Source organism: Ceratotherium simum, chromosome 2, assembly GCF_057802395.1.
Source record: "Ceratotherium simum simum isolate JZ-2026a chromosome 2, ASM5780239v1, whole genome shotgun sequence".
In the NCBI taxonomy this organism is placed as follows: domain Eukaryota; kingdom Metazoa; phylum Chordata; class Mammalia; order Perissodactyla; family Rhinocerotidae; genus Ceratotherium; species Ceratotherium simum.
In genome coordinates, this window is record NC_141901.1 from 40308506 (window position 1) to 40369453 (window position 60948).

General features: G+C 57.0%; 3 protein-coding genes and 1 long non-coding RNA gene across 4 annotated transcripts; 2 read left to right on the forward strand and 2 right to left on the reverse strand.

Annotated features, from left to right (window-relative positions):
• The first annotated feature begins 9184 nt into the window (after positions 1 to 9184).
• CRABP2 (cellular retinoic acid binding protein 2) lies at positions 9185 to 14330 on the forward strand. Its single transcript, XM_004436229.3, has 4 exons — positions 9185 to 9383; positions 12874 to 13052; positions 13264 to 13380; positions 13852 to 14330. The coding sequence occupies exons 1-4, from the start codon at positions 9314 to 9316 to the stop codon at positions 13900 to 13902; spliced, it is 417 nt and encodes a 138-aa protein (XP_004436286.1). The 5' UTR covers positions 9185 to 9313; the 3' UTR covers positions 13903 to 14330.
• A 7002-nt stretch (positions 14331 to 21332) lies between these two features.
• Positions 21333 to 29006, reverse strand: LOC147917920 (uncharacterized). The gene is made up of 4 exons (XR_015554762.1): positions 28912 to 29006; positions 28158 to 28276; positions 27410 to 27532; positions 21333 to 23064 (listed from the first exon to the last, which is right to left on the reverse strand). It is a non-coding gene; the product is annotated as an uncharacterized LOC147917920 (long non-coding RNA).
• Positions 29007 to 30194: 1188 nt separating this feature from the next.
• Positions 30195 to 39409, forward strand: NES (nestin). The gene is made up of 4 exons (XM_087441616.1): positions 30195 to 31109; positions 32215 to 32339; positions 34131 to 34204; positions 34459 to 39409. The coding sequence occupies exons 1-4, from the start codon at positions 30327 to 30329 to the stop codon at positions 38916 to 38918; spliced, it is 5442 nt and encodes a 1813-aa protein (XP_087297742.1). The 5' UTR covers positions 30195 to 30326; the 3' UTR covers positions 38919 to 39409.
• Positions 39410 to 47453: 8044 nt separating this feature from the next.
• BCAN (brevican) lies at positions 47454 to 60520 on the reverse strand. The gene is given in 13 exon segments (XM_014792004.2): positions 47454 to 47948; positions 48272 to 48462; positions 48725 to 48869; positions 49209 to 49291; positions 49941 to 50099; positions 50628 to 50735; positions 54172 to 54819; positions 55392 to 55625; positions 57661 to 57954; positions 58444 to 58571; positions 58845 to 59019; positions 59343 to 59717; positions 60405 to 60520. Coding segments are annotated over 13 exon segments (2754 nt in total). The 5' UTR covers positions 60496 to 60520; the 3' UTR covers positions 47454 to 47825.
• Between the last annotated feature and the right edge of the window lie 428 nt (positions 60521 to 60948).

Below are 60948 nucleotides of genomic sequence, written 5' to 3' on the forward strand. Positions count from 1 at the left end.
GAACTGAGGTGGGCAGATGCAGCAAATAAGTAGTAGAAGATGCAATAAGCATGTGGCATGAGCCTTAGGGAGTTGGAGGCGGGGGATTTCTAAGAGGGTGGCTGAGGCATCACTGAGAAGAATGAAGAGTTCAGAGCTCTCCCAGCCAGCGGTCATGACCTCAGCCAGGGCTGTGTCAGTCTCTTTTTCAGACCTGATTTTTGTCAGTACCTCTTTCATGCACCTATCAAGGACAGTTAAATAAATGATTAAATCAAGAACAAGAGTACTGGGGCCGGCCCAGTGGCGTAGTGGTTAAGTTTGCACGCTCCGCTTCAGCAGCCCACAGATTGCAGGTTCAGATCCTGGGCACAGACCTACACACTGCTCATCAAGCCATGCTGTGGCAGGCATCCCACATATAAGGTAGAGGAAGATGGGCACGGATGTTAGCTCAGGGCCAATCTTCCTCAGCAAAAAGAGGAGGATTGGCAACAGATGTTAGCTCAGGGCTAATCTTCCTCACCAAAAAAAAAGAACAAGAGTACTAATGAAAGACACAGTATAATATTTCTTTCAGCCTTACTAGTCATTGATTTTGGCTGAAGTCATTCACTTACGCTTCATTCATTTGTTTGAAAAATATTTATGGAGCCCCAACATGTGCCTGACACTGTTGCATGACAGCGGCATCTACATGGACTTCCCTTCCAGTGTGTGGGGGTGACAGTGATGTGAAGAAAGGTGAGGGGATAAGGCAGGTATGTATGTATGTAGGATTTTAGATGGACTGTTTAGGGAAGACTTCTCTGAGGAGGTGGCTTTTGAGCCGAGACCTGAAAGAAATGAGGAAGCAAGTCATGTAAATATCTGGAGGAAGAACATTCCAGAAAAAGTGATAGGTGCAAAGGCCCTGAGGCAGGAGTTTTCTTGGTATATTCAAGGAGCAGCAAGGAGGCCAGCGTGGCTGGAGCAGAGTAAGCCAACGGGAAGGTGGTAGGAGATGGGGTCAGTGAGCAGGGGGAGATGTAGGCAGATAATGCAGAGCCTTGTGGGCCATTGTAAGGACTTGGGCTTACATCCACACAAAAAGGGAGCCATTGCAGGGTTTTGGGCAGAGGAGTGGTGTGAACTGACATGGTTTAAAGGACACCCCCCTGCTGCTGTGAGAGGGAGAGAATGGGCACAGAGAGAACCAAAGCGGAGGCTCTTGCTGTAATCTAGGCAAGAGATGACAGGAGCTGAGGCAGTGGAGGTGGTAAGTGGCCTAATTTGGGACAGATTAACTTTACACACAGATGATCTTTGATGTGGTCAATCCTGAATAAATGTTGAAATCAAGGCCAACGCTTTCGGTCTTGCAACTCTCCTCTGAGCTGCTGTACACTGGCTCACCAGAGTGCTCAGGGAGGGCACGCGCCCTCAGAAGTGGGGGACCCGAGTGTGGACGGGGGTGGAGATTTCCGCAGACTCTGGGCAGACAGTCGGCGTCTCGCATGATCTCTTTCAGGCAGTGACTAAATGGGTAAGTGACATCTAGTGGCACTGCTGAGGGGAGGGGTCGTGAGCTGGGCCTCTCCCCGCCAGCCTCTGCTGCCCCAGCCCCTGGCCTTTGTGAACTGCCACACAGGTCTTTGTTCCACTCTCCTCTCTGGCCTCCCACCGCTTAGCTGTGCTGCCTTACTGGCTTTCTTTCTTTCTTTAGTAGGTATGCTTCTAGCCTTATTTAGGAACACCATCAGCTCTATGCTTTCTTCGAAAGGGTGTATATAATGCATAGGATTTTGAGAGAGGCGGGGGTGGGGCGAGAAGTGGAGGGAGAAGGTATTTTTAAGAATTCGGCATGGAAAGACAAGCACATCTTAATCCTCTTCCAGGCTCAACCAAATTCCATCCTGAAGTGTTTAAGAGCAAAGCTTTGGAATTAGACCCGAGACAACACATGGAAAGCTCTTGCACAGTGGTGGATGCAGTCATGCCTAGGCACTGAGGGTCGGCCTGGTGCCTGTGACCCTGACCCCTCTGTCACAGTACAGAGTGGCACCAGGAACCTACGTTGTCTGCCATCCCAAGGCCAGAGGCAGCTTCCATAAGGCCAGGCCCTTCACTCCCTTCCACCCTGTGGAATCCTGCTCGGTCACTTCTTTGGAAAGATTCCATGAGAGGAATCCAAACCATAACCGAAGGAGGAAGGAGGCAGTCTGCCCCTGCCCTGAGAGCTGGGGAGGGTGATGGAGTCCACGCCCAGGACTGACAAGGAGGCAGAGGCAGATAATCCAGCCTGGCAGCTCTGGACCTGAGGCTGGGGCTGGGTGTCCGGGCTGGGCTGGCAGAGTGGGTAGATCTGGGAAGCTTTCCTGAAGGGTGGGAGGCTGGAGCTCGGGTGGGAGCAAAAGGGCCTGGGCTGAGGAAAAGGCAGAGTGTTCTAGGGGCTTCCTTCTAGGCTAGAACCCATCCTCACCCCGCTCTGCACACTCTTCACTCCAAGGCAGGGACTGCCTCCTCCCAGTTTTGGAATCAATTCTTTGGGGCTCCTGGGAGCAGAGCACCAGGGGGTCAGGGAGCTTATAAGAGGAGACTTGGCCTGCAGAGACCACAATGCCCACCAGCAGTGAGGAAGGCCCCACGAGTGTTCTGGACTCAGGATGGCTCCCACTCGAGGCCAGTTAGGCGAGCTCAGTGGGAAGACTGACTAACCAGAAACCCAGAGCACTGGGAAATCTGGAAACCTGCCGCTGCCAGTCGCAGAGCTCTGGGATTCAGGAGGTGTGAGACCATGGCAAGTAGGTTGGCAGCTGCGAAATCCAGGAGCTGCTGGCTCCTTTGATCCCCCAGGGCCAAAGCTCCTCTTGGATGTCTTCCCCAGGTTGGTGGAGGAGACACAGGCAGGGGGAGGTGGGGACTTTGTCAGGGGAGTGTGTCCTCAGCCTGGCCAAGTGACCTTCGCAGGCGCTAGCCCAGTGCCCTCTGGGAACCCCGGGCAGGCTGGGGGCCCTGGTGAATGGAATGGGGTAGGGGTCCTGGGCAGGGGGAGGCGGGGAGACTGTTCAGTTTCTTTCTTTGACAGATAACATTTTCCAGAGCTGGCGCCCGCAGGGAAAGGAAATCAGAGCTTCCCACCTCACACATCTTTTTCCCATTTTGTTCAAGCTGCCCAGGAAAAGCCATTAGGGCTAGGTCAGTCTGGGCCTCCCCCACCCGCCCATCTCTCCAGCCCTGCTCTAAGGAGGGATGGGGGTTGGGGGTCACTGGAAGGACAAGGCCCTAGCCTGGCTAAGGGGCCAGACTCTGAACTCTTGTATCCCTTCTTAATTCCCTCCCTCAAGATGGGAGGGTGGGGGCAAGGACCAGGAATCTGGGCTCCTGGGGGCCTCCCTTACTCTGCTCAAATCCCCCTGCACCTCCAATTCTGTCTCCAGGAAGTCTGGTCCACTGGCCCCAAGGAAAGCCTAGCCTGGCTTGGTCTGCAGCAGGAAGGGCCCAGGGATTGGGAAGCTGGTCCTTATTAACCGACTCCTGGGGCTTCAGCCCGCTCCCTGGAGCCATTAGCACAGCTGGTTTCCGTAGGCCCCTAGGAGTCAGGCTGGGGCCAAACTACTGGGTCTCATTGTCTGGAGACAGTAGCTGCATTTGGGGCTGGAGAGAGGAGGGAAATGGGAACACTAACGAGCCTTAAGGAGGCGTTCTCCCCAAGCTGGCTGACCTCCTTCCTGAGGCTGACACATCAGTCCATCTTATCCTGCCTCACCCCCCAGGGACAGCAAGTCCAATACCCTCTTTCTGTCCCCATCCAGAACATCAAAGCCCCGACCTGGGCCCCCTCAGTCTCTTCTCTGGGACCTCGCCCTTCTCCCCTCCCTCTTGATTCTTTCCTCTTCAATCCTGGAGTCTCGTTATCTGGCCCAGTGCCCACCTTGTGCAATTCAGGCCAGAGGAGGAACACAACACCCACCCAGTCTGCAGCCCTGCGGATTTCCTTCTTTCTCCAGAAACTCCAGATCATTTCAATGGGGAGAGGGATTCCCCAGACCCCTGGCTCTTCTTCTATGTCCCATCCTCAGAGGGTGGGAGAGGAGGCATCTGGGAGATGGCTTGGGCTCCCCAGAACCAGTCTTGGGCTAGACTGCAGGCTGTTCATCTTTTCCAGGGCTGGCCACTGTCCCCAGGTGCCATGCAAACTCAGGTTTTCAGCCTGAAAAACTTGTCACGGCTACAGCCTTCCCTCTCCTGCCCTGGGCTGCCAGGGGTTAAGGGGCCAGTGCAGGGCAGGGGGCGGGAGTAGCAGAGGGGTCTGGCCCTAGTCACTGGGTCATAAAAGCCAAGAGGAGTTTAACTTCGGGTCACAGTGCTGACTGACTTCTCCATCCACAATGCTGCCCTGGGGCGATTCCTTCAGGAGGGGGAGAAGGGGCCCAAGCTGGCCAGGGTCAGGCCCAGGCCTGTCCCCCTTCAGATGTTGGCAGCTGCCACCGACAGGGCCGGCCACACTGGATCCCCACATCAACCTGGAGATTCTCCGAGAAGCAGGGTGGCTCCAGAAGAAGGGGGGTGGAAATTTGGTGCCTTTCACCAAAGGGAGAAAACTGAGCAGCATCCTGAGTGGGGAAAGAGATGACCCCCCCCATGCCAAGAAGCAGCAGTCTGGGTGGTAGAGCCAGGGCAGTGGGACAGAGAAGCAAAGACCCCAGGGTCAGAGAACAAGATCAGTGCGGCGGCTAATGGCCCCTGTGCGGGGTCTCCAGGCTCTTCAATGGCTGCCCACCCTCTACGTCGCCCCCTGAGGAGGCCAGCAGAGCCAGAGGCCTCTCTCAGGGGACAGAGATTCAGTCCTGACAAGTCCTCAGCCAGTGCATCCCCACCTCCTCCCTCTCCCCTTGGCTCAGCACGCTCCGCCCAGCCCTGGTGAGAGCATTGGCAGCTGGAGCTGGGAACCAGGTAGCAGAGCCAAAAATAACAGAGGAGCCGCCTGGCTGCCTGGGTGCTGCACAGCACATCCTCTCCAGGTCCAACTGTAATCCCTCCTGTTACAGTCAGCCCCCTCCTCCCACCCTGTGGTTCTGACCCTACTGAGCCACACCTGCCTCCCTTTGCCAGGGCCGAGGTGGCACTGGAGGTCACTGTCATCTCCTACCTTTGAGTCCAGCTGCCCCTTTCCCCAGGTCACTCAGGATTCTCTGCCCACACCTTCCCTAGTTCTCAGGATCTCTCCCCTGCGCCCAACTGTTACTGGGGAATGAGTCAGCTCCTTTCTAGATCTCTAACCATGTCTCCCAGGTTGCTGCTGGAAGGTCTTTTTCGGTCTAACTCCCATCCATCCTGCTGCAATGGCAATTTTATTTGTGGGGAATCAGAGCCCGGCCTTACCAGATTTGAAAAGGGCTGGTTCCCTGAACCCGGGGAGATAGACAAGAATGGAACATTCCCCTCTGTACTGAGGATCAGACCAGACTAGGAGGCAGGATGCTTGAGTTTACACTCTGCTGAGTGGAATACTGAGGGCTCAGGGAGGCCAGGAGACACAGCTGTCCTGCCCCAGCCACTCCAACTCCTTTCTTCTCCTCTCAGACCTCCTCACCCTCTGTAGAAGTCTTGCCTTCTTTGCTGCCCCTGCGCTGAATGGTAGAGACCCAGGTGTCCAGCCCCACCTGGGTTTAATTTCTACATGACTCCCAGCCAACAAACTCCCTGACCCAGCAGATGCAATAACACTGCTCAGGGTGAGGCTCTCCTGCAAGTGCTGGATTTGGCCTGAGACTCTCCTTGGTCCTGGTTGAGGGTGAAGGCGAGGGGTTCATGCCTCTCCCACTCTTCCCATCCCCATTGGCTGGGGTGGGTGGTCCCTCCTCCCCCACCCAGCCCCAAGGGAGTGATGGAGAGGGCTGAGGGCATCTCCTTTCCCGAGCCCCCAGACCCCTGAATCGTGAACACATCTACCCCACTCATACTCCTCCAGCCGTCCAGAAGCCTGCCCATCTCCATTCCTTCTGCTGCAAAACCAGCCACTTTCCTCTTAGCCACACTGCAATGGAAACAAAGCCCCAGAATGTTCTTTTCCTAACTCTCTCAAGCCTGTTTCCTCCCCACCCCACCCCCATCCTGCTCTGCTCCCCCAGCTTTTCTCACCAACCCTGCACCCTCTCCCCACTGGAGTCTCCAAATTCCTGGGGGATCCCCAAGAGGGGCATGACCAAGGCTCCTAGAAAGGGGGAATAGTTGCCCCCGGCAGATCTGCAGCAGATTTGGTCATAATTAAAAGGCCAGCGACACTGGGAAATTCCTTCTCATTGATCCCGGCGGGAAATTAAAGCCAGTTGTTGGTGAGTGAGTGATGCTGGCTAAGTGCCTCCCCATTGCCTGGTTCCAGGGCCGTAGCCCCTTGCCCCTAGACTCCCCCATCCTCCTCTGTTAGCTCCCTTTCCCTGTCCCTCCAGACCTCCATCCCACACTCCCCTCCCCTCCATGTCCCCCAGTCCCCTTCCCCTGCATCTTCCCTAAGCACCCCCCATCCGCCTGCATGCTCCCATGGGCTAACAGGACTGCTGGAGGCTGAGACCTCCAGCCTAGCAGCTCAGCCCCCTGCTCGGGACACTCTACCCACCTCCCTCAGCCAGGGTTGGGGTGCAGGGGCTGGAGCTCAGGCCCAGAGCTGCCAAACCACAAACACTCACATCTGGAAAAAATTCCCCTCCCAGCCCGACTTCCCTTTGTCTTACTTCTGTCTCTTTGGAAATTCTGGCCGCCTGGCCAGTGGGGGGAGTGAGGAAGTGAAGGGAGGGGAGTGGGCCCAGGCCTCCCTGCCCCCACCTCAGGGAGCCCCTTCCAGCCTCCCCAATATCCTCAGCCAGACTACATCCCTCCTCTGTGCTCCTGTAGGTCTAGACTCCTGGTGACCATCTTTTGGGGAGGTTTTAACATCGGTCACCAGGCTTGTGGGGAGAGGGCCTGCAGCGGCCCTTCTCTTCTGCAGTGGGAGGGATGCCCTTGGAGCAGGAGCCTGGACTCTTCTGGCTGGGGGCTCAGAGTAAGGTGGAGTGGAGATGGACATAGTGACCTGGGTGGAAGAGGTAGGGGGCTGTGAGGGGGAAGGAGAGGCAGCAGGAGTCTGGTTTCCACCGTGTTCCCTCCCCCAGCCTCTCCTCATCCCTTTGGCTGGGAGCCTGATTTCACTGTCAGAACCTAATCCCTCTCCCTCTACCTACAGCATTGCTGGAGCGGGCGGTGGGGGAGGAGCACAGGCAGAGCACTAAGCACCCCCCAGGGACCACCCCTGCCCCTCCACCACCTCTGCTTTTGTCTGTCCTTCCTCAGAGCTTCTCGACCTCCTGTCCTCTTACTTCCAGAAGCCCAGGCCACTCCCACCCCCAAAAAAGCTCTCCCACACAAAGCCACCCCTAAAACCAGGCTGAAGTGTCTAGCTCCCTTCTTCAAACCTGACAGTTTATTGGTTACTGCTGGGTGGGGCCCCATCAAGAAGTCCTTTCTACAGTCTAATCTCCATCCCTCCTGCTCCAGAATCATCCAAACTGCTTTATTTTTTCTACACATCCATTATTCAGAGATTTCCATCTTTACAGCACAGAGGCTCGACCCCCACTACCGTCTCCAGCCTTTAGTTCTCCACAATGCGGGGAATCCTCCAGCCCCTCTCTTTGGCTCTATTCTTCCCGACTCCTCATCAGCTAAGACCCCCAGCCCCCTATACCGTTCCAAGGTCTTAAGGGAAAGGGTTCAGAGTCTCAGAGAGCCTGTCCTCCGCTCCACCCACTGCCACGCTGGCAGGGAGGGGCCAGGGCAGGGACCCAGGGCTGGGACCAGATGTGGGGTTTTTCGTCCGTGCCTCGGAAGGAGCTGGGAGGGTGCCGGGGGTGGGGGTGGGCTACGGGCAGCGGGGCCACGTGCGCCGATTCGCCGAGGGCAACCGGGCCGCAGCGTGCCTCAGCGCTGGACAGGCCCAGACGGTTCGGCCCGCTCAGGGCACCGCATCCCGCTGGGCTCCGCTCCTCTGCGGTTTGAGGCCTCGGGTCTCCCGGCCTGTCTCCGAGGCTCCCCGCCTGACCTCCTTCTGTTTCTCTGTCTCCTCGCCCTCTCTTCTGGGGTCTCACGCACTCCCACTTGGGTCTCCGCGGGGAGCCGTGCCCTACCCCCATCCTTTGATCTACATCAAAGCGGCTCGCAGAGGGGCAGCCGCTCCCTCCGCCCGTTTTACGCCTCAGAATGGTGACACCTGAGACCCTGCTCCGCCCCTTCCCCGGGCACCCAGCCTCACTCCAACCTAGGTGGCAGCCCGGCGCGCCAGGGCTCCGCGCCTCCGTCCCGCTCTCCCCTCCCTGCCGCCTACATCGATCCCCTCGGGGGTCTGGGTAGCCAAAAGACCCAGAAAGCGCCTTAATAAAGACCTCGTGTCAAGTGATTGGCTGTGACCTCTGCCCTCCCCAGCCTCGCGCCCGGGGCTCCTACTTAACCCTTCGATGCCCGCACAACGCTTTAAGAGGAATGAGTCTCCCTCGCCAACTTCCAGCGTCCCCAGGCACTACCCGAGCCCGAAACGGGGTGGGGAGTCGGGGGTGAGGGTGGGGTGAGGCCCCCTCCCAGACTCTTCGAGTCGTTCCGGCAGGAGGCGTCGTTGCCTCACTTAGGGGCCTGGCCTCGGAACCCCAGGGCTCCCCAGTCGTGAGTTTGGAGCGGTCCCACTGGATCCGGTTCAGGCTTCAATGGAGCCAGAGCTCGGCCGCCCGTTCTCTTCCCCAGCTCCGGCTCGCGAGCGGGGTTCACCTGCAGGTGGTGTCCCCGGTGTCCGGCGCCAAGGAGTCGAGCGCGCCGGGTCAGGTTGGGAAGGGGTGGGGAACATGCGAGACGCGACCCTGTGGCTCAGACTGCAGGACGTGAGACCCGAGCATCTGCGCCCCGGGTCTGGCGCCCGCTCCACTCGGCTGAGAGCCCAGTCCGAGCGCTTGCCCTCCCTCCGCCTCCCCATTCAGCCACTGTGCCCCCCAGCGAACCCTGCACCCGCCCAAGGGGCCAGATCCAGAGGCCTGGGGGCGGGGGAGGGCGGTTGGTGACAATGCAAGGCCGGGGCTCAGGGCCCCCCAGGTGGGGTGGGGGGCGGAGCGGGAGGCGGGTCCTCCATCTCATTCTTGGGCCGGGGCGGGCCCCGCGAAGGGTATAAAAGCTGCCGGCGCGGGAGCCCAGGCCAGCTTTGGGGTTGTCCTGGGACGTGTCCCGGTTCCTGAGTCTCACGATTCGGGGAAGGCGGCGGCGACATCTCTTTCGACTAAAAGACTCAGCGTCCAGTGCTCCAGCCGAAAGATCTACAGGCACCACCGGCGCTGCCACCATGCCCAACTTCTCTGGCAACTGGAAGATCATCCGATCGGAAAACTTCGAAGATTTGCTCAAAGTGCTGGGTAAGGAGATTTTAGAGCGCCCGGGAGAGGAGAGGGGGCGCGGGAGTCCTCCGAGGTGGGTGGGGGAAAGAAAGGAGGGCTGGAATCAGGGCGTGGGAGGCTGGGCTCCTGCATCCCCAAGAAAAGGGGCTGGACGCCTAAATTCTGCTTTCTCCGGCGGGGCGCCCACCGATGCCAGCTCCTGCGGTGACTCAGCCTGTGATTCAAGTAGAAACCAGAAGCACGAGGTCGGTATCCCTTGGGGTGGGGCCGGGGGGCTCTCCGCAGTTCGGGAGCTGCAAACCCTGTATCCAGGCTGATGGATCCCTACCCAGCCGAGCCCCTTGGACACATTCCTACCTCCTTCCCCTTGCCCGCTGAGGGTAACCCAATCCGGGGGCAGGTTCAGTACCTCTGTGCGCCCGGCTCCACCCACCAGGTGATCGCCACCCCAGCCCTCTGATCCCCCTTGGATCCCCCTTCAGCTCTTTCCACTTTGCTCCCCCCACCCCCCATCCATGAGACAAATATTTTCCTACAGCGAGCAGCTCCAGAGTCCTAAAATCGCTCTGGATAATTATCACTTTCTTAGATTTCAACAAATGGCTTCGTGTGAAATCCCAACACCTCTTCCTCCCTTTCCAAAAATCCGAGTTCTTTCTCTCTCCCTCCCTGGAGACTCCCTGCAGCCCAGCTGAGTGTGTTGGTTAAAGGTCGGGGAAGTTGAACCTACCCAGACTGCCCTTCCCAACTGCTGTGTGCCCTCCCCTGTCTGGGAAGGGGAGGAAGCCCGTACTGGCTGGCAAGAGTGCTCTGGGAAGAGATAGAGGTTAGTTAAGGACCCCAGACGCTGGGAGCCTAAGGGTAAGCATACTGTCAATTTCTGGCCGGAACAGAGAGACTCCAGTTGGGCTGGGGTGAGGGGCACCTTGTGTAGGGCAAGGAGCTGTAGGAGTGAGTCTGGACCTACGAAGGGTCTGGAATGCTATGCAGAAAGCAGGGATTTCCATCATTCCTTGCTGTTAGTTCTTCTTGTAATCTAACCAGAGTATTTCTTGTTGTCATGTCAGTCTTTCTTGCTCTGCTCTTGCTGAAATTAGACACAAAGGATAGAGGTTTTTTCCCTTCCAAAAACCTAGTTGCTGTTCCCTCCCTCATCTTCTCTGGATTCTGGCCCCTCTCCCCAGTGGATGAGGCAGTGGCCTGGCACACCCCCAGACTCCAGCTGGAGAGTAAGATCTGAAGCCCAACCCTGTTTGTCTGTCTTCAGTCTGTCTTCCCTGCAGGGTCTCTGAGAGCCACGTGCCCTCCTTAGGCCCTGCTAGGGGGCAGATTGAAAACAGACTCGTTAGACAAACATAGTCCTGAGTCAGCCAAAGTCACAAAGCGGAGGCCCCCAGCTCCACAGGCACCAGAGGCTGGCTGGAGGAGTGTCTCCTCTGACCCCAGCCTTGCCTCAGCAGGAGCCTTGGTCCCTTCTCACCCCTCTTGGCCCTATTCAAGTGTCTCTCTCCTAGGGAGGGATGCTCAGGTATTTGCGGGGCACCTGTCCCATCCAGTAGGATTGTCATGGAGCATGGTTAGCAGGTTCTGCTCCTGTAATAGGAAAGATGGATGTTAGATAGCAGGACGGAGTTCCCAGGTAGCAGCAGAGAGTGAAGTAGTCTTTTTGTCCAAGAAGATAGAGTGGGATGTGTCTCCTCTACCAAGTCATTGGACCAGGGAACCTCAGTCATTTCTCCCTGGACCAAGAGATCAGCAGCCAAGAAGCAGGTTCCTGGGGCTCCGGAGGGACAGGGCTTCCTCCCTCCTGCTCCCTTCTGTCTGGAATAGAGTGGGTCTGCTCTCGTGCCAAGGGGAAGGAGGATTTGTTTCTCTAGGAACCCAGGTCTGGAGTCAGGGGTAGGGGAATCCCTTTTGCCTGGCCCAGCCCACTTTGGCTTCCTCATCCCCACTCATCACTTCCCTGAAGGGCTCTGCTCCAGTTCAGGGCGGGAAGCCAGGCCAGGTGAAGTGGTGTGCAACGTGGACCTGGGCCCTGGCCAGAGTGCCTCCCTGCCTGCTTGTCTTCCTGTCGGAGAGGTGCTCTCTCCTGGCTCCCCCACCCCTCTTAATAACTGGGGAGCAGATAGGGCCGGCCTGGTGGCGCAAGGGGTTGAGTGCCCGCGCTCCGCTGCAGCGGCCGGGGGATTCCCAAGTTCCGATCCGAGGCGCGCACCGCTGCACCGCTTGTCAAGCCATGCTGTGGCGGTGTCCCATATAAAGTGGAGGAAGATGGGCATGGATGTTAGCTCAGGGCCAATCTTCCTCACAAAAAAATAAATGAATAACTGGGGAGCAGAAAGAAAGGGTCCAGTCTGGGAAAGGATATGGGGGACAGGCACAGAGACTCTGAATCCACACAGGCCAAATGAGAAGACCTGACCACCTGAGGTGGGGTGGGTGATCCTGGAGTCAGGGACCCATCAGGGGTGGGCAGGGGAGTGTCCCTTTCTGTCCCTTGTTGGGAGAGGGGCATGGAAGCCTTCCAGGAAGGCAGGTGAAGAGGAGTCTGATGCAGGGAACTTTTTCTGAGCCCCAGCTCTGGCTTTTTCTTTGCCTTCCTTTTATCAGTAAAAATAACAGCAACAATAAGAATAGCGACTGTTTCCTGAAAACTTAAAGGTGTGCCTGGCATTGTGTATGCTAGCCCCTAAACACACATCATCTCATCTGCTAGGCTTTGGAAGAAGCCTAAGGAGGAATTGAGGAATCTAAGGCTCAGAGAGGTTAAGCCATTTGCCCAGGGTCACCCAGCCTGCAAAGGAGGCTGAGCCTCGTGGAAATCAGAGCCTAATGGATCTTATTCCAGAGCCTGTGGCTTCCCCAGGCTGCAGGCCATCCTGTAGAGGGAAGCAGCTGCCTCACCTCTTCCCCTGCTGAGAATCTCTGCTCTTTCTCATTCTGGAGAGGGACAGAGATTGAGCAAATAAAGGCGCACCAGATGGGGAAGGTGGGTAGGGCAGAGAGGGAAGTGGCCCCTACTTCCAGGATGATAGTTGTGAGGCCTGGCTGGGGAGGGTCTGATCTGTGCGTAGGCAGGGGTGAAGACACAGTGGATCTGATGAGCCCACCCCGGCAGATGGTCTCAAGCAGGGTGGATAAAGGGCCAAAAATGAGGTGAACGGAGCCCACAGCAGGATGGGTGCTGGGTATGGGGAATGGGGAGAAGTGCCCCTGAGAACTCGGAGAGTGAAGAGCCAAGACTCCAGGCCTGCTGATTCATCAAGGTGGGGCCGAAGCTAGAGCAGGACTCCCAAGGGCAAGCACTGCCTCTCTGCCCCTCCTCCCTACACCCCACCATCCGGCAGGGCTGACCACCTGTCCTCTCCCAGGACACCCAGGCAGACTGCCCCCTCCCCTAGCCACTCGGCGGAGTTGGAGTTGAGCCTACTCCAGCTGTCCCGTGGGGAGGGTGCAAGATGAGTGCCTGGAGCGCCCCTACAGGTGAGCCTCTCTCCTCTCCCCGCAGGGGTGAATGTGATGCTGAGGAAGATCGCCGTAGCTGCAGCGTCCAAACCAACCGTGGAGATCAAACAGGAGGGAGACACTTTCTACATCAAAACTTCTACCACTGTGCGTACCACGGAGATTAACTTCAAGATCGGAGAAGAGTTTGAGGAGCAGACTGTGGACGGGAGACCCTGTAAGGTGAGTGCCAGGCAGGAGTTCCTCAGGGTCCTGGCTTCTAGTGCCCTGCCTCTCAACATGCCATTTTCCAGTCTTTCCTGGATTCTGTTCTCCATTTCCAGTGGAGAGAGTTCCGAGGTAGTGGTGGTGGGTCAAAGAGGGTACATCCCCATTCCTCTCGCTGCATCGTCCCTGCTGTGGGCCCAGCTCACTTGTCACCTCTCTCTTGCAGAGCCTGGTGAAATGGGAGAGTGAGAACAAAATGGTCTGTGAGCAGAGGCTTTTGAAGGGAGAGGGTCCCAAAACCTCCTGGACCAGAGAGCTGACCAATGATGGGGAGCTGATCCTGGTAAGGCCTGCCTCCTCCCAGCCAAGAGCAAGCCTGTGTTACCTTTGGAGATTTTGGGGGGCATTCCAGGGTGCAGGAGATTCAAGGACAACCATGGCTGGTCTCCCACCTCCTTGTGAGGCTGCTGGGGAAGGGCCAAACTGTCCCTAACTCATAAGGTGCCCTTGTGTGAATGCAAAATGGTGGCCCTTCTGTGTGGAGCAAAGGATGGGCACTGAGAGGCCCCAGCAGTTCTTCCGGGGGGATCTTCCCGGCTTGGGGAGGAGGATGTAGCATGCACCCCTGGGGCTCTATTGCCATCCTCCCTGCCATGATGCCCCGGCACTTTGGGACCTGCACCTGCCTGCTGGTTCTGAGCCAAGAAGCAGGTTTGGACCTGGAGGCCAAGCAGAGTACCTCCATTCTATTCTCCTCCTCCCAAACCACAGGACCCAGGGGCTCCCAGGCTAACAATACCTTCTGTCCTTCCAGACCATGACAGCGGACGACATCGTGTGCACCAGGGTCTACGTACGCGAGTGAGTGGCTGTGGGTCCAAGAGCCGCCTGAGCCCACCACCAGCCCATGCTCCCTGCTTCACTGCCCCATGGGCCACCCCTCCTCCCCATTCCTTCCTTCTAGACTAGCTCTCCCCTCACCCTGCTCACTTCTGGGGGGTGCTGGATGCCTCCTGCAGGGCCTCTGCTTTTTTTGGCCCCTCCTCCCCTCCCCTACACCCACAAAAAGGGGTGGATTGCAGGACCCCAGATCACCCATTCCGGAATCACTCCCCCCGCCCCCAGTCAGCAGTCCCAGCCCCAAACCACCCAGAACACAGTCTCTCTTTCTGTGAGGGGACCTGAGGGCCGGAGTGGGAAAGACCGGCCCTCTGGCTTCCACTCTGTCCCTGTAGCCTATACAGTGTAGAATATTTATTGGTTAACTTTGTTAAAATGTTTTTAAAAACAAAACCTGCCTCTGGCTCCTTGGGAAGTGGGTAGATAAGTCGCCTGAGTTCAGGCTTGCCTCTGAAGTGCACGGTGAAAGCTGATGTTTCAGCATATGGATGTGAATTACACGATACAACACCCTCTCCCCACCACCCCTTCATCAGCTGCTGAATCCATGAGCATCACCTCCACTTCCCCTCCCCTAGCCTCCTTGGTCCCCTGCTCTGGTTCCAACGTCACCAGGGCCTGTCCTCCTGACCTCTTGGTGGGGGTGCTGGGCACTGAGGAGCTGATTCCCACCTTCTCCTCCCATGTTTTCCAGGACAGTGACACAGTTTCCTCCTCCTCCTTCAATTCTTCCTTCTCTCTCCTCTAACCTCAATCTGTGGGCGACTCCACTCCTGGCCTTGGCCTCTCACACATTCCAGATGAGTTCATCGATGCCCACAGGCTAGCCTTGCTCCTGCCCAGGTCTCTCAAGAAGGTCTCATCCTGCCTGTCAGCCCTCTGTGTCTGAGACAAGTCCATCTCTGCCTTGAGAGCCACACATCCCTTCTGCCCTGGCTCCTAGATCTTCCAGGGCCCCTGGATCCTCCTCCCATCCATCTCCCTGAGCCTCCACACTCAGGTCTATACCATGTCTTCCCAAATTCCATCACAGTCTCTTTCAAAGGCCTGCCCTCCTTCCCAGGCCCCTGCACTAGACCAGACCTTCTCATTGCTCACCTGGCTTGAGACAGCAGCAGCTTCTAACTGGTTTGCCTGTTTGGCTCTTCCATTGTCATGGCGTGATAGAATGAAATGAGCACAAGTGTTGGAATAACAGAGGTTTGAATCAAAACCTGGTTCTGCCACTTGCTAAATAACTTGCTATTTAGTTTCTCTGAGCCTTAGTTTTTTGTTTGTTTGTGTGTTTTTAAACACAAAATAACGTAATTTAATGGCTTATGTACTGGGAAGTTTCAGCTGGGTCTGGCTTCAGGTGTGGCTAAATCCAGGGCCTCAAACAAGGTCATCAACCTCCCTCTACATTCATTCTGCTCATCTCCGTTTCTTTTGTGCATTGGCCGCATGCAATCCCGTCACATAGAAGTTTTCTCTAAGTCATGTGAAATTGGCTTCAGTTGCCCCAAACTTAACATGGTTACAGCTTGACATCCAAAAAGAAGAGGGACTCTCTCCCAGGGTCCATATCTTCAACCTCCCAGAAGGACTCTGCTTGGATCCCATGACCATCCCTTGGACTAATTGCTGTTAACAGGGCAAGGGGCCCAATGACTGGACCTCATCCACACCCATGGCCAAGGTCTAGGTGGGACACTGATTGACAATTCACCAGAATCCCATGGGCTGGGAAGGAGCACTTTTCCAACGAAGAGGGTTGCTATGAGTCTCAGGTTTCTAATCTATAAAATAGCAATTATACATAACAATTACCTCATAAGGATGTTGCAATAGTTAAATAAACGTCTCATTAAGTACATAGCACTTAGCAATAGTAAGGCCTCAAAAAACGATGGTCCTACCTCTCTGATCCACCCGCCACAATCCTGCCAGGGGGATCCTTCAAAACATAAATTTTATTATGTGAGGGCCCTGATTAAAAAGCAATAAAACAAAACAAAAACCTGAGTTGCAGCCCCTCTTTTTATCCAGAATAAAATCCAAACTGGAATCCGAGGCCCTACGCCTTCCTGCATGTGCTCCTCCAGGTGGGCCTCTGCTCCACCTCCCCTGCATGGTCTGCTGCCCTCTTGCCCCTTGGCACCCCGCGCTTCTCCAAAGCGTAGCTCCTCGTGTAGCCCGAAGCGGCCTCTCCCTCCATCAGCGCTGACAGCCAGCGGTCATGCTTCACAGCCTCTGTGTCAGCGGTGAACCTCCTCTCCCTGCAAGACCAGGGTGCCCTGGGGCCCAGGCCTCCCACTCCTGCCCCACGAGAGGCCGCGTGCTGCAGCTGAGGGTAAGGGCCAGGGAGTGGGGAGACTGCATCCAGAGTCCCTGGGCCAGTGAGTCCCCTCTCTGAGCATGGGGTCGGGGAGATGAGGGGCCCTTTCATTTTATCATCCAACCATTGTTTTCTGAGAGCCTCCTAGGAGCTGGGCACCCTGCTAGGTGCTGGGAACACAGAAATGAATAAAACAGACAAGATCTCTGCCCTCATGGGGCCTGTGGGGAGGAGGAGGGGAACAGAAAGTTCCCCTAAACAGAAAGTTTAGTGGGGAAAGACTGATGATTCCAAAATAAATGCACTAATAAATATATAGCTGCATATTGTGCAAGTGCAAAGAAAAGGGGAGCAAAGAGAGAGAGCAGGGTGGAGAAGACCTCATTTCGATTGGAGGCGAGCAGCAGTGTTGGGAGAGGATGTGTTTCGGAGAACAAAGCACTTAGGTGAGGCCTGAAGGACTTAGTGGGAGAGAGCAGAGGGGAAGGTGCTCCAGGCAGAAAGGACCACAGAGTAAAGGCCCTGAGGACAGTTTGGGGCATCCAAGGTCCCAGGATCAATAGAGGGCAGTTGGGAGCCATCAGGGGCTGGATCGTGTAGAACCTGAAGGCCACAGTAAGTATTTCTTATTTTATTCTGAAAGGAACGAGAAGCCATCAAAGGATTTTAAAAAGGGGGTGCCATCCCATTTGTGTTTTTAGGAGTTCCCTCTGGCTGCCAGGTGGAGATGGGTGGGAGAAAAGGGGGAGTGAAGGAAGAGCCAGCAGGAAACTGGTGCGATGCTCGGGCAGAGGGTGGAGAGAAATTCAGCGGAGGGTGCTGAGATGGAGGGTGCAGACTCGGTGATGTATCAGACAGGAGGTGGGGGGTGAGGGACAGGGAGGTGCCAAGAATGGCTCTCTGGCTTTAGTCACTGGGGCGCTGGTGGTACTGTTTTCAGTAATGAAAATGAATCAGGCTGGGCTTTCTGGATGCCAGTATTCTGTTTGTTTTAATCCAGAAGAACCCTAACTCCTCAGCCTGAGCCCTCACTTCATCTTTCTGCATCACCTCCTCCCCTCTCTCCCCATCCTTGGCTCCAGCTTCCTCTGACCCCCATCCAGGCTGCTGGCTCCCCAGCCTGCCCTTCCCACCTTAACTTGAGTCCTCACTCTCATCCTGGAAAGATGCCCTCCCGGCCCCCCCTTTCCAGGCCCTGGCGGCTGGAGTGCTGTCTGTCAGTTTGTTCAAAGCATCTGCTCAAGCATCTGCCTAGATTGTCTCTTTCCGGAAAAAATTGTTGAGAAGGGCAGAGAGAAGAGGTGTATTTCTTTGTCAAGAGATCCCTGAGGGCAGGGACTAGGTCTCATCATCAGACTGGGGGCTCCCTAAAGGCAGTGGCTATGTGTGCCCCCTGAGACTGGGGCTCCCTGTGGGTGAGGGCAGGGCCCTTCCCCCTGGCCCTGCTTCTCCAGGACTTCCCTGCCTGCCCGCCAGCCTGAGGTGACAGGGAAGTTATAGTTTGGGACCCGGAAATTGGATCAGGGAGGGGCCACCGCACCCAGTTGGCCCAGCCGGTGAGAAAGTTCCTCCAGCTTCCCCTTCCACCCTGAAGGCCTTCTCGGGCTCCTCTTCCGTTACGCAGGCCTTTATTACTCAGCAGTGCACGTGGGAGAAAATGCACAGGAGCCCTTCTTCTCCGCCCGCATCCCGAAAATTCTGTGAGATCTCTGTGGGCATTCTTCTCTGAAGTCCAGGCTTCTCAGAGTCCAGCCCTAGGAGAGGGCGACAGAAGGACCTGGAGCACTGAGCCCACAGTCCTGTGAGGGCAGGTGCAAGGAGGGCCAGAGATGGTAGGAGGGCAAAGACAAGGGAGGGGGCACGCGTGATTCTTCTCTGGGGTTGGGGGCTGACAAAAAAGGCAGAGGCCCTGACAGGCACTGGGAGAGCCTGCCAACGTCTTAGGGAAACTGAGGCATGCACACACACACCCCCCCCCAAGAGACAGGAGCATGGAGTTGAGAGAAAAGCCCAGTAATGTTAAAAATCAAGAGATTCAGGGCACAGCTGAGACCAAGGAGGAGAAAGCCCAAAGGCAGCCCAGGCCCCAGGGTGCCTCTGAGGCCCCCAGAACCCGAGGGCAACTCCATGCCTATGTGTGGCAGGAAGAGCCAAGTTACAGGAATCCACATGGGAAGGACTGGCAGAGTTGGGCCAGAGACAGGAAGCCCTGGGGGGGGGGGGGACTGGGCTGGGAGGGGAGGAAAGGGAGGAGACTGGGGGAGGGGGACACAGGAGAAAGAGGGGGCAGGGAGGGGGTGGAGATCCAGACAGAAGAGGGCTGCGATACTCAGGAGGAGGGGAGGAGGGGGAAGAAAGGGCCCCAGGGGCCGGGGGGGGGGGGGGGGGGCGGGCAAAAGAGAGGGGGGCGTGCTGGTCAGGCCCTCTGACCCCAGGTCCTGACAAAAGGCTGCCTAAGGACCGCCACAGGCACAAGATGGATGGGACTGGGGCCGCCAAGCCCTTTGTGGCAGGGGATGAAAGGGAGCAGGCTCTGAGGAGAGTCCTCCAGGGTCCCCCACCTCTTGTTGGCTCCCCTGCCTCTCCCTACAGTGACCTCAGGAGTCTTTATTTTTTATTTATTTATTTTTTTAATAATTTTATTTATTTACTTTTCCCCCAAAGCCCCAGTAGATAGTTGTGTGTCATAGTTGCACGTCCTTCTAGTTGCTGTATGTGGGACGCAGCCTCAGCATGGCCGGAGAAGCGGTGCGTCGGTGCACGCCCGGGATCCAAACCTGCGCCGCCAGCAGCGGGAGTGCACGCACTTAACCGCTAAGCCACAGGGCCGGCCCTCCGGAGCCTTTAAATGTTGGTGGGGGGTTGGGGAGAGACTGTGGGGGAGGGTAGGAGGAGCTAAGTCCAACCAGGTATTTCTCCTGGCTGGGCCAGTCACACCTGAGAAAGACGGGGGGACCAGGGTGTCCTTCAGTCTATATAGAAAGTGAATCAGTCACGTACAAATAAGATGCAAACACAATGCCTGGAGGCCCAGCAGAGGGGCTTGAGACTGGTGGTTCTAGCGAGGGTCAGGGGTCCTCTGATCAGGTTCCACCTCTCCTTCAGGCCTGCCATTGCCCTCTTGATCTCTTGGCTTCTTCCTGCCCCTGTCCCCGTTGGCACTGCCTGTCGAGAAACCAGTTCTGTTCCTGCCCTGGATAAGGATCTCTGGGCTGGGCTCTTCCCAGGCAGCGGCAGAAACCTGGCAGGCTGACAGCACCCCTGCCCCCAGCCTGGGCAGCCAAAATCTCTCCTCTTCAGGCACCCTCCCCACACTAGCCCCTTCCTCACCATCTCTCCCCGCTGTCCAGTGCCACCTTCCTTCGGCCCCTGGGCAGACCCCATGCTGTCTACTCTTAGCCTCCCTCGATTCAGGGTGTGCTTTGTAGCTCTTACAGAAGGACGGCACCTGGAGAGGAGCCCCCTTCCTCTCTGTCTAGCTCCAGCCCCTAGGAAGTGCCTGCTATGTCTAACCCCCTTCTCCTCCAATCACACGTGGACCCTCTTGAGTGCCTTGCCCAGCCCCACTCCTGCTAGAAGAAAAGTCCTCAGAATAGTCCATAGGAGGCAGGGTCCCTCTCTTGGCTTTTTCCCTGGGTATTCCAGAAGCCAAGTCCCTCTCCTCCCATCCCCACTCCTGTTTCCCATCAGATGGGCATTTGCCTGAACCACCTCTGCCCTCTTCCCCCGGGCTCCCCACAGGGCTGACAATCGCTCACCCACAGCAAGGTAGGCCCCTTGCCCAGGCACTGGCACAGAAGGAGGTAGGGGGAGACGGGGTGGACCCCACTTAACCCCGGCCCCTGGTCTCCTCTTGAACCATCATTCATTTCCCATGACATTCTAGTCCCTCTCCCATCCATCGGCACTGTAGCCCCCCACTCCTCCAACCAGAAGGGACGTTAAAAGGTCATCTCCTCCATTCTTCTGCCTCCTCCTCAAATGTCTGCCTGACCTCTGCCCCTGCCCAGCACTCCAGAAACCTCAGACTGCTCCTGGTTCCTGTCCCAGCCTGCCATAGGGTTGGCCAGCTTCTCCCAACTGCCCCCAGGGATACAGCCACTTGCAGGGGGCATGGGAGATCACAAAGCGGAGGACGGAGATTCTGGCAGCCATCAGGGGAGATCTGGGGGCGTCAACTTCCACCCCCACCCCTTGAGGTGAGCAGGTGTGTCAGGCCAGGCTGGGATTCAAGCTGGTGACTCAGGCTGGAGCGGCCTGACAGCCGCACAGTCCTCAGCAACAAGCCCTCCCTCCCAGCGCCCTGAAGTGGAATCTTAGAAGCTGGGAATTCTAGAACCAGAGAACAGAGTCTCAGAAGGAAGGGCACTCAGGGATCATGCCTCTCCTTTGAGAGGAAACTGAGGACCAGAAAGGGGTGTGGCCCGCTTGAGGGGGGGTCACTCAGGCAGCAAGGAAGTCATTGGAAACATGGGAGTGTACTGCTTGGGTTCAGTACAAACCAGCTTGGTCCCAACAGGTGTCACCTGGACCCCTCTTGGACATCCTTCTCTCCAGCGAAGGGAGTGGGTTCTTCAGTGCGGGGAGAGATGTTAGTCTTTTCCGTCGTCCATCTTCCTCTCTCACCCTGGAGTGGGGCAAGGATATGCCCCTCACGTTTCCTCTCTCCTCTCCTTCTGGGCTGCAGATTATGAGGCCAGGACACGTGTGGGGCCCTTCAGGCTCAGGTGGGGGATTATGGGCTAAGGTTTCAGCAGGAGCCTAAGAGCAGGGGGATCCTGGGGAGGGAGAGCCACCCTCAGCCCACCTAGTGATGTGCCTGAGTATAAAGAGACCCAAGGGCCAGGTCATCCCCCACATGGGTCACACCGGGCACAGGTATCATCACTGATTTCAGGGGTGCCTGAAAGGCAGGACCGAGGCCCAGGCCCGGCTTTGGGCAGAATGGCAGCGTTTATTCCCTCAACGAACGTGTACAGAGCATCAACTATGTGCCGACACCGTGGTGAGCAGGACCAATGCCATCCCTGACACAAGAGTTGTCATCTGTCCTTCCAGCCGTTGAGGAAATAGTCCCTGAGCTCCCACTATGTGTCATTCCCGCCCCTCCCTTCCCCATCAGTTCCAGAGCCAGGGCAGGCCCTCCGCAGCGAGCTCTGTGGGACAGGTGCGGAGGAGGGCCCTCTCTTGCAGCGCCAGCCTCCACCATCCTCAGGCTGTCCCGGCCTCGGCTCCAGCCCCTTTTCCTCACAGCTGTGTGGAGAGGCTAAATCTCGCAGGGAAACTTTCCTGTAATTGTCCTTCTGTCTTAGCCCCTGACTCAGAAATCAGCCTAGGAACTGTGGAAACACAGAGGCAGAAAGGTGATGTCATCCTGTTCAGCAGCCTGTCTCAGGGCAAGAACACGGGCCAGGCCACAATCCAGCTGAGGCCTAGGACTTAACAGAGGAGAGATTCCACCCTCCCACAACCCTCTCTGGATCAGTCCTTCCCATTGTCCCATTTCTCCAGGGAAGTCCTTCCTGAGGGCTAACTTAAGTGCCTCCTGCTGTAGCTTCAGCTCCACACAGGGATGGAACCCAGAGGACAGGCTCCTTTCCTCAAGCGGCTTCAGGGACTGCGCAGGGGAGCAGTGTGGGCACAACCAGGTGGGGACACTTTCTCCACTTCTCTCACCTTTCTTTTCTTTTTCTCTTCTCCACCCCTCATTCTCTTTGCTTCCCTCCTCTCTCCTCAGTCCCCCACTCCAGCTCCTGGCTGGGAGCCAGCATTGTTCCTGCCCGGCTCCCCGCTCCCCTCCTCCCTCCCTCCCTGCCCACTCCAGCCAGCCCACGGGGCACCAGCCTCCCCTCCGCCCTGCTAAGCAGTAGCCCAGGCTGGGGGGCAGGGGGGGAGGAGACCATTCTGGTCCCATCCTCGGCTTTCTCATCATTCTGCCCTTCTAGTCTCCACTGATGGCCTCCACCCTCACATAGGAGGCTGAGGAGCTTGGGTTACTCAGGGCCCCTGGTTATTTTTAATGCCACCAGCTCAGAAGATAAATATACCTTCCCTCTCCCCACAGCTGCCCTGGACAGACCAACACCCCTTCCAGATTCCCTCCTTCTCCCACCATTCATCCAATCTCCTCAGACTTGACTCTTCTCCAAGGCCGCCTTCTCATCTTCCCTCCTAGTGGGTCCCCCTCGACACTGGACTCCCAGCAGGAAGATAGCTTGACCCCCGAATCCCAGAGATGAGGTGGGAGGTGACGGGGTGTCCTGGCTCCACCTAGTACCTTCCTGAGACGTCACACCCCGCAAAGGGCTCAGGTGAGAGCTGTCCCCCTCGGACAGCCTGGGCTGGGGCAGGACTCAGAAAGACCCGAGGAGGAGGCACTGGACAGGAGTCCCTCCTGCAGGTTGATCTGCCTCCTGGGCCCCCACCTGGGCCCTGGGGCCCCTCTCCTGCTTGGCCAGGGGCGGGGCTGGTGGTCGAGAGCCCACTGCCTCTCCCTCTCCCTTATCCCACTCCACTTCTGTTGGATCCCACAATGTGGGCAAGTTCTTCCTGGAATTAACTTCCAGGCCTCATGCTTTGGCCCAAAGAATCCTCTGGCAATAGTTCAGGGCAGGAACTGCAGGTCTCCAGGGAAGACAGAAGGGCGACCCTGGGATCAAGACGGATTGTTGTTCATTCCTAGATTGTTGGAGTCCCCAGGATTGAAGAAGCCACCAAGGTCCTCTAGGACAGATCCCAGAAGGAATCACCCTGGAGTGGTTAGCTGGTCTGTGCTCCAATAACAGGGCGCTCGCTCCCTCTGGTGGCAGCCTGCTCCAGGACAGAAACAAACCTTGTGACCATCTCCTTTGTCTGGGCTGCATCTGGGCCCTACAGTTTCCACCCATCAGGCCCGGTTCTGCTTCCTGGATCCACACAAGAAGAATCCGGTCCCTTTTACCCAACAGCCCTCCAGACACTTAAGATGACCCCACCCTCTGTATTTATTTTGAAATATTTCATGTACTCTATCAATAAAGAATTCTATTACACACAGTGGTGTACCTCTCCATCCAGCTTGCATCCCTTTCCTCCTCTCCAGAGGGAACTTCTGTCCTCTCCTTTATTTTTATCACTATTTTCCCGTTCAAAAATATTTTTACTACATATGTAAGTATCTCCAAATAACATATTGTTTTGCAGGGTTTTGAAGCTCTATAGAAACGGCGTCTGCTGTGCGTGTTTTACTGCAGCTTGCTTTTCCTTCTCAACATGATGTTCGTGAGGTTCATCCACGTTGATGCGTTTCCACAGTTATATTGGATGAACACACCTCACGGTTGTGAAAAATTTAAAAACCTGCCTGTAGCAAGACAATGTGGAGCAATGGGAACTCTGTGCACTCTGGAGAGTAAACTGGTACGCCCACTTTAGAAAAACGATGTGGCATTATCCAGTGGAGTTGAAGACGTACATTGCCTCGGACCAGCAATTCTCTCCCAGACGGCGCCTGAGAGAAAGGCACGCACCTGTGCACCAGGAGCCCTGGCACAAATGTTCACAGCGGCCTGGGAGGTCACAACCCAAACACCTCCACCTCGCACACTCATTTCCTCATTTCACAAACCTTCACTGAGCTCCTGTTGAGGAGCAGGTGCTGGGAACTTGGACAGGACAGACCCAGTCCCTGCCCTCAGAGGTGAGCTCTCTGTGCTCAGGCAGGTGGGTGTTACTGTCCCCATTTTATAGATAAGCAAGCTGAGACTCAGAGAGGTTGAGTCTCTCCAGGACTCAAACTCAGAGCCTGTGCTCGTAACAGCCTTGCTACACTGCTTCCCAGTGCCTGGTCCTTCAACGGGCACACTATGGTGTGTCTGTGCCCTTCTTCCATGGGTGCTCAGAGCAAACTCGGCCCTGGGGTGTGGTCAGACCAGCGTGGGGTTAGACAGTCAGTCAGCAAACACCTGATGGGAGCTCAGTGTGGAGAGGGCATTGAAGTATTGCCAAACACAGACGTCCCCTCTGGCTTCTTCCCTGGTATCCCAGCCCAGCCCCACCCCAGCCCCTAACCCCAGCTCCAGTCCAGCCCCAGCTGGCCTGCAGTTCTCCTCTGTCCACTTCTCCCCAAAACTGGATGGGTGGCTGGTGGTGGCATAGAAAGACTCGATTTTACCCAAGGGAGAGGGTTTGCGTCCAGAGTTGGTCACCTCCTGGCTCCATGTGGCCTAAGATGTCCCTGAGTGAGACGCTAGGAGAAGCATGAGGGACGGTAGAGGTTAAAGACTTCCCTCCCTGTCCTCTGTGACTCATCCTCTGACTCCCCCCATCATCACCTTCTTTCCCAGAGAGAGGGAGGTGCAGGCTGAGTCAGAACTCTGAGTTCAAGTTCTCGCTGTGTGATCTTGGACAGGTTACTTAACCTCTCTGAGTCATTTCCTCAGGTAGAAAACCATGGATGATAATGATACTAATATTACCTGCCTCACCATGTAAATCTTAACAGTTTTTAAAAATCTAGTTTCCCGGGAAATAAAGCTTTTCTTGAGGCAATAGCGGCTCCTGGTGGCCATATCCCAAGGCAACCCCTTTCTACTTTCTGCAGGGTGGGGACCTGGACTGAGTCAGAAGGGGAGCAGGCTGCTTCTCTGCAAGTTGCTCATCAAAACCACAGATCCAGAGGGCAGAAGGGAACAGCTCATAGGTCCGTACCCATACCCTCTCTCACTGAACGACCTCGTCTATGCTCAAGGCCCTCCCTTATCCACCCCACTCGCACATCATCCTTCTAAATCTGACCCCAGCCTGAGCCCCAGCCCTGCATATCCGGCATTGGCTGCACATTCTCCCATGCCACCATCCCTCCCCGTCCCTAGGGCCAAGCCACACATGTGGGAGTCTTCCCTGTCCACTCCCTCCATCCTCTGGAACTGCTACATTCTAAATATCCTTACATCTCTTCCCTCCTCTCCACCCCTAGGTTTGGGTCTCATCACCTCGAACCTTGATGGTGGCAACTGCCTCCTGACTGGCCACCCTGCCTGTCCCCTCCCCCACCCCAACCCTCCACAGTGATCTTTCTAAGATGCAGCTCTCCCCAGGTTATCCTCCCATTGAAGGTAAAACCCTTCGACATCTCCTCGCTGCAAAGGCCCAAATGTAACCATATTGTCCCCTCCGTTGACCTCCCCTTGTTCATCATGCCTCTCTACCCGGAGCACACTCTGTGGCTCCCCGTCTGTCCGCAACAGTCCCACAGGCTCCCTGGGGACGGGGCTCCATATTAGTCATCTTTGATTCCTTCACAACATTTATTTGGTGCCTACTGTGCACCTGGCATTCAATAGGTGCTTAATAAATATTATTTGAATAAATTAATGAAGAAACCATGAGCCAGAGGGGTGACTTGAATAGTCCAAGGCTGCACAGAGAGACAGGGCTCTTCGTGCAATGCTTTCCCACCCCGCCGTGCCGTCCCTCAAGCCCTCCGCCCAGCACAGAGAATGGGGAGCCACCTGCCCTGCTGTGGATGTGCGGGAAAGGAGGAGGCAGCCAAGCCAGCCCCCTCATCCCTCCAGCAGGGAGAGGAGAAAATGAGGAGAGAAGGAGCCTTTCCGCCTCCCAGTGCCAGCCCCGGCTCCAAGGCTCTGTCATGTGCATGGGGAAAAGCAGGAAGGGAAGGCAGAGTCCAGCCAGTACCCAAAGCTCTCAGGGCAAAGCCAGACCTCCCAGGAGGGGTGCCTGGGCCCTCTCCCTGCTCTGCTGATCACTTCCTGCACCAGCTCTCTCTCTCTCTCTCTACTTCGCCAGATCTCTTCTACAGAGCTTCTCAGAGTGGTTGTCCCTCCTACCATCTTGTCTCCATCCTGCTCACTTCCTTCTTCCCATCTCTTTTCTTGTTGTCACAAGACTTGTGGCTCCTTGCTGACCTTCCCCCTTGCACACACATCCAGCAGGACCCATCCAGCTGGGGAGTGGAGGGGAAGAGAGAAGGTGAACAGGGAGATAAAGGGAGGGGCTAAGTTAAGGATGGAGTGACAAGACAAGAGTGACCTGCTGGCCCCTGCCCCAACCCCTGCATTATGAGGCAAAGAAGGTGGGGGATAATGGAGGTGACAAAAATGGAAGTTTCAGATGTCTCTGCCTGCCACCCACAACAGTTCTGTGCATCTTCCTGGCCTGCCCCTTAATGACATTCTGGCAGACCCTTTTGAGGCTTCTTTCTCCTCTGCAGGAGGGTGGAGGAAACAGGAGAGTGCCCCTTGCTAGTGCCACAGTCTGCCTCCCTCAGAGGCGGACATCCCTCGGGGGGTGGTGCCCAAGGCTTGCTGCCCCATGGGGGCTCCTTCCACGGAGTCCCCTTGGCCCACAGAACCTCACCTGTCCCTCTCTGTGGCCCTTCTATGCCCGGTATCTCTCTCCAGGGTCTGTCTCCCCTGCTCGGTGAGGCCCAGAGGGCAGATGTGCAAGCCCCCTGCCCTAAAGGACGGCTGTCTCGGACTGGGACACCAGTGGGTCCTCCAGACAGACCCTTAACCTTGAGGAGTCATTCCCTAGGAAGTCTGCACCCACTCGCCTTGCCGGGCCTCAGCCTTCCCTCTGAGTGGGGGGGAAACCACAGCCTGCCCTCCAGGACTGGCCACCCCGTGCTCTAGTGCACTGCATGCACCCTCTTCGCACTCGGCCTGTCTTCTCTCCAGCAGACTTGGGCAGGGGTGAGGCTTTCTGAAGGGTCTGGCAACTTTCTTTAGGATGTATGTGGTACTCAGAGGCTATTATTTTTAATTTTGGAACATAGCTTAAGTCCTGAGACATGAGTTGATTCAGAAAGTCTTCATCAGGGGCTGGCCCCGTGGCCTAGTGGTTAAGTTCAGAGCACTCCACTTAAGTGGCCTGGATTCAGTTCCCAGGCGTGGACCTACACTACTCGTTGGCAGCCATGCTGTGGCGGCGACCCACATAGAAAAGAGAGGGAGATGGGCACAGATGTTAGCTCAGGGTGAATCTTCCTCAGCAAAAAAAAAAAAAGAAAGTCTTCATTAAACATTATTCCAACTTCCTCTGGGATTGACTCCAACCCATCAAGGTCTCTCTTAAAATATGGTGTCCTCCAGGGGTGGAGGGCAATGGGAATGTCACCACCTCTGATCTGGACACCTTCTATCTGCTAACCACTTACCTCCTTCCTCCTTTTTTTAGGCTGCCACTTCACAGTGTTGGTTTGCAAGAACCTTGTGGTCCACTAAAACCCCCAGGTTTTCTTCACTAGATATGCTGTATTCTTCATGCTTCCCTTTTTATGCTGTTGGGTTTTTTTAAAAAAACCAAAAGCAGAATTTTACATATATCCCTATTAAATGTCATCCTTTTCATTTTTTTCTATTCTGTCAAAATCTAACTCTCAGTTCTTGCATAGTCTGTAGATTTAATAATACAGCTTCTACATTTTCATTCAAGTCTTTAATAAAAACTTGTAGTAGTGAGGACCAAGGACAGAACCTCGCCGGGCAGCCCCCAGAGCCCTCCTCAGCTCACTCAAGGACATCTCTGGGGATGGCTAGTGAACTGTGCATCCACCACTGTAGGATCACGTAGCCTGTGTGTCCTGGGCCCAGGGACACAAGAAGTGTAGCCAAAGGCCTCACAAAAATCCCAGTCATCCAATGCAAGCCCCAGGGAAAGAGAGGCGGCCACTTGGCCCACCGTGTGCCCAATGAGTGCCTGCTGGCCTCCTTGGAGGGCCTCATTTTCCTCAATATCTGATTGCTTCAAATATCGGTTAGCTTTTTAGAATCTGTTGATCATTAATGCAGCTCCCCCAGGCTGTGGTTGCGGGAACCCACTTTCTCCTGCCTTAGGAAAATCAACACCACACTCTTCTCCCACATTCTAGACCATCTCTGTTCCCCATGACCCTCAAAACTTACCGAGAGTGGTTCACAGGAGGAGAGTTTGCTCCAGCTTAATGGCTGTCATGGTGATGGTCCTCAAAAAGGCTTGTACAAAGACTTCCCCGTACTTCGTTTTGCTTGATCCTCAGAACAAACTTATGGGGATGGGTAAGTATTAACCTTCTTTACCAAACAGGTAAACTGAGGCTCACTTAGAGAAATTATGTGACTTGCTGACAGCCATTCAGCTAGAAAGTACAAAAGTCAGACCACGTGCTCTTTGCATGAAGCACGGTGCCAAATGGCTCCCCTCTGGGGGAGAGTAAGGGGCCCAGGAGAGAAATTCCCCACCCCAATGCCACCTCACTTCTCCAGGGGACCCCCTCAAGGATCCCAGAAGACCTCAAGTATTCAGCATCTCTCTCCCCACATCCAGAAAGTGAAAGAGAAGGGAGAGACCCCAAGTCAGCTCTCCTGGACACAGCTCTTGGGAGCTCCCAGCCCAAACCAAACAGCAGGATTTGCGAGGTAATGTGAGGATAGAGAATTCTCAGCCTCCCCGTCTGCACTAATTCTCAGTCAATCCCCCCACTCCACGCCCGCTGGCCCCTCCATGGCCTCCATTCCAAATATTGAGAGCGAATTCCAAAGTCCACTTGGCCTGGGGACAGGGACGGGGGTGGACGGGTGGCCTCCTGGTCATTATATATATATGTAAAACTCTGTCCATTTCCCTCCTCTCTGTGGACACCTCGGGAGCTAAGTATTGTAATAATCTTATTACGCTTACCTCCACCACCAGACTATGAGTGCCCATCACTGTTGCTCTCACATCACCAAACTCTGAGCTTCTCCAGGGCTGGGACAGAGTGCTGACACACAGCAGGTGCTCAGTTCACACCTGTAGAGACAAATTGGATTTAAGTGAGCAGAAATTCCTTCCCCAAAGAGCCCCTCAGTCTCATTATCCCTGACTCTCCCCGTCTGGCCCCTCTTCCCCTCACTCTACATACCCCAAATCCTACCCATCTGTCACTACCCAGCTCCAAGGACGCCCCTCTTCCAGAAGGCCATCCCAGCTACTCTCACCCTCAGTGAGCTCTTCGCTTCCTGAACCGTAGAACCTTCAGAGGGCATATTGAGGATTCAATCAGATAATGTAAGTGAAATGTCAGATCGTGATTTGGCGCATCAGGAAGACTCAACAATTGGGGCTGGTTGTGATAAAGTGAAGTGCTGCCTCTTTTTTCTGTTGTCTCTTCTTGGCCTGGCCTGTAAACCACCAGGTGGGGCCCTCTGACAAAAAATTCCTGACAGCGAAGACCGGATGGGGCGCCCTTCTCTGAGAGCTGGGGGAGGCCCTGGATTATCCAAAGTGAGTATGTGAACCCAGGTAGGAAGAGCGGTAGGAAGGATGGAGATGAATAGTGGGGAAAACATCCTTTCGCCTGACCTCTCTGTTTCCTGATGGAGACAGGCAATAGGGTGTGTGTGTGTGCGCGTGTGCGCCCGCGCTCCCGCGCGCTGTCTCTCCCAATATGACATATTTGTTCTTTTTGTTTTCCAAGTAGTGTCTTTCTAACAGACCCTTCTTTCCGTATTTCAGGAGGGTGAGCATCTGCTACTTACAAAAATCATGGCCACATCTATCTTTTCAGCAGCCCCAGGAGATTTCCATCATTGCTCCCATTTTATGGATGAAGAAACTGAGTCTTAGAGCAATTCAGTAAGTAATACCTCTCTTGGGTGTGCTGAGTAACTGAAACTCGCACCCCCTCCCAGGCTCAGAAACCCCGGCACCCCCTCCACAGGCTCGGTTCTGTGCATAGCCTCCTTTTATTAGGGGGTGTGACCTTCATGGCCTCTTTCCTCAGAAAGCCACCACCATCAGGTCGGATTCTCTAGGCATGGCTTCTCTTTTCGTTCCAATCTCCAGCACACCGGGGCGCAGGGACAGAGGCTGCCGCCGCTTCTCTGAACTCTAAGGGGTTAAGGCCTGGGTCCCGCCCCTTTTCCCGCCAGGCTGGCGGGAGTATGAATAGCCTCGCTCCCACTCCCGACTCCCAGTCGCTCTGGCTGCGCCTCGCCCCGCCCCGTCATTGTCCCAATCGGTCTCCTTTTCTCTTTCGTCCTAAAAGCTTTGAGAGCCGCTGGCTTCTCCCAGTGCCCCGCGTCTCTCCACCTTCGGTGGGTCAGACGAGCAAGATGGAGGGCTGCCTGGGGGAGGAATCTTTTCAGATGTGGGAGCTCAACAGGCGCCTAGAGGCCTACCTGGCCCGGGTCAAGGCGCTAGAGGAGCAGAATGAGCTGCTCAGCGCGGAGCTCGGGGGGCTCCGAGCACGGTCCGGGGACACGTCCTGGCGTGCCCGTGCAGACGACGAGCTGGCAGCCCTGCGAGCCCTCGTCGACCAGCGCTGGCGGGAGAAGCACGCGGCCGAGGTGGCGCGCGACAACCTGGCGGAAGAGGTGGAGGGCGTGGCCGGCCGATGCCAGCAGCAGCGGCTGGCCCGGGAGCGGATGGCGGAGGAGGTGGCCCGCAGCCGGCGCGCGGTCGAGGCCGAGAAATGCGCCCAGGCCTGGCTGAGCACCCAGGCGGTGGAGCTGGAGCGCGAGCTGGAGGCTCTGCGTGCGGCGCACGAGGAGGAGCGCGCCGGCCTGAATGCGCAGGCTGCCTGTGCGCCCCGCTGCCCCGCACCGCCCCGCGGGCCCCCCGCCCCGGCCCCCGAGGTGGAGGAGCTGGCGCGGCGGCTGGGCGAGGCGTGGCGCGGGGCAGTGCGCGGCTACCACGAGCGCGTGGCGCAAATGGAGACGTCGCTGGGCCAGGCCCGCGAGCGTCTGGGCCGTGCGGTGCAGGGCGCCCGCGAGGGTCGTCTGGAGCTGCAGCAGCTCCAGGCGGAGCGCGGTGGCCTCCAGGAGCGCAGGGTAGCACTGGAGCAGAGGTTGGAGGACCGCTGGCAGGAGCGGCTGCAGGCCACTGAAAAGTTTCAGGTGAGGAGGTCGGAGGGCCTGGGTGAGATAAGGCTTGGGGAAGTCCCTATGGGCCTCAGAGACCTTCTGGCAAAGAGAGTGGGAAGTGGGGGATGGTGGCTGCCGATTCAGGGGCCTCTTCCTAGAATACCCATAGCCGGTGCCAGAGCCCTAGACTTTCACAACTCCGTCTCGGGTAGGGTGGGAATGATGGAGGTTCAGAGCCCTCTCAAAGCACCCCCCTGGAAGGGCAGACAGGCCCAAGACCATTGCAGCAGCCTCCTCCCTCTCCGGATGGCACCTTTTCACAGTGATGGCGCCTAGGCCCCTCCCTAGGCTCTGCTCTCACTGGGAGATGCCCAGGACTCTCCCCCTCAGAGCTGAGTCTGATGGTATGGCCGCTCAGAGTCTCCAAGTTCCTAACAGCCCCCCTCCCCCTCACAGGAGGGGATGAGGGGCCCTGGATTAGTAGCCACCAGCCCTTCTTTCATGGCATGGCTTCTCTGCTCCCCGACCACATTCCAGAGGCCTGGGACAGCTGCTCCCCCTCTCACTGTGCAGAAGTGACCAGCAGCTGAGAAAACAGCCTCCTGCCTGGGCCAGACAGAGGTCTCACCATGGCCACCTCCCCACCCCTCCTCTCAGAAGAGAAAGATTCCAGAACATGTGGGAAGTGGAGGGGGTGGGGGCCTGGTGTGAGGAGCAAGAGACAGCAATTGGGACCAAGACTGTTTGGTTTCTAGTCCTTCGAGATCCAGGCCTCTTGATTAATTGGTTTTCCTTCTGCTTCCACTGCTTTCCCCTCCTTCTCTCTGTAACCCATCTCCTCTCCTCCCTCACCTCCCCCTTCCTGTGGGAGCTGAATTCCGAGCAGCATGTGCTACCATTTAATCAGCATCCTCAGAAGAGGAGCCAGGCCGTGGGAGAGGGCTGAGAGGGGCCCCTGTGCTCATCTGGGAGGCTCCAGAGGGGGTTCTCTGGGCAGGGAGGGGGTCATGGAGGCAGGAATCTGCTCTACCGAAAAGTCAGGGAGCAGAAGATGCTGCTGCAGCAGCCTAGAGAGATGCAGGTGAGTTAGCAGGAAGGACCCCGCCCCTTCGCTGACTGCCTCTGGTTTGCTCTGCAGCTGGCCATGGAGGCCCTGGAGCAGGAGAAACAGGGCCTGCAGAGCCAGATCGCCCAGGTCCTGGAAGGTCGGCAGCAGTTGGCACACCTCAAGATGTCCCTCAGCCTAGAGGTGGCCACATACAGGTACGGGTTGAACCCGACCCCCGCAGGCACACAGATGCACACTTACACGTTGGGGCAGACACTCCTCAGCTGAAGGGGCCCAGAGCCACGGGTGGTGGCAGCTCTGCCACCACTAGGTTCTGTGACTCTAGGCTGATCCCTTCCACACCAGGACATGTCCCACCTGAGTCCACCTGCTCCCCCATGGGCTCGGGACCAGAGAAGTATCCTGTGCCCAGGAAATCCCCCAGGGAGAGGTGATATTGCTGAGTGGGACGGCCGCGGGAGAGAGGGCTGGACACGTGTGGGGCATCTGCATCCATGCCCTTACCCCAAGGGGCTGAAAAGCCCAGTCTCTGTGTGTGTGCTCACACCACGGGGGTGATGTCCTTGAGCAGTCTCATAAAGGAGGAATTGCAGGTGTGGGATGGTGGCACTGACTTGCATTTGACAAGTCTTCTTGTCTGGAGGATGGGAGATGGGCTGGGTGACGTCCAAGGCCCCTGAATGTCATGGGACCTGACTCCTCTCAAGCCCTAGCACCCTCATCCCGGCCCAGCCCTCTACCAACCACATTCCCTGTTGACTCAGGAAAGGCTGAGACTGAAGAGGTGCTGCTTCTCCGGCTCTGTGGCCTTGGGCCAACACATAGCCTTTTCTGGGAAACTGGCCTGGTTGGCTGAGGCTCCAGTGACGGAGCCTGAGGCAGGGGCTTTGCCACTGTGAAGGGCTGTGTACCCCAAGTCCACAAGGTCGGGGCCAGGGGCGGACAGGCTATGAGGACAGTGCCCCCAGTATCCACAGGCAAACACAGGCAGGGGCCCTGTGACAGGTTCAGGAGGGGAGAGGAGGCAGGACCCAGAGAGGGAAGGTCAGTGAGGATCTAGGGCTGAGGAAGAGAGCAGCTCTGCCTCCATGGAGCACAGAGTCAGAGGGCGTGATGCTGCAGTGGGAGGGACAGAGGTGGGACCATAGAAAGTACTAACCAGACTCAGAGATCATGAAGAAGAGCAGAGAGGAGATATTCAGCATAACTTGTTGAATCGATTGGCCCTCCCCTCCCCTATTGGTCCCCTCCTCCTCAGTTCCTATGGGGAACTGACGCAGGGGCCTGGACACAAAGACCTCCATTGCCCTGAAAGGCTTGGGATCCAGAGTACCTAGAGATCCCAAGATGAAGGCCTTGACCCCCAGTCAAACCACTGAGGGGAAGGCGCTGGGCCGGCTTAACCGCTGGTTTTTGAGGCATGAAAAGGATTTGAAGAGAGGGAGCTGAATTCATTTGCTTTTGTCTGTGACCAGCTCTGGGGGGCCCGGGGGAGGAGGAGGGAACCTATCCCATGGGAACGCCTGAGAATTCCCACTTCCCCTGGGAAGCCCCCTACTCAGACCCTCCAGATGGCGGTGTGGACAAAGGCAGCAATTAGCATGAGAATCGGCCCCCCACACGGAGGATGAGGTCACTGGCCTGGGGGGTGGGGAGGAAGAGACTAGTCTAAGCATGTGTGGGTGTGTGTACACTGTGTCGACTGTGTGGGAATCTGCTTGTGTGTTGGTGAGTCCAGCTGTGTGTCCCAAACAAGTGTGTGATGCTGTGTGACCAAGTGTGTGATATCTGTGGGTACGTGACCGTGTATTTCACGTGCACAGCCAGGTCTGACCCCGCATGTGGCTTCATTGTGATGGTGGTGACCATGTGGAGGACGCCTACAGTGCCAGGATGTGCAGGCTCAGCCCTGGGTTTTCCCCGGCTGGCTTGCCCACAGGCCTGTGGGCAGAGGGCTGACCCAGCTTTTCCTCCCTCATCCCCAGGACCCTTCTAGAGGCTGAGAACTCCCGGCTGCAGACACCTGGCAGCGGTTCCAAGGCTGCCCTCAGCTTGCAGGGTAAGAAGAGGGGCCAGGTTCCCCCGAAACTCTATCCTTCTTTACTCTTCATACCCCAGAGCGATTTCTGTCCTGAGGCACAGTCTGAGTCTTGACTCTGTGGCCCCAACAGCAGTGACTGCACTGCAGCCCAGCCAGAGGGAGGCGGGGCAGGGCCCATGGGCACTCTTGCCAGAAGTGGTCGCTGCTCTGTGGCTTCCCGCCCTGCCCTGCCAGCATATACTGACACTGTTTCTTCCCCTCTGGCTTTCCAGACCCGAAGCTGGAGCTACATTTCCCTGGGACCCCAGAGGGCCGGCGCCTGGGACCTTTGCTCTCTGTCCTGAGCCCGACTCCCCTCTCCTCATCCTTGCCTGATACCCTTGAGACACCTGTGCCAGCCTTTCTGAAGAGACAGGAATTCCTCCAGGCCCGTACCCCCACCTTGGCCAGCACCCCCATCCCACCCACACCTCAGCCTCCCCGCTCTGCTACAGCTGCAGAGATCAGAGCCCAGAATGCCCCTGTCTCCCTGCTCCAGCCACAGGCTGAGAGGCAACAGGCTCCAGAGGCCATGTGGGCTGAAGCCAAGGTGGCTATCCCTGCCAGCATCCTGCCAGGACCAGAGGAGCCTGGGGGCAAGCTGCAAGAGGCCGGTACAGGCCAGATCCCTGAGGATCATGCCTCCTTGGCCCCACCCCTCAGCCCTGACCACCCCAGTTTAGAGGCCAAAGATGGAGAACCCAGTGGGTCTAGAGTGTCCAGCAGATTCCAGGAGGAAGGTGAAGGGCAAATCTGGGGGCTGGCAGAGAAAGAAACAGCCATAGAGGTCAAAGGGGTGAGCAGCTTGCAGCAGGAAACACAGCAAGAAGAAGGGGATCTGGACATGAAGGAAATCCAGGACTCCCAGGGTCCTTTGGAGAAAGAAACAGTGAAGTCTCTGGAAGAGGAGATTCGAGAGCCATTGATGTCTCTGGGAAAACAGAGCCATGAGACACTGAGCTCTCTAGAGAAAGAGAATCAAGAATCTCTGAGATCTTTAGAAGAAGAGAACTTAGAAACATTAAAAAGTCTAGAAAAGGAGAATCAAGAGCCATCAAAGTCTTTAGAAGAAAAGGACATGGAGGTAGTGAGACCTTTGGAAAAAGAGACCCTAGAACTACTTACGCCTATAGGAAAAGACACACAGACATTGCAATCTCTAGAAAAGGAGAATCAAGAACTAATGAGCTCTCTTGAAGATAATCTAGGGACATTTTTGTATCCAGGAGAGGAAAATCAAGAATTAGTGAGGTCTCTAGAAGAGGAGAACTTCGAGTCATTGAGAGGTCTAGAAAAAGAGAATCAAGAGCCACTGAGATCTCAAGAAGTAGAGAACCAAGAGAAATCAAGACCTCTGGCAAAAGAGAATCAAGAGCTACCAAGGTCTCTAGGAGAAGAGGATCAGGAGACATCAAGACTTCTGGAAAAAGAGCATCCTGAGTCCCCGAGGTCTCTAGAAGATGAGAATCAAGAGACCTTGAGACCTCTAGAAAAAGAGAACCAGGAGCCACTGACATCTCTAGAAGATGAGACCCAGGAGACAATGAGACCTCTAGAAAAAGAGCACCAAGAGCTACTGAGGTCTCTAGAAGAAGACGACCAAGAGACAATGAGACCTCTAGAAAAAGAGAACCAGGAGCCACTGACATCTCTAGAAGATGAGACCCAGGAGACAATGAGACCTCTAGAAAAAGAGAACCAAGAGCTACTGAGGTCTCTAGAAGAAGAAGACCAAGAGATAATGAGACCTCTAGAAAAAGAGAACAAGGAGCCACTGAGGTCTCTAGAAGAAGAAGACCAAGAGACAATGAGACCTCTAGAAAAAGAGAACCAGGAGCCACTGAGGTCTCTAGAAGATGAGAATCATGAGACCTTGAGACCTCTAGAAAAAGACAACCAGGAGCCACTGAAGTCTCTAGAAGATGAGACCCAGGAGACAATCAGACCTCTAGAAAAAGACAACCAGGAGCCACTGAAGTCTCTAGAAGATGAGACCCAGGAGATAATCAGACCTCTAGAAAAAGAGAACCAAGAGCCACTGAGGTCTGTAGAAGAAGAAGACCAAGAGACAGTGAGACCTCTAGAAAAAGAGAACAAGGATCCACTGAGGTCTCTAGAAGATGAGAACCAGATGACATTGAGACCTCTAGAAAAAGTGAAACCAGAGCCACTGAAGTCTCTTGGAAAAGACCAGGAGATATTTAGACCTGTTGAAAAAGAGGATCAAGAGTTATTGGGGTCCCTAAAAGAAGGGAGTGTAGAGGCAGTGAGATCTTTAGAAACAGAGAATCTAGAACCACTAAAATCTACAGGACAAGATCTGGAAATGCTGAAATCTCTAGAAACCCAAGAGCCACTGTGGTCTCTAGAGGAAATGAATCAGGGGACAATGAGACCTCTAGAAAAGGAAACTCAAGAACCACTAGAGTCTGTGGAAGAAAACCAAGAGACATTGAGACCCCTAGAAAAGGAAAATCAAGAATCACTGAGATCTCTGGGAGAATGTAACCTAGAGGATTTGAGATCTCCAGAAGAGGTAGACAAGGAAAGTCAAAGGTACCTGGAAGAGGAAGAGAATGTGGAGAAGGGAGAGAATCAGGAGTCCCTGACGTCTGTGGAAGAGGAGGGACAGGAGCTGCCACTGTCTGCAAATTGGCAGGAGTGGGAAGATATGGTGGCGGGGGACCAAGAACTGGATCAGGAAACGCCCCCTGGGAGGGCTGGAGTGGACAGTGAGGATGAGGCAGAGCTAGACCTGAGGGAGCAGGGTGGCTTGGCTGGGAAGGAAGAGTCTGCAGAGCAGGGAGAGCTGCAGCTGACTGCCACAGAGGAGGGGCACCCAGGGAGCCCTGAGCCCAAAAAGCAGAGGGTCCCAGCTGAGGGAGCTGGTAGGGAGGGAGGCACTGAGGGCCTCCAAGACCCTGAAGGGCAGCCAGAGCAGGTGGGGGCCCCAGGCCTCGGAGCTCCCTGGGGAATGTCAGAGGTGATAGAGCCGGTGGTGAAAGATGAGGATGAGGCCCCAAGGGATGGCCGAGCCTCCCCAGAGGTCACCTTGGGGTTAGAGACAGCCTTGGGTGAGTCTGCTGTGGGAACCGAGCGGGGACTGGGGCAGGAGACGGTAGAGCTGGAGGACCCAGGCCACCTGGCTATAGAGGAGGTGATGGAGCCACTCCTGGGCAAGGAAGGTTTGGAAGCAAAGAGGGTGCAGGGCTTGGAAGGGCCTGGAAAGGACCTAGAGGAGGCAGCTACTCTGGAGCCAGAGCTCTCCACACTGCCCAAGAAGAGCAGAGACCCCCTGGAGCCTTCCAGTTGCTGGGAGGAGTCAGAGCCTGAGGCCCCCTGGGAAGCAGAACAGGTGTTCCCTGCTGAGAACTTGTGCCATGATGGAAGTGATATTCCTCAACCCAGGCCCCTGGGGTCAGAGAAAGCAGTGGAGGATGCAAAATTAGTGCTGGGGCCCCCCAGCCCCAGGCCCATTGAGCCCTGGTCACCCACCCCAATCCCTGAAGATGCCCCTGGACCCCAGCCCCTGGCTGAGGGGAGCCAGGAGGCTAGCTGGGAGCTGGAGGGCAGGGCTGTGGCCCTGGGGAAGGTAGAGAGTGAGCAAGAGGAGTTGGGTTCTGGGGGCATCCCCGAGGGCCTCCAGGAGGAGGGGGAGGAGAGCAGAGAAGAGAGTGAGGCTGACGAGCTGGGGGAGACTCTTCCCGACTCTACACCCCTGGGCCTCTACCTCAGGTCCCCTGCTTCCCCCAAGTGGGACCTGGCTGGGGAGCAGAGGCCCTCCCCTCAAGGGGAGATGAGAAAGGAAGGCTGGGATCCTGCTGTCCTGGCCTCTGAGGGCCGTGGGGCCCACCCCTTGGAGGAGGGGGAGGGACATGAGGAGGAGGAATGTGGCCAGGACTCGGACTTGTCGGAGGAATTTGAGGATCTGGGGACTGAGGCTTCTCTCCTTCCTGGGGTCCCTGGGGAGGCAGGGGAACCTCTGGGCCAGGTGCCCCAGCTGCTCCTGGAGCCTGCAGCCTGGGATCGGGATGGGGAGTCGGATGGGTTTGCAGATGAGGAAGAGAGTGGGGAGGAGGGAGAGGAAGAAGACAAAGAGGAAGAGGAGGGGAGGGAGCCAGGGGCTGGGCAGTGGGGCCCAGGGTCCTCTGTTGGCAGCCTCCCGGCCCTGAGTAGCCCTCAGAGAGGGAACCTCCTGGAGTCTGAGACCATGGATGTCAGTGTCCCCTGGGATGATGGCTTGAGGGGCGTGACAGCCGATGCCCCTATGCCTGCCCTGGGGACTGAGTCCCAGGACAGCACTGAGCCCTCAGCCTCAGAGGAGGAGTCTAACCCTGCTCCCTTGGAGAGGGAGGACCAAGTCCCTGGTCCTCTGGAGACCCTCAGTGGAGTGGAGGACACAGGCCCGGGGGTAGGGGACACGCTTGATGTCAATGGCCAGGGCCCCAGCTTGAAGGAGGAGTTGGAGCATGTGAATGGGGGTGTGGTGAACGGGCTGGAGCAGTCTGAGGGAGTAGGGCAGGGGAAACTGGGGGCCCCTGAGGGGGACCGAGGGAGCCCCCTGGAGGAGGAGGAGGGGGGCGCCCTAAAGACCCCTCGGGCAGGGGCTCCTCTTCAACTGGGCCCGGGCCAGTTCCTGAAGTTCAGCCAGAGGGAAGGAGATGGAGATTCCTGGTCCTCAGGGGAGGACTAGAGAAAGAGCGCCTTTCCTGCACTGAGGATGTGCGGGGGGAGATGTCCCTAAGGCCCCTCCCTGCCCAGGGACAGCACCCTTAACTTGTGATCTCTTGATCTGTGGTTTCTGTCCGGGAGGCCTGGCTGGCCAAGGTGAAATGGGATGTGGCAGAGGGACCCGTTCCAAGCATGGAGGCTCCAGGAATGAAAACCAGCCCCTCAGACCCTGCAGAGGGGGACATCCTGCCCACACTGCCCCATCAGGCTCAAGCCAGCTGAGTCTTTATGGACAAGGCTCCCTTTCCCACACCCCCTTTCTCCCATCCCGTCAGCTCCTCCGAGGGGAGAGGGCTCACCAGCCCTGCCCCTCCTCACTGCGCCCTCCTGGGATGTCTGCCCACCGGGTGAGGGTGAGGGGTGCTCCTATGTCCTGACCCCCCGCATTCCTGCCATGCTGTGGCCCTGCCTGGCTCGTCCCTGCCTCAATAAAGTAAAGCCTCTGCCTACGAAGTCTGGATTCTTCTTTCCCCGGTTCAGGGGATGCCTCAGGGCTGGTGCAGGAGCAGAAGAGACAGTGGAGAGATGCGGGGAGGAGGCCAGAGTTGCTGGTGTGGGAGAGGGGCTGCCTTCTGAGGAGAGGAGGACCCGGAAGCCCTCATGGGGGTTACAAGACAGACAGACTAAGGCTGCAGGCAGCAGCGCTGGGGACCTGGGGAGGGCTGCGGGGTGCCACTTGGCTGGGGGACCAGTCCAGGTGACCTCAGCGCCTGCAGAAGCCAGGCCATCATCATCTCTGCCCACAGTGCTGATTACAGGGATTAGGCCTTGGGGCCACCCCCACCTTTGCGTGTCCTTCCCGCTGGCCCCTCAGTGCCGCCAGCATAATAAGCCCCCTTGCCCCCAAATCCAAACAATTGTCTGGCCTGTGATGTCTGCTCCTGCTGGCTGGGTCAGAGCAGGGGGAGGGGAGGGGAGGGGGGCCAGTTCTGCCTTAGTCTGGCTTTGTGGCCTCCGGTCAGCGTTAACCTCTCTGAACCTCAGACTCAGCCAAACAATGAGGGGCGCTGGGCTGGGTGACTTGGGGGCCTCCAGGGCAGGGAGACCAGGAGGAAGGCTAGGGGAAGCTGGAGGGCTGCAGCTTAGATCTTCAGTAGGACTTTCCTCAAGGCCGACGCAGGAGACAGGAACGTGGAGGTGAGGCGGGGGATAAACAAGCTGTCGGGGGTGTGCTGGTCACTGTGCTGTGCTGGTAGTGGGGTTAGACGGGGGGTCCACCCAGCCACGGCTTTTTGCCCTGACACCTCTTCCCAGGAGTTCTTTGGTCCCTGTGTAGGGCGGGGAGGGAGCAGGGGCTCCTGGAGTAGGCGGAGCCTGAAGGCCTTGAAGTCAGGATACCCAAATAGAAACCACTCCCCAGCTCAGCTTGGAGGGAAGGAAGATCTGGCAACACCTCTAAATATCCCCGGTTGGGGGTTGGAGGGGGTGATGACAGGGGCCGCCAAACAAGCGGTCCCCATTTAGAGACAATCCCAAGGCCCAGAGCAGGTTCTTCCTCTCCTCAGGCCCAAGGCCAAGGGCAGGGGAAGATGAGCGGATGGAGCCCCAGCCCCTCTGGACCCTACTCGTCCTCTAGCCAAGAAGGGGTGGACAGGACCCCCCTGACAGAATCTCACTGTCTGCTTCTCTGCCCATGCCTTTCTCCTGCTCCATCTAGGAGTCTCTGTCATGGGCACCCCGGCCCCAACTTCACACACACCCCTGCCCTTGGGGTTCAGGATCCTGTCTCTCCCCACCCTTCTGGCAACCCCAGCCTCCACTCCCTTCCTGTACCCAGTGCTAACAAGGCCCTGTCTGATCCTGCCAGGCTGCCAGGCCTGGGGGCCAGCACATTGACATCCAAGCAAGGAAGGCCTTGGGCTCTCCCTGCCCCTCTAAATAGGACAGAGAGCCCTGTCCTTGATCTCCCCAGGCCCTTGGGCACCCCTTCCTGGGCAAGGGACCAAGGACAGAGGACAAGCCAAGCAGTCCTTCCCTGGGCCCAGGGTCCCATCCTGCCCCACATACCAGGGTCCCTGATTCCCTACAGAGTTAGCCAAACCAGCCGCTTCTGCTAACAATCCCAGGCAGGGGGAGGGATGTGAGGTCTTTCTGAAAGGGGGTATGCAGTGGGAGGCGTGTTTTCTTTGGCAGTGGTAGTCTGTCTAGGCAGCAAGAGAAATGAAGGTTAGATAGTAACAGGGACATTCCTGGTGGTGATAATAGGAGCGAGTGTCATTTTTCACCAATATTTACTGCGCACTCTATGCCATGTGCCTTGCAGGGGCTGGGGATCCAGGGTTCCTTGCTCAGGGAGCTTTACTTTCTAGTTGAACACGGGCTTCTGAGTGGAAGTCATCCTCAAAAACAGAGAAGAGCGGGAGGTTATGGGAGCATAGGGCAGGGGACCTCCCCTGATCTGGGCTGGGGGGTATGGGAGGAGGTGGTCTGGGAAGGCTGCCCTGAGAACCTGAAGGATGAGCAGGAGCCGATGAGTGGGGGAAGGAGTGGGAGAGAGGAGGGGGAGGAAAAGGATTCTGGTCAGAGGGAACAGCATGTACAAAATCCTGGGGCAAGAAGAGAGAGCTTGGGCATCTGAGAAGCAGAAAGAAGCCTTGTGTGGTCAGAAGGTGGAGAATGAGGGAGAAGAGGGTTCATAATGAGACTAAAGAGAGAGTCAGGGGTCAGTGGGCTGAGGCCTCGCCAGGCAGCCAGGAAATATGGACTCCTTCCTAAGGGATCTGAGGAGCCTCCGAAGGGTTGTAAGTAGTGAGGTGACACGACCAGGTCTGCACTTGAAATAAAGCCTGGCTGCTGTGCGAACAGATTGGAGTGGGCAGGGGTGCTGCAGGGGATATGGTGGCAGTGGCGATGGAGAGGAGATACGTAAGGGAAGCAGTCTCAGGACTTGGTGATCCATTGTGGGAGATGGAGGGGGGATAAGGCAGCGAGGTTCCAGGGCAGCTGGCAGAGGGTGGTCCCATCTTCTGAGCTGGAGAATCCAGCAGGAAATTGTGACCTCCAAGAGGAGCTGCCCCGGGGGAAGGTGGATCTGTGGAGCTTGGGTGAGAGGACCAGGTGAGGACAAGAATTGGAGGGTTGTTGGCCTAGAGGTCACCCAGAGAGACCCCAGGACAGAGCCCCCAGGGAACTCCCAGCAGAGAGGAGACACTTGGGCAGGAGCCGGAGAAGGAGAGGCCAGAGGGTAGGAGGCCCAGAGGACTGTGGCACTTGGGAAGACCCCGTCATTGTAGAAGCTCCGGGAAAGTGAGGCCTTTGTCCAGCACAGCGGCTGGGGGCCCGGGGGTGCTCAGTGAACAAGTACTGGATAAATGAATAAATGAATGAATGAATGACTGTGATGAGATCAGACAACAGGAAGCACTTTGGAGGGTGGAGTCCCCAGGGGAGGGAATGAGGAGGCAGAACCAGCCGCCTGCCCCCCCCCACCTCCCCAGCACAAGGACAAGTGGGAGGTTATTCTGGGGCCTCCTCTGGGTAAATATAGCCTCTGAACGGGGTGGGGGGCCGGAGGTGGCTTCCTCAGTTTGTTTGGGGCACTTCCTTATAAGGCTGTGCAGGCTGAGGCGCCGGGAGGGTGAGGTCAGGGGCTGAGCTCTCCATCCAGCCGCCTGATGCTGTCCCTGCTGCCGCTGCCACGGCCAGAGCCTCAGAGGAAATCGAAGTCCCAGTCTTTGGGCTCCAGCCAAGGGAGCTCAGAGTGGCCTCTTAAAGGGCCCCCTCAGCCTCCTGTGGCTGTGGGAGCCAGTCCAGGGGTGGGGAGAGGGTGGCCTTCTGGGGTCCTCTCAGAGAGTGATGCTGGGGGCCTTGGTTTTCCCATCTGTTCAGTACTGGTTGGACTGGATCACTCCCCGAGGTTCCACACAGCTATGGCACCCTGTGGTCTAACCTTTATCCCTCCCACTGCAGGGTGGGAGGCCTCTTGAAATCAAAGACTCAGAGTTCATTCATTGCTTCCAAAGGACCTGGTCCCTCAGCTCCCCTCAGCCCCCCCATCTCAGCCCCTCCCTGGGGAACCAGCTGCTACCACTTGACCCTGCAGTGTCACAGCTGCTGTCAGCAATGCCATCCTTGTCAGGCAGAGAGGAGGAATGTGATTTAATTTCAGCAGGAATGTGCCCTCCAGAGCTGCCCATAGAAAGGGGAGGGAATGGGGACCAAGCCTACCCAAGCCCAGGAAACTCGAGAGGACTTTTGGCTTGGGCACAGGCCACTGGGTCCCTCTGGGCCCCCATCCCTACCCCACATGGAGGCTGAGTTCCAGAACGGCTAAGTCCAGCAGCAGGATGGATGGAAGTTAGACTTGAAGGTCTTCCTGGGAAGGGGAAAAAGAAAGTTTCTCGTGAATGCAGTTCAAGTGAGTAAAGAAAGGACCCAGGCACCCGTTCCTGAGTCTGCAGGCCCACCTTAGAAAGACAAAGAGGAGCGTCTCAAGTCATGAAACCAGGGAAGGGGCTGCTTGGCTCAAGGGCAGGAGGAGGGACCTAATGAGTCTGTGATCTGGAAGCAGAGGAAAACATGGTCCTGTCTGTTTCCTCTCTCAGGATCCTAAAATCCCACATCCACCTTTCTGCTTCCCTCCACCCTGGGGGCCCCTTTCCCCTCTCCTCTCTCTTTCCAGCAGAGCCCCCCTCACACCCAGATCAGGCTTGTCTCTTCTCCAAGATTTCAGGAGCAGCAGACTCTGCCCCTGTTCCCCCACCCCTTCCCCAAGCCCCATTATTCCAGGGGCTCCAATGTGGACGTCCCTCCTGTAACCTAACTCCTGTTCCTCATGCTGTAGCATCTGTCCCTCTTCACCCACAGGGATGGACCCTAGGCCCCAGAGTCCCAGGTCCTAGAGCCCTCTTTCCCCCCTCCGTCTTCTCTTCTTCCAGTTGCAAACTCCCCTCCCCCCGGCCCCATTCACTCCCCCCACCCCATGACTCAGCTGTGGCTCCAGAAATAAACCACAGCAGGTGCCAGGGGGCCACCGTCGAGGAACCACCTCCCAGCAGCTGTGGGCTCAGCAGCTGACACGCTGGGGCCCCAGGGTCCCAGGAAGGGTGGCTGGGGACTTCACGGGTGGGGAGATGCCCCCCTGGCATTGGGCATCCTGGGTCCTCTGGGACTCCATCCTCCCCGATAAGGGGAGCTGTCAGCCTCATTTACCACTCTCTGACCCCCTCTCCTTTCCTGTCTCCCCCTTCTCACCCTCCTCTGCCTTCCACCTCCTTTTCTCCTTCCTCCTTGGCCTCATCCCAACTTCGGAATCCCTTGGTCTCTCCTAGATTCCTTCCTTTTCTATTCAACTCATTTGCCAGGAAGTTATATGTCAGAAGGAACTTCAGCTCACCTTGAGGGGGAAACTGAGGCACAGAGACATCCCTTGCCAATGATACTAGAGTCCCTAGGTGCCACTTGGGGTCCATAGAACATGGCCCAGGGGGCTGTGGGCTGCTCCCCTTATGCTCTAGTCCAAACTGGTCAACAGCCTTCCCTCTGTTAACGAGCTATCTGAAGACTAAGGAAGAGCCACAGGGAAATAAACACAGAGGCCACAAGAGCCACCCACTCAGACAATTAACTGGAGTCCAGAATCTGTCAGTGGGGGAATTTCCTCACATCCTCTCCCTTCTCCCTCTTTTCTTTTCTCTCCTCTCCTTCCCAAACCCTTCCTCATGCTTTGTCCCTGAATCTTTCAGTTTTCCCTTCCCAGGAGGAAGTAAGGTGCTTTGCAGCAGGCAGAGTGGAAATTAGATCTCAGGAAGGACCTCCAGTCTGGGGAATGGAGGGAACCTTGACTAGCTGGGAGGGAGGGGGCCTGGGTCCTCACTCCAGGCAGGGACCTGACTGCAGCCCCCAGGGAAAGCCCTCCCACCCGCGGGTTTTGACAGGCTGAGCATTTTTGGAAGTCTTTGAGAGCTGCTGTGACGTGGCAGGCAGCCAGGACAATGGGGCCCTTTCTCTCCCAGCCCGGGAGACAGGCCCACAGACAGGGCCTCAGGGCTGGGACAAAGGCCCCAGTGAGGTCAGGGCAGTGCTCTGGGAGTCGGGGGTGGGGAGGTGGGGAGTGGGGGAGGAATGGGGAGGTGGGGTGTGAGTCAGAGCAGCCTGGGAGGGAAGCTGGGGACCCTGGCAGATGGAGGACCTCCAGAAGGCCCCCTCACTGGGGTCTCAGGCCCCTCCACAATGCCCAAGGCCCGAACTCTCACCCAGGCGGGACCTCTCTTCCTCACTTCTACCCATACACTCTCTGACCTCCCTCATGCCCAGAGAACAGGAAATCCTGTGGGGGGACCCCATTTTAGACATGGGGGAAAGAGGCCAAGAGCTTAACCACACATCCAGAGGCTTGCCAGGGGTGGGCCCACGGTCAGATCTGTGCTGTGCCCTGGAGGCAAAGGCAGACACAGGTGTACCCCTACTCCAGCTCCCAAAGAGATGGGCTGACCCTCCAGGAGGGGCCAATTCCCCTCCCCAGGCCAAGACAGGCCCCTTAGACACACACGCATACGCATACACACACACACTGGGCCAGGGGTTAGATTCTGTGCAGGGTGCTGAGTCATCCCCGGACCAGCTCCCCCTTCCCCAGGAAGCCCAACAAAGCCAGGAGAAGGCTTCCATTTCCGGCAGCCCTGGAAGCAGCCCAGCAGGTGTCGGGGAAAGGGGAAAGGATTCTAGTTCCAGCCCTATATCAGCCTCTGGAACTCTCCTCATCCCCAGATCTGAGAAGATGGTGGACCGCCTACTGCTGTGGGGAGATTCAGTGAGGAAACACTGATGACAGGACTGGGAAACCAAAGCCCCTTCCAGCTCTCTCTGGGAAATCCAACCTGCCATCCAAACTCCATCTCTGTGAGGGTACGTTTCTCAGAGAACCTCCCTTAAGAACCCAAGGACAGACACTGCCCCCTCCTCAGCCTTCTCCTCTTCAGACCCTACCTTCAAATGCCCACCTTGGTCTTGATCCACTCACAATTCCAGCTAAATGCTCTGACATCCCTAAAAGTGCAGACTGGGCAATTGTAGGGTAATACAGGATAAAGTGGGGGTCTACTCTGGCCCCATGATCATCCTCTTCCTGTAGCTCCTTAAGAAACAGCCCCACTCCCTAGCCATGCTGTCTGGGTTGTGTGGGGAGGCTAGAGGTGGGACAGGTGAGCCCGGAGGTGAGCAGAGGAATGTGATAGCGGTAAGAGGGTCTGGGAGGTCAGTGCTGGTATCTCAGAGACCAGTTGGTTTGGGGTTTACATACAGGGTGGAGAAGGTCCAGGAGCTGGGCAGCGACGGCCTGGGAAAGCCCCCAATTCCCCCAAGAGCACCTGTCTTTCTCTTTCTGTCTTGCCTGGCTTATCTCTGGGTCTCTCCTTATGGCTCTCAGCCCTTTGCTCCTCTGGATCTCTCTCCCTGTCTCTTAGTTTTACCAGGTTTTACTGACTTCTAGAAAAATAAAAAAGAATTGCCCATGTGGTGTAACAGTGGGCACAAGCAGGAGTGTGTGCACATGTGTGTGCATGTGTGTGACCCAGTGTGGTTAAGTGTGAGGATCTGCAGCAATAAGATTCACCCCCATTATGAAGACAGATGACAGCCCGACACACACTTTACCATAAGGCACAATCTGTGCAGTGCGATGAAGTACACACACACACACACACACACACACACACACACACACACGCACACACACACACAGAGCCGGTCATTCTCTCTTCAGTTCTCAGAGAGTGACCTCATCATCTCAACCTCCGCTGACTCACAGCCCCCAGGGCCTGCTCAGCCTGGCCGGAAGTCTTACCCTCCCCTCCACAACCAGCCACCCCGCCTTCCCCGCCCTGGGCAACTCAACAAGAAAGACCGCGGCGCCCCCTGGCGGTATCCTGAGACTCCTCACACTCCTCCCGCCTGTCCCCATTCACGCACGCGCACACGGCACTCTCAGGCCAACTTGCCTACATCCGCAGCGCCCTCTGCTGGCCACAGTCTATGAGACCCACAGATCATTCCCTAGAGCCCAGGCGACTGCAGGGCTGGGGACCTCTCCTCTGCCCTTTACTTGTTTCCCGATTCCTACATCTCTGCCCTCTGCTGGAAGTAAGCCTTCCTGCAGTCTCACTGCCAGACCTGCCTTCCCTTCACCCTCAGCCCTTAAGAGAAAATGTCCCCTGGGGAACCTCAGAACCAGGACACCAGGCACCCACGTCTCTGCCTTCCTCTCTGGGTCCTCGGCCCCTCTCCCTCCCCAGACTGAACTGAGTCTGCTTGACCGGGCACTCCGGGCACTCCAGCTCCTCCTTCCACACATCCTGATGCTGGTCCCAACCTCCGTGGACTCCTTCACTGATGCCTACTGGGCAGCTGCTCTGTGCCAGGCCCTGTTCTATCCACTGACATCTTGGGGACTTCTCTGACCTTCAGAAGCTGATAAACACCGAAGGCCTATTTCCCCTATGAGACCTAGCCCCACGTTTCCCTCTCTTTCACACACAGAAGCACCAAACTTGCTTGGGCTCAAATGCAGTTTTATTTCCTGCTGGTTTTTACAGGTCCTTCATCCTGCAAACCCATTTCCTCCGAAAACTGAGGATGAGTGGGCACAGGGGAATTCCCCAGGGGAATGGAGAGAACAGGATGGCTGGCAAGGAGAGGGCAGTCAAGGCACTTAGGGACTTACTTGAGGCCCTGAGGGAAAAACCTGATGCCTAGGGTAGGGGTGAGAGGGCGAGGCAGGGCAGGAGCTGCCCAGATATTTCCCAGAAGCCCCTTGAGGCACTACCACCTGGACTTGAGCTCCACCCGGCTCATGGTGTCACTTCCTGTGGTGGGAAGAGCACAGGTTCAAGGGAGGGTTGAGGGGAGAAGGCAGTGCTGGGGGCAGCAGTGTTCAAGGCCTTGACCCTCAGGGACCTGGAGTGGGACTGGAAGGGGGGGTCAGTAGCGCTTTCCAGTGCCCCGGTAGCCTCCCCTGATGTCCTTCTGGGGCCTCCATTGGGCGCAGAGCTCGAGCCTGGGGAAGACACACAGACTCACCCTCCAACCTGGGCTCCTCCTCCTCCTCTCTCTTCTCAGAGCCTGCCCTCTGGCGTCCTTGCTCCTTGACCCCTGACCTCATCAAAACACTAGTCCTGGCTCAGCCCTTAAGAGCCCAGTTCTCAGACATCTGCACTGAAGGGGACCCCAGAGCATCCAGCCCACCTCCTCTTTGCCCCAGAGAGGGGCAGTGATTGCTCCGAGGTCACACAGCCAGTGACTGGTAGAGCTAGGATTAGAGCCGAGGGCTATGTTGGCTAGTCCCCCCACCACCACCACCTGCCTCCTCCTGGCACTCACAGGCCTGCGGGGCACACAGGAGATCTGGGGGGGCTCCCAGTGACCGTTCTCCTGGCAGCGGATCAGTGGCAGGTTTCGCTGGGCCAGCCCCTCCCGGCACCGGTAACGAAGCACCGTGTCCACCTCATAGCGCAGCCGTGGGCGGCCAAACACTTGAGCCAGGGGCAGCTCCGGTGGAGGCCCACAGGACACTGCAGGGGGGACACAGTCAGGAACTGGGAGCCTGGCTCTGTGGGTGACAGTTCCCAGAATCAGGATGAAGAGGAGAGGAGTGGGTCACAACTTGACACAAAGAAGAGCAGGGATTCCGAGTGGACCCACCCAATTTGTTATCCCTCCCACGCCCGTGGCCTGGGACGCATTTCTGACTCCTCTGTGTAGCTTTGTGCCCTCCTTCTATACACGCCTCCACTCAGGGTCCCCCAGCTCCCCCCCCCCACCGCCTGCCCTCACCCAGCCCCATCTTGCAGGTGTAGGACAGGTGGTAGTTGCAGGGCACATCGCTCCATTGTCCCTGGTCATGCCACACCATGACCACGCAGTTCTCTCCGGACAGGAAGTAGCTGTCAGGCTGCCCAGGGTTCCAGTTTTCATAGAGCTGGGGGGAGGGGACAGAGGAGGTGGTGAGGCGCCCCAGCACCGGGAGCACTGAGAACAAGGGACCTGGAGGGCCTGTGGAGGAGGAGGGGCACCAGGAGAGGGAAGGCTAGGGGGTGGGGTAGGGACCCCCTTCGGGGAATGGGAAAGGAGAGGTCAGGGGCTTTAGGGGAGGCGTAATGGGAACCAGGAACAAGGAAGGGAGGAGCCCCAGGGAGAAGAGGCAAAGAGAAGAGGCCAGAAATAGGAGGAGAGGGAGGGATGGCATCACTGGAGGTGAAGGCAGAAGTGCTTCCAAGAAGCGACCTCGACAGCGTGAGGGGCAGCCGGAGCTTCTCACCAGGGGGACGCCGTCCGACCACAGGAAATCGCCTTCGATGGTCCTGTCATTGAGCCCGATCCACTGGTACTCCCGGTATCGATCTGGGGGAGAACCGCAGGGGAGACGGCGGGGGTGGTGCAGTGAGCTCCGCTGCCGGCAGATGGCGACCGTTCCCCGCTATCCGTCGGTCTGTGGGTGACCGCCGCGGAAGTCCTGCCCGCAAGCCAAAATCCGCGCTTCCCGGTTTTCTTATCCCTCCCTCCGGGATGACCCGGGAACCCAGGTCAGGTCCTCTAGAAGGGACTGGGCCCTTCACATGGGCCGGGTGGAAGGCAGGGGCGTTGGGGGGGGGGGGGTGGGAGTGAGGGAAGAAGAAAAACATGACCAGGGCTAGAAAAGGGAAACTGGAAAAAGAGTAAAAACTTTCAGCGAGGTCAGAGTTGGGGAAAGCAGATGGAGGTAGGAGGTGGGGAGGACTGAAGGTGGGCCCCTGAGCAACCGCGGCCTGATGCAGGTATATTTCCTGCGCGAACCGCAGCCCTCCCCTGCCAGAAACCCCACTACCCACGTGTGGAGTGAGAAGGAGGGAGAGAGAAAGGAAAAGTGAATGAATGAGGTAAACCAAGTAAGGACTACCTGAATTAATAAGGGAGTTAATTAACACACTCATTAATTGATTGATTGATGAGTGAGTGAGTGTGTGAGAGAGAGCAGATGACAGGGTCCCCTCCCGCCCGGTCCCCAGCCCACTGTTGATGAAGTCCTGCTCCTCGGGCGTGCTGATGCTGGTCAGGTGCGCGCCATACAGCCGGCACTGGGTCTCTGCCTCCTCCCAGCTCCTTCGCGTAGCAAAATGCTTGTAGCAGGCGCCCTGGAAGGCATCCCAGCCAGGGCTACAGAAGCGGAGGCCTGGGGCATAGAAGGACGGGCAGCTTAGGCCAGATGACCCCGGAACTCAGAGGGGCCAGGTCCCCTGGAAGGGACTGGGCTCCTCCCACCATCGCAGACCCAGGGGCGGGACTAAGGGCAGGAGGGCGGGTCCAAAGAGCCGGTAGGGAATGAGGGGCAAGGAGGAGCCGGGGGGGTCCCTGGTGCAGCGGGCCTTGATGCCTTCCTTCCCTGAGCGACAGGGACCAAGGTGAGGGCTATCGTCCCAGTGTGGGTCTCTGCATTTCTCCATTCTAAAGAAAAGCCGTATCCTCCTCTTTTCCCAGGAGAACGGAAACTCGAAGGAGTATGCTAAGCACTCCTTTCCCACGGACCCCCTGAGAGAGGCATTTTTAGTGAGGGTAGGGCTCAGAGAGGTTAGGTGATTTGCTTAAAATGGGGATTCATTAATGACAAGGCCCAAACCAGCGCCCTCCCTCGCTGCTTCAGAACTAGTATGTTGTGGCAGGGTCTAGGCCTCAGATCCCACCTGCCCCTCAACACACTCACCAACATCGCACAGGTCCCCCCCATAGCCAGGCAAGCATAGGCAGCGGACCCCCTCCTCCTCCTCCAAGCATGTCCCCCCATTGTGGCATGGGCTGGGGACACAGTCACCTGAGGGGGGAGAGAAATGAGGTGGGGGGGAGCAGGGGAGCACAATTTGGCAGCCTGAGTCCTCCAGGAGAGAGTTCAGTGAGTCCCCGGCCCTGACCTCCTTGTCCTGGGAGCTGTCACAGCACCCTAAAGGTTCTCCTTGGGGCCTGCCCCTGGTCAGAGCCTAGCCCTGAGCTCTGGGTTTCTCCTCCCTCCCCACGCCCCCAGCACTGGCTCAGCCCTGTGCTGGCCATTGTCACACCCACCAGTGTGGGCCTAGTCTAAAGGGGCTGGGGGGAGGGGCTAGGGAGGCCGTCAGGACCCAACCCCACCAAGGAGAAAGAAACTGGGCTGTCAGTTATGAGACCTGATTCTTCTCTGGCTCCTGGCTCTGCTGGGTGGCATCAGGCAGGTCACTTTACCTCTTTAGGAGTCTAGTCCCCCACCCCCTTGTCTTTGTGCCAGGTCCCAGCAGTTCTGTACAGTCTAGGTGGGCTGTGTGGAACTGGAGAGAGGAGAGGAGAGTCACCATAGCACCAGTGAGTTGTGGCCTGCCCTTTACTGCTTCTGGGACCTGATACTGTGGTGGTCCAGGTGGGGGTAACTACTCCTCCTGCTGTCCACTGGGCAGAGTCAGCCCCAGAGGCTGTTACTGCAGACCAAGGCACTTCCCTCACTCTGCGCCCTACCCTCGCCCCAGGCTCAGGAATAAAGCTGCAGTGCCCGCCCCAAACACTCTCAACATCATCCAGCCTCTTTCCTCCCCTTCTTATCTCCCCAGACTCTTCCCGCTGACCAGGCTCCCCTTTCCCCTTCCAGTTCCAGCTTTCTGCAGGTTCCCCAGCCTAGAAACCCTCTGATCCATCTCACTCCCTCCTTTTGGCTCCCCCTCCTCCAGGCAGTCTCCTTAGACTAACGCACTACCCCGAAGGCCTGCAATCTGTAGTCTGGATCCAGCTCCGTCTGGCTATGCCATCTGCCTTCTCTGGACTCTCTAGATCCTGGGGTGGGGGGTGGCTGCTTGGGCCCGGCCTGGGTGCCAGAAGGGCTGTCAGATTCTACTCCTTTCTGGTCCGGATGACCCAGGGGAAGACGGCCCCAGAGACTGACAGCACAGGTCAGGGCTCTCAGCCCTGGGTGGCAAAACCAGCCCTGGGGAGGACCCTTCTGACTGTGCCATCCACTCCTAGCAGCCAAGGCCAAGGCCCACAATGCTTCACTCTAGCCAAGATCCCACTGCCTGGTGGGGATCAGAGCAGAGGTCGGGGGAGGAGAAGCTGGAGTTAATTCAAAGAATTTTGCTGGGATGACCTAGCTGTTTTTGGTAGAATGAATCAGCTGTTTCAGCATCACTCCCCCTGTCATCTCCCCTTCTGCCAATAGTTTCTTCCAGGCTAGTAGTGCTACCCCCCAGGGCAAAGGGGGGAGGGGAGGTGTTTTATTTAACCCTTTAAGCACCAGGCCCCACCGAGGGGAGGAGTCCTGAAGCCCCCTCCCATTCCTCACACTTTCCGGCTCCTTCTGATGTCCTCTCTGCTCCTCTCTCCAACCCTCCAACCCTGGGGGACAGAGACTCTCAAACCTGGTCCCTGGTCCGCACCCAGGCCAGAGGTGCCTCCCCTGGCTGTGGCGGCAGAACTTGAACCAGGACAGGCAGAGTGGGGTGACAGAACTCCTCCTGAGACCTCCTGGTCTTCCTTCCTCCCCCTCTTTGGGCCAACTGCTATACACAACCAGAAAGTTCTTCCTTCCCTCCTGCTGCAACAGCAGGCCAGAGGACCTCTCACTCATCCTCCAGGTGGGTGACTAAGACACTGCAAATACTTCAGTGGTGCCCCACGCCCCACGCACTGCTGAACTCCAAGGCCAGCTGGGCAGGGAGCCAAGAGTTGAAATGGGTGAGACTGAATGTGATGCGGGGGTCCCTAGCCCACCCTGGGCCATCTAGGAGAGGGGATCCTGGGACCGGCAGGATCCCATCCTTCTCCAGGGGCCTCCTTTGGGAAGCTCAACCTTCCCTGAGTAGGTAGGGCTTCTCTCGGACCCCAGAACCTAACTCCCCATTCCCCCTCCCTCCACACTCCCTCTCGATCCTGCCTCCTGATTTGTGTCTTCTCCAGCACTAGGGACTTTGAGATCCTTTGGGTTCAGAGAGGGTGCAATCATTCTTCTTAGGGGGTGGGGGTGGTCATTAGTGCAGGGGTTAGTGGAGGAGGGGGAGGCTGTGGGCAGTGGGATGAAAGTTAGATACCATCCCCCTGCTGAGATGTGGGGGGTAGAATGGGTGAGGCTGAGGTACCAAGATGCCAGGGAATGGCCTCTACGCCGAGGGATTTTCTCAGTCGCTTCTCTGTATGGATGGCTCTATATGGGAGCCATCAAGATGGATCAGAAATGAATACAAACGCACACACACACATGCCCAGGCTGTGGGGTTTTCTCCCCGTCAGGAGTGGGGGACTAGGACTCCCAGCCCTCCGGCAGACTGATGGACAATGACTCCTCTGGGGTAATGTGTGCAGTCAGATTTGGGATCTCAGCGGTCAGGAAGGAAAGTGGACACGGGCCTGAGAAGGAGGGGATGAGGGAACAGCAAGGGGCTGTTAGACAGCTAGGACAGGAAAGGGTGCTGGCTGAAGATGACAAAGGAAGAAGCAAAGAGAGAGAGAGAGAGAGAGAGACAGTGTCAAAGAGAAGCATCAAAGAGCAACCCAGGACACAAATCCGTGGAATGAAAGGGCAGACAGCTGGGATGGAGACAGAGGGTGCCAGAGTTTTGGTTATAAAGCAGTTTAATAGAGATTTATTTCCAAGGCTTGTTTTCCATGAAACAGTCGAAAAAAATACTTCACAGAAGTAGTCGCTTAAGGCTCTGTGGGGATAAGGGCTCTCCTGGACCCCAGAGGTTGAGGGGCAGGGATGGAATTCCAGGCCTCCCTGATGTCAGGGGGAGATGGCTGAAGGGGGATGGCACACAGAAGGGGGGAGGGAGCAGTGGAAGAGGGGCCTGGGCCCTGAAGAGTGCCATAAGCGATGAGGGCACCCTACTGCCCAGGCGTGAGGGTGCTCTGTGGGGCCAGTGAGATGAGTCACAGGTGGAGAGCCCTCCCCTCCAGCTCCCACCTCCTAGCCTGAGGGTAGTAAAGAGTCCCAGGTAGTCAGTGGTGGGGCTGGGGTCACAGGGTGAGGCTTTCAGAAATAGGGAGAGGGTCACAGGGTGGGGGTAATGGAGTTGGGGGTCACAGGGTGAGGAATCAGAGAGGCTGGGATGGAAGTCACAAGGTGGGGGATCCAAGATTGGAGACCCACAGGTAGAGGTGGGCAGGAGAATGAAGGCATAGGACAGGAGATGCCGGGGCAATGGTGGGTTAAAGGGCTACAGGTCAGGTGACCCAGAGCTGCAGGGGGAGAAAAAGGAGGAGGAGAAAGAGGGAGGTTGAGCCTTGGGCAAAGTTACCTGATGAGGGGGCCACGGCCACTCCACCACGGCTGGCGCTGTCAGTGGGCAGCACTGGCTGGGCCTGCACTGAGGTCCCCGATGGGATAGTTCTTCCAGAATTCTCTTCGGAGGGGGCCTCCAGCTCCCTGGTACCCTCAGGGGTTTGTGTGGCTGGAAGCAGGACAGGGGCATCCTCGGAGCTCCCTGTCTCCTCACTCTCTCCTCGAGGAACCCCAGACAGCTCAGGACTCCCAGTCTCCTCCCCCACCTCTCTCGCCCCATCCGGAGTGGAAGGTGGTGGGGATGCCAGGTTCCCCTCCCTGGGAGTGGGCAGAGTCTCAGTGGGTGGTCCAAGGACCCTTGAAGGCCTGGGAGCCTCTGGCTCTCCATCAGGAGGTGGTGATGCACCAGGCTGTAGAGCTGCCTTCGCTGGCGGGGATGCCTGGGACAGCGACTCCTCTAGGGCCAGCTCAGTGGGGCGAGAGGCCTCTGGTTCCAGGCTGCTGAGCTCGCTGGGCCAGGCCCACAGGGCCTCATCCTCCACCTCCTCCTCTTCTTCCTCCTCTTCCTTCTCTTCTTCATCCTTGTATTTCTCTTCTTCCTCCAACACCTCACCTTCCTCTTCTGAGGACCCCAGGGGAGGTACAATGGATTGGGTTTCGGATTCTAGGCAAAGCACGGATGGTTCAGCACCAGGGACAGCACCCAGCAGAGGACAGGAAGAAGGAAGGGGAAGCTGGGAGAGGCAGGGCTGGGGAGGGTGAGGCCCTCCCCAGGGGGAGAGGGAAGAGCCTGCCCTGGGCAGAGGTTGTCTTTGTTCCACATCAGAAGAATTTCAACTTGAGCTGCAATGTTGAGGCAACACTTGAGAAGGCTCTGTGAGCTCTCATTAGCCCAGGAAAACTTGGTCGTTGCATCTCCCTCTCCTAGTCTGTTAAAATGCTCTAGTGTATTTTGGGTAGACGAGGGAGGAGAGGGACCAAAGAAAGGAGGCCCCTCCTTCCCAAGGGGCAGCTCCTTAGTCCAAGCATCTCCAGACCCAGAGAGCTGGGAGTGGAATTTGCTGGAAAGGCAAAGGTTGGGAGAGGGACAGGAGAGATGCCCTGTACCACTGAGCTGCTGAGAAAGGACAGGGCAGAGTCATACTGGCCATAACCCCAGCATCAACCTGGGCTTGCACCTTCTGCCCCCAGCTTCTCTCAGGTGGATCCATCCCCAGGATAAGGGATTCGAGTTACCTAGGAGGGTCCTAGGGGCCTCTGCTGGGTCTTCTGGAGTGGAGCTTGCACCCCCTGCATCCTCCATGATAGGGATGGAGTAGATGGCTCCACGGGACTCGCTCCCCACAGCTTCCTGAGGCAGCTGCAGTTCTTCCAAGGTCTCTGTCACTGTGACAATGGCCTCCAGTCCATCAGAGGCCAGGTCAGAGGCTGGGCTGGAGTCCTCAGGGGTGGCAGAGGGCTGGGCAGAGTCTGTGGTGGGAGGGAAGTGCCAATGGGAGGTTAAATAGGTGGCCCTGCCCTCCCAAGTCATAGCCGCATGTGGGGGCTCTGGGTTAGACTCAGAGATCACAGAATTCTCTCCACTCTCTCACACCTGTCCTCTGGAGTACCCATGGGCCCAGGGAGCACTCCAGGACTTCATCACTTGTTCCTCAAGCAATAATCAAGTGCCCACTGTGTGTCATGCCAAGCATTCTCCTGGGGACTGAGGATATAGTGGAGAGCAAAACAGCAAGCTTCCTGCCCGCAGGGGAATTTATATTCTAGATACAGAGAATAAACAAATAAACATATTATCATGTTACCATATAAAGAACAATTAAGCAGAGTAAGGAGACAGGATGGGAAGTACTACTTTAGATAGAGTGGTCAGGAAAGGCTCAGGGGAGAGAGATTCTTTGAGTAAAGGGATGATGGCAGAAGGACGGACAGAATGGCCTCAGCACCTTGGGATCCTGGACTTGGGGCAAGGTATAAGGAATCCTAGTCATCCCAAGACTTTTGAAATGGAAGGGGACAGGCTGCCCTCACCAGAGGAGAGCTGAAGGGCACGGTGCAGGAAGAACTTCCAACAGTCACCACCTGCAGATCTCAGTGTTGGGGCAAGAGGACAAAGGAAGGGGCCACCCCATCCTTCCGGGTTCTGTTCCCTTCAAATAACCAGTTTTAGAATGGATTACCTTGTCTCTGGGGAAGTGAACCAGGAGCAGAAAACCAATGAAGCGAAGGTGAAATTGGGCTAAGAAAAGCCTTGAGGGCCGTCTATGCTCAGCCAGCCAAGTAGGACAGCACGTCCTGCCCTCATCACCTGCTCCATGAGCCTTGCTCATCCCAGACAAGTAAACCTGCACCCTGGCCTGTCTCTGTCTCCACCTGCTCCCAACCACAGTCACCCTCTCCTCTCCCCTCTCCTCTTCGTTCAGTTCCTCCTTCCATTTCTTCCCAGAACAGTGCTTGGTACATAATTATAATCAGTGCATAGAAGTGTTAGCTATTATAATTATCATCATCGTCATCATCATCTCTTTTCCAATAAGCCTTTCCAGATGGACCTGTCTTCCTATGGACTTCACTTCCCCACCCCCCCCAGCCCCAGGCCAAGACGTCTGGAAATCTCAGTGAAAGTAATGGTTTCCTCTCAGTCTTTCCTCATGCTGGGAGGGAGGCATCTTGTCCTCCCTCAGATTGGGGGCTCCCATGGCAGAAGCTGTGTCTTCCCCCTTCAGACTAGGGGCTCCCTGAGGGTAAAGGCTGTGTCTTCTCCCATTTCTGCCTCCGGCCCTTGTCCCAGTACTGCAGGCTCAGAACTGGGGCAAGGACCCAGACGCTCCACAGCAATGCCTCCCTGATTGTCAGTTACCCTTGGCCTGGGCCCTGTGCCTCTGGGGGTCCCAGGCACTGCCTCCCCTCCGGCTTCCAATATACGATGTGGGCAGGAAGCCATCTCTACACCCAACCATCCTTGAGGACCTGATCCCTGTGGGGGGAATTGTGTCTGCCCATCAATGTTTGGTGGTTAAAGATCTGACACCTTCAAGGTGAAGGTTCTGGAAACCCCTCTGAGGGCTCTTAAGAGCATTTGGTTAACTGGAGCAAATCATTTGTCTGATTCAGAGAATGTCGGTCATCTCTGCTCTGCTAATGAGCTGACCAGAAATGGAAACGTATTTGGCAGCCCAATATGGGAGAGGCAGCTTTGAAACTGGAAGAGGCAAGTCATGGATGACTGATATGGAGCAGTGGAGGCAGGTGAGGAGATGCAGAGAAGTGAGCACTGCAGAGAACTGAGCACTGCAGAGAAGTGAGCACTCCTTGAGGCCACATAGCCCAAGCCAGAGGGCACGACCAGAATTAGAACCCTGGGAGACAAGGTGAGCATCACCCAAGGCTCCTTCAGGCAAATGGCAAAGACCTGAGAGAAACTGGCCAGAACAGGGGTAGGCCTTCAGGGCCTGGCTCTGCCTCTCTGAGGCTGGTCTCAGCCTCTGCAGGGAGCTGGGCTCACCTCGGAAGCAGTAGACGTTGAAGCGGCTGTGCTTGTTGGGGAATCCGGTCTGGTTGGGGAAGAGGAAGAGAGTCTTGACACCAGGGAGGCCCCCACCACAGCGCTGGCTGGGTGTGACGATGGGGTAGCGCACACTGCCATCGGCCAGCCAGCCCGGGCTGCAGCGGTCTAGGCCACCATCCCAGGCTGCATACAGCTGGCCCGTGGTGGCAATCTCTGCACCCCGCTCCCGGCAGTATGCCCGTGCCTCCTCCAACGTCAGCTTGTCTGGAGGGGCACCCAGGAACAGCTCTCCTGGCAGGGAAGAGGAGGCTGGGTTACCAGGAAGGTGGTAGCCCCTTCCACCCTGGGCTCCCATGGGACCCTGGGCAAGCTTCTCTAGGCCTCAGTCTCCTCATCTGTGACATGGAGTCAACTACCCTACTTCATAAGACCAATGTCTTGATAGAACCTCAGGATGGATACAATTGCTCAAAGGAACCTGGCCCAACTTCCATTCTGCAAAGAAGGAAACTGAGGCCCAAAGATGTGAAGAAGGAGAGAATGCACAGCAGGTAGCAGCAGAGTCAAAATGCAAACTCAGTCTCCTACCAACTGTCTGAGGCTTTGGCCATGCACTTGCTTCTGTGACAGTGTTTGGAGGGAGGGACATTGATTGTTTCCTTACCCCTGGTGGCTCACTTAAACACATGAGGGATTATAGGGTCCAGCAGAGGCCCCAGGAGGACTGATGGGCAGCACTGGAGAGGGGCCCTGCCCCTGGAACCTGTCACCCCCAATCACCATTTAGGTCTTCGGCATAACAGTAGACATCATAGAGGTCATCCGGGTCCACCACTCCGTAGTTCCGGACCCCAGGGAAGCCATCCATGTCTCCGTAACAGGCCTCTCTTGGAGTCTGGATGGGATACCTGGGGAGGGAGTGCAGACGCCTTCACAGGGAGCCTTCCCATGGTGACCCTCCTGAATCACCTGGCCTTTCAATGCAGCCAATTGTCCTCCCAGCTGACAGGGACACACCCGCAGGGCAGGGCCCTCACCCACCCTCGGCAGACCAGCCTCATTCCCTGGAGGCAGGGAGCCCTGTACAGCCAGCCCAAGGCAGCAGGTAGTCCCTGGCAGAACCGGAGGCCACAGCCACCTCAGAGACAACTAGAAGCTCCCAGTCCACAGTCCCAGCCCACCTGACAGTCTGGTCCGATAACCAGCCAGCGTCACACTGCTCATAGCCCCCGAGGTAGGCGGCGTAGAGCTGCTCCGGGGTGGCGATGCGGGCTCCGATGCGGGCACAGGCCTCCTGGGCCCCAGTGAAGGAGAAAGCATAGCGGGCAGAGCCCTCCCGGTAGAGAAAGACAACCCCTGAGGGGCAGAGAGGATCCTGAGGCAGGATCCCCCTGCACACTGACCTCTCCTCCCCCTCCTTGTCACTCCCTTGTGCACAAGGGTGAAGTCCCAATCGCGCTCACTCTACAGCATGAGGGGCTTAAGTTAGACTGTGGGTAGGATTTCCTCCACCTAAAGAGAGAAAGGAGGTCACAAAGGCCTGTCTCCACTCACTCCCTTTCCAACTCTGTCTGTGCCTTCCAGGGGTGTTTGCTTCCCCCTCAGGCTGTGGGCTCCCTGAGAGCAGGAGTCTTCCTCTCCCTCTCTCTGGAACCCTCTCTCAGTCCCTGCCCTCTCACCTTTGACCTTGACCTCCACAGCGTCGCTGCTGTCATCTATGCCGTGCTGGACCTCGCAGCGGTAGATGCCCGAGTCGTTGGGCCGCAGCTCGCTCAGCGCCAGGGAGACATCGGTGAGCGACGCGGGGTAGGCAGGCAGCGCCACGCGGAACCGGTAGGCCTCGCTCACCTTGACGCGCAGCCCCCGCGCCACCAGCACCTCGGCCTCCCGGCCCCCGGACAGGAAGGTCCACTTGACCCGCGGAGAGCCCAGCACGGCGCGGCGGCTCGGCGGCGGCCGCAGGTAGTGAACGTGGCACGGGATGGTGAGGGCGCCGCCCAGCACACCCTGCAGCGGCGCGTCGCCCGCGATGCGCACGCGGAAGGCCCGGTCCTCTGTGGGCGGGCGGGGCCGCTGCAACTTCTCGCCGTGGGTCCTTCGGGACCCGCCCCCGGCGCCCAAGCCCCGCCCCGGGATTCCCCGGCCTCGCCCTTCGGTTTTCCTAACCCCGCCCCCAGGAACCTGGGTCCCCGGCCCCCAGGGGCCTGCAAACCCACCTCCAGGTCCCCCAGGCCCACCCCCCAAGGTCTCCAGACCCGTCCCCAAAGTCTCCCGGTAAATTTCGCCCCCAGAATCGCCCAGTACCACCCCAGGATTCCTAGGTCCCATTCCAGGGTCTTCTAACTCCACCCGCTCTGTCCTCCAGCCCTGTCCTCAACGTTTCCCAGGCTACTCCCTTCAGACTCGCCTTCAGGATTCATCCCAGCTCCACCCCTGTTCTGCCTCCCATCGCCATTCATCCTGTCCCCAGGGCCCCCCATTGTCCACCCTAGAGAGGCAGCCTAGCACTTCGTGGCCCTCCTCAGCCTACCCCCAAGTTTCCACAGCCCTACAAGGGGCCCACGACTCATCCCTTACTTCAAGTGTCCCAGCCCAGACCCTTCCCCATAGTCCTACAGATTCCACCTCCTCCCTGGGGCCCCCAGGGCTGGACGAGGTTGGTTAGGACCCAACAAGAGGCTGCCTCTGCCCTAGAAGAGATGTAGGAGACAGAGACAGTGACCCGGAGTTGGGTTGCTTACCTGAGCTGTCCGCTTCCAGGGCATCAGCGAAGGCTGCAGGGACCTGGGCCAGCGCCAGGGCTGCCAGCAGGGGCAGGATTAGTGGGGCCATGCTGCAGGCTGATGGAAGGACTTGAGGAAAGATGGGGTTAGACCTCAGGATGGACTTCCCCTGGATCCCTGCATCCATGTGGGCTCACACATATCCTGACCCCAGAAGCCCGCTGCCTCCACCTCACCATTAACTCCCTGTTTCTGATCCTTGTCTCCCTGCCAAGGGATTCTTCCTCAGAGCCAAGACCTGTATCCTAGTCAACTTGCTGTGTGACTTAAGGCAAGTTACTTACCCTGTCTGGGCCTTTGTTTTCTTACTTATAAGAGAGCCCCATCACTCCACCTCACAGGTTGTGATGAGGCTACGGGCTTTGAGAGTGCTTTATATCCTAAAAACCCTGTACAAATGCATAGCACCAGGCACACAGTAGGAACTCAATAAATGCTTATAGCGTGGATGGTGGGTGCTATTATACTCAGTGCCAGACTCCTTCCTTGAACCCAGAGACGA

Bases quoted from the DNA above. Each gene is read 5' to 3' on its own strand.
- NES (XM_087441616.1), top strand. From the start codon at position 30,327: ATGGAGGGCTGCCTGGGGGAGGAATCTTTTCAGATGTGGGAGCTCAAC. The intron at 31,110-32,214 runs GTGAGGAGGTCG...TTTGCTCTGCAG, and splicing joins AGGCCACTGAAAAGTTTCAG to CTGGCCATGGAGGCCCTGGA. The intron at 34,205-34,458 runs GTAAGAAGAGGG...CTGGCTTTCCAG, and splicing joins GGCTGCCCTCAGCTTGCAGG to ACCCGAAGCTGGAGCTACAT.
- CRABP2 (XM_004436229.3), top strand. From the start codon at position 9,314: ATGCCCAACTTCTCTGGCAACTGGAAGATCATCCGATCGGAAAACTTC. The intron at 9,384-12,873 runs GTAAGGAGATTT...CTCTCCCCGCAG, and splicing joins AGATTTGCTCAAAGTGCTGG to GGGTGAATGTGATGCTGAGG. The intron at 13,381-13,851 runs GTAAGGCCTGCC...CTGTCCTTCCAG, and splicing joins ATGATGGGGAGCTGATCCTG to ACCATGACAGCGGACGACAT.